The sequence below is a fragment of the Coptis chinensis genome, chromosome 9 (genome assembly GCF_015680905.1).
Source record: "Coptis chinensis isolate HL-2020 chromosome 9, ASM1568090v1, whole genome shotgun sequence".
NCBI classification, from domain to species: Eukaryota; Viridiplantae; Streptophyta; class Magnoliopsida; order Ranunculales; family Ranunculaceae; genus Coptis; species Coptis chinensis.
Window position 1 is genome coordinate 4,302,899 of NC_141464.1, and position 72,089 is coordinate 4,374,987.

Genomic DNA, 72,089 nt, shown 5'->3' on the forward strand with positions numbered 1-72,089 from the left:
ACCCACCCCCTCAAACTAGATGAGTCAATTATAGTAGGGGGTAATACTTGTTAGCCCTTCTTTAATTTGTATCCCTAAAGATTAATCCATTCCAAAATATTATCATTTATTTCTACCGATTGGGACCGAAAAATTGCTAAGCTCATAATCATATCTCGATATTATTAACAAACTATACATTAGGAGAGACAAAGGAAGAAAACCCCATTACCTCACAATTTATACTTCAGCCCAGAGTCTGTTTCGTTAAAAAAAAAAGTAGTATGCATCGCTAAGCCCATTAGCCCAAAGAAAAAAAAAACAAAAAAAACCCAAAAGTGATCTCTCTCTCTCTTGATTATTCTATTCTACTATTCAGATCTATGATTCTCATATATTGATTATAAGGCTCAAGCTTTTACACATTGACTCGTTCAAAGGTATGTTCCACTTATTATTATTATTATTATTATTATTATATATATATCGTTGGAATTTTGAATGTTGTTGTTACTAGTGGAAAGATTATTGGAGCAACTAACCCTTCTGAGTCTGCTCTTGGAACTATTCGTGGTGATTTTTCTATCGAGATTGGCAGGTAATTAGATTTGTATGTTCATTTGTTACATTGGTTTAGTTGTTGTTTTTGATAGATTTCAGTTGCATGAGTTGGTCTGATTATAGTATAATCTTGTTATGGTTATTTGAATTAGAATTGGGTGAATAAGATATTTCATGAATTGCAAAACCATTTTTGCCTCTCCCATGGGTAGGATCTTTTTGTGCAAGTGTATTGAAATCGTGTTTTCTTAAGGAGTAATTTGTAAGGTTTCATGTTTGAGGAAACATTTGAGAAATTTGTGGGCATTTCTTTTGGTCCTGACCATGATGGGAATTAAAATTAATAATCGAGATTTGAGTGATCAAGAGTTAATTATATTGAGAACTCAGCTGCATCATTTATGAGATTGATGTTTATTGTAATTCGGTTTTCCATAATTTGTCCATGATGTATGAGATGTGTAGAAGATTAGTTGAAACTGGAAAGTCAAAGTCCTACCACTTGATTGATAGATTGGTTCGTCTTGTACTTACTTTTCTCATATCTACAACAACTACAGAAAGGGCATTCTCAACCATGAAACTTATCAAAACACAGTTTCGAAACAAGATGGAGGATGAGTTTCTTGCAGATTCAATGGTCATCTATATTGAAAGAGATTTTCCTAATGATATTGACCTAGATTTGTTAATAGATGATTTTGACACCCACAAGACCCGTAAAATACCGTTTAAGTAGTTTTGCTTTTTAAATAGATTTATAGTCGAACTTGATTAGATATTTTAATGAATTAATATATATATTTGGTTACTTGTGAATTCTGGTCTTTCAGTTTTTTTTTTTTTTTTTTAAGACTTTGGTTATCGTTGTCTAGCCCAGAGAGAGTTAAAATGATGGATCCACCCCTGCGTGCGCATCAGTCAATCAAAATATTTAATCTTCCACAACAGCTGCTAAATGGGTTGCAAAATGAAGTTTTGATGTCCGCCGTATTAAATGCCTGAAGCCCAGCCCAATAAAACACCGTTTCCATCAAAGCCCTATTTGTACCCTACCCTCCAACTCACAACTCAATCAAGTCAGAAACCCAAAAAAAAACTTCCATCGCATCATCTTCTTAGGCAGCGGCAATACAGAAAACCATGACGATGACGATGGTGGACCAATTGAACAACAACAAACTACGATGGGGAGATTTAGAAGACGAAGATGACCGCAATGAAGATTATAATTATTTTTCGCCACCTGAAGTCGTAACGGAACCTGACGCAAATGGTGTCAAGAAAATAATATCATATAAAATTAATGAAGAAGGGAGGAAAGTTAAGGTGACAACTACCGTACGTACTAGAAAGTTGGCCAAGGCGAGGTTAAGTAAAGCGGCTATTAAGAGGAGATGTTGGGATAAGTTTGGGGAAGCTGCTAATAAAGATGAGATTGGTAGTCGGCTTACTATGGTTTCTACTGAAGAGATCATTCTTGAACGCCCTAGAGCCCCTGGTTCAATTCCCTCTCCTTACAAAACTCTTATTATGATTATTATTATTGTGATTTTATTATTGATATTGCTAGTTTTGAGAAAGTTATCATATGTTTATAGCTAACTAGTTTAGTTTTCAAATATGGTTGGGTTTATAGTGAGGAAAAGGTTGAATTTAGTCAGGATTTTGGTTTGAAGGATAATTACAATCTTTTCAATTCCAAGCTGGCTGCAATACTTTGTCCAATCCGGATTTTAGCTCTTGCAGGTCTGATTCTTCTAAAGACCTTGCACTGAGTGGTTTGCTTCCTGCAAATATTATCTTGTCATTTCACTTCTTTAGGGTAAAACCAATCCCTGCCTTGTTTGTGACATACTCAAAACCTCCATCTGTTGCAAGCATGAAGATTAATGGGTGGTGCTATAGAAAGGATGGAATTATCCGCTTAATTTGGGTCAAAGGTTTGATTATTTCCATCCAACCAAATAAAGTAAGCAACATTAGCTAGAACAGTTAAATACTAATATTATGACCAACAAGGAATACAATAACTAGAAGTTCTTAATTTAATGTAACATTCTTCCACCATTTAGAAGCAGCCCTCCTAGCCTTTGCATGCAAAAAATAACTATTAGGAAAATACTTGCATTTTAAAAGCTTAACCCAGAACAAGTTTCTTTCAGAGATGAGCTTTCAACAAAATTTTGAAATCAAGGTCATACTTTGAGCATAAGTATGCTTGAAACCACATCCTCCATTACTCTTCTTATCACAGCACCTAGTCCAATTTTAAAGATAAATTTTATTATTGTCATTATGGTTAGTAGTACCCCACCAGAAATTAGAGCTAAGAATATCAAGATCATGACAGAAGGTTTTTGTAAAAAGATCAGTTTGCATATTCTAAGTAGGTATAGCACAAACAACACTCTTAATAAGAGTTCCTCTTCCTGCCTTAAAAAGAAGTTTGTTCCTCCAAGAGTTAATCTTATAAGTAACACTCTTAAGGATCTTAGAAGTACCGATCTGGTTCGGTTTCACTGGATTGAAACTTACACCTATATAAGTATTGTTAGAATTACTAAAGGGTATCCTAAGAATTCTATAATCAATTTTCTATGTCTAACATGCAAGTTATGACTAAAAATTAAAGAAGATTTATGAAAGTTAATTTCTGAGCTGACATATTAAAATAGTTATTTAAACACTGTAAAATACTAAAATATTATGAGCTTCTATAAGATTAGCTCTTAAGAAAATGAAGCAATCATCAGCAAGCATAAGGTGAGTTATTGGGGCAGCATTCCTGGAGATACAAACACCATGTACCTGTATGGTACTCTGAAGATGAGCAATATTTCTTGACAAAAACTTAGTGCAAATGATTAAAAGAAAGGTTGGGGGGTAAAGGGTCACCTTGGCTTATATCCCCCTAGAAGCACTAAACTTACCAAAAGGAGAGCCATTCAAATTAAAAATTAATAGAAAAGGATGTAGTAGTTAAGCAAACATCAATCCAATCTTGACAGAAACTAACTGCTTCAAATTTTTAAACAGAAAGGGTCATTTAATATGATCAAAGGCTCTAGGCATATCTAACTTAATAGCCAAAAAACCATGAATACCTTTCATTTTCTTAAGTTTTTTGCAAAATCTCTTAGCATTATCAGTAATTTGTCTATTCTTAACAAAGGCAGAATGTAAAGGTGAAATGATTTTGACTAGCGAAGGCTTAAGCCTATTTGCTAATATTGTAGATATAATTCTCCAACTAATGCTATTACATAAACTAATATGTCTAAAATTCTTAACCTGATTAAGGTTAGGAATCTTAGGAATCAATGTGATATTAGTATGATTCCAGAATGAAGCAAAGAATTAGTATGACAAACAAAAAATTTGTGTTGGACTTAGGAGGCCACATTTCTAAGCCACCTTTCACATAGTCTTCATGCACTCACCTATTAGTACTACCAAATCATATCACGTAAAGAGTTTTTCAACATAAAGATTTCAAACGAGCATATCAGATGAGAATGAGGAACAAGAATGCCTTTATTTAAACAAGCATAGAATTGATATATCATTCAAATTCACACAAGACACAGGAAATACTAAGAACAGAGCAGGAAGATCACCCCATTTTATCAATCTGCAGAACTCTAAGACTATGCATCCATCAAGTAGAGGCAAACAAAATAACAAAGAGCCAATGCGAAACATAACTGACAAATTTATAGTTGTACATTTGAACATTATACAACTTTTACTAGCAAACAAACATGACCTAGTAAGAAATAAACATCATCATTATTACCTTGTCCAAAGCAATGAAGGTTATGCATAAGTATCACAATGTGGTGCATTTGATAGACTGACTTTAGCGCTTGATCCCGTGAGACAGACAATAGTAATTTTTTTAGTCAATCCAGTGCTTTGGAAACACCTGTTCACTTATTCTCCATGGCATAAAAAAGCAGGGATATTTTTACGAGGCTTCGGTTTTTTCTTAAAATCATGTGTTTCTTGGCATTGGTACCTAGTTCTTTTATAGCGCTAAGTTGTGATGAGTTTATGCAAATCCAAAGGACTTATGGGAGCAACCGTAGGAGCTTTTAACAGTCACAGTGTTCTCCGTGAGACAGTATTAGCTGCAGTGGTAAATCCAGCAACGCCACTCTCCCTTGATTAGCTGCAGTAGGTAGATCATATTTCCGAAAAATCAACACCTCAACATGTAAGCTCCAAATGCTCCATTGACATATGCTTTATATCTACAAGTTATATCTATTTGGTCCATCATATCTTAACTGGATGGCTTCTATATCATTCACTCTCTATTTTCTTGAGTTGAAATATTTGCTATTGCATTTCAAAGTTGTCTCAAACTTGAATGGTTCAATATGCTCCTTTTCATGAATTTTCTTTTGCTAATTTTCTATGATACTTTTGGATTTTTTATCTGGTTTACTGTGTATGTATGTTTTCCTCATTACCACTATTCGACTTTCATCTTTCCTTGGATCATTCTAGATTTGGTTTTAAATTTTAAGAGATTTCCTGTCTGTAGGTAGCAAACCAGATGAAGGCAAAATTGCAGGAGATCCCCTGTCAAATCTTGGGAAAGGCGGGGGTGCTGTTCTCATGGTTTGCAGGACATGTGGTAAGAGAGGTGATCACTGGACTGCACAATGCCCTTTCAAGGATCTTGCTCAACCACCAGAAAGCTTTGTCGACAAACCTCCCGCTTCTGAAACCGCACCACCTAGTTCTGGCACATCAAAGGGAGCTTATGTTCCTCCTAGTCAGAGGGCTGGAGCTGACAGGAGCGGACAGGATATGAGGCGTAGGAATGATGAGAACTCGGTTCGTGTTACCAATCTCTCAGAGGACACGCGTGAGCCTGACCTGCAAGATCTCTTCAGTACTTTTGGTCCTGTGAGCCGTGTTTACATTGCTTACGACCAGAAAACTGGCATGAGCAGAGGCTTTGGTTTTGTCAACTTTGTACACAAAGGTGACGCCGAGAAGGCTATTGCAAAGCTCAATGGTTATGGTTATGACAACCTCATCCTTAGAGTAGAGTGGGCTGCACCAAGAACAAACTAGATTGTTAGTTGCTCCTTTTCTGAGTCAATCTGAGGTCTGCTGGTAAGTGTCTTTTCTTATATGTATGGGCACTATCAAGTTTTGAGCATGTGATTGTTGTTTTTATGTTTTGGAGGTTTATGACTACCTTATGTTATTTGCTTTCAAAGATATTTGAGATGTCTTTTCGGATAATAGATTGAATGTTTTAATTACTTGAACTGTTAAAAGATTAAATGGTTTGCTTTCAAGTGCCATTCAGTTAGTTCCCCTTCTTGCATGAATTGGTGACAAACTTATATTGTTTGTCATCTTGGTCTGAAAACCATCTCTTAGGCTGAGTCCAATGGCTCCCTATCCCTTTAAAAGTAGAGCTAAAGTCAACAGATTTTACTCTCTATCATTAATTTCCTCTTTATAGAGAGTAAAATAGAGATAGAGAGTAGAATCCTTTGTATATATACATAGAAAAATAATGATAGAGAGTAAAATATGTTGACTTTAGCTCTATTTTGTTGACTTTAGCTCTACTTTATTGACTTTAACACTACTTTTAAAGGGATAGGGAGCTATTGGACTCAGCCTTAATGTTTAGCTCAGATTAATGGACAACAACGTTAGTCATACATTCTTTAATTTATTTCCCAAAAGATTAATCCAGTCCAAAATATTATCATTTATTTCTACTGATTGGGACCGAAAAATTGCTAAGTTCATAATCATCTCTTGATATTATTAACAAATTATACATTAGGAGACAAAGAAAACCTCATTACGTCACTAACTGTTCTCTTTAGAAATAGAAATTATATTCACAGTCTACCTCTTCAAAGTAATATGCATTGTTTCTATTTGAAGAGATGTATAGGAATCAATAATATGTGTTTTTAAGTTTTATCTGTACCAGTTTGCTCCTTATTGCCAACTCTGATTTTGGAGATGTCCTTAAAATCCTATTCTGCATTCAAGCCAATGCTTGGAAATATTTATTTAATCGTCCCCATGCGTTGCTCACATACCCTTTACTTCTTTCCACTTCCAATAATCTCCTTCCTTTTCAGAAGAGATGTTCCCTCTTCACAATTATACTAGAGATGAACTCTCCCTGTTTAAGGACCCTTTCTTCTTCCAATTTCTGAAGCTGCTCAATGATGCTTACTTTGTTGAAAATGGTTATGAATATGACTCGACTGAAGTTTCTATAAACAAGTTCCGAAGTTTTTGTGCAGGTCACAGCTGATGCTTGTGTTTCTAGTTATGCTTGGATCAGTGAATTTGTCGTCAGTATATTGGGGTTTCTTATGCATAAGTATCACAATGAGTGTGTTCTGATTGTCGGAGTGTGGTTTGCATGTTCAGTGGAGGATGCACTGAAGTGTCTTGGAGTCTGACGAGTCTTTGGAGGAGATCTAAGTCCCCAAGCAGTCCTTTTGTTTCTTTAAGTTGGGTTATTGTCCTAGGAGTCTAATTCACCATTCTCATATCATGGCGGAATTAGTATAGTTTAATATTCAGTTGGGTTGTAATAGTTCAGTACCTATGTCTGTCCAAGTTTGGAAACCACCACCTGAACTCCTGAAGTTAGCCTTGGATGGAGTACATGGTAGAGGACCAGCTGGACAATCTGCAGAACTAACGCTGGAGACTCGAGAGGGACTTAGACATGGAGTAAATAAGGTTCGAACTACGAAGTGCAATCTCTATAAGTTGCTGAACTTGTGGTTGCAGCAGTGGCAGTCCATGTGTGATGCAGCTAATTTTGAGGGTATGTTTGTTTCGTGGAAAAGAAATAGATTCCTTAACCCCAATTACTGATGTGTTTGTATGCCATTTAAGTTGGCAGACGTTGCACTATTAATGCTTCATTTTCATGTTGTTCCGGGCAAATTGTCCCTCTTAAGGGTTGGGATTGGGATCCACTATTTTGAACCTGTGAGAATTAGAGTTAACAAACCCAGAAGAGAATCTGAGTAACACAATCAATTGGATCTGAGACAAACAACTATATTCCTATAATGGCAAATATTTGGTTGACAAATAATTTGGCTAGCTAGACTCTTTCACAAAACATTTTTGCCCAATATTTAGTATCATTCTCAGCATGCTACTCAGCATGCTAATCCCAGGTGATTCTAAACTCCAAGTCAGTGTATCTTGGAGCGGAGAGAATGGAAATGAACCTGTAACTGTAGGAGAAGAAAATCTTTAACATTTCCCCTTAACAGTGACGGAGTAGTGTTTATACAAAACAAAATAAATGTATTCGTAAATAATGGCTTGATCATGTTTAGTTATAATCTGTCGGTACCGTAATCAAACCTCGACTGCAGGTGGCCATGTGCCCATGCTTAAATCCAACAAAACTAAGCTAAATTGATATCAATGGCCACTTATTTACAACTAGTTTTCGAACCCGTTCTATGAACGGGTGCCGTTTATACAATTATTATGAAAATTATAATACCTATGTGGAGCTATGAGGTATAAATATTATATTGGTTTTTACTTTATTTTTTATGTGTGTTGTTTTTTGTCTTTTCCAGTTCGGTTGTGTAACTGTTATCCACATATTCTATGTAAAGCTATGAGATATGCATATTATATTTTCTTTTACTTAATTTTTTATGTGGACGGTTTTTTATCTTCTCAAGTTCGGTTTTTTATAAAATATCACGTGATATTTTATAAAATTATCACGTAATATTGCTTCAATCTAGTTATTAGATAATGATACTTGGCTATATTATGAATAAATTATGATTGAACATTTAGTAATGGTTTCTTGCTTTCATAGGAAAAAAGTGTTAATCTTTTCAAGTTTACATCCATTATCAGCTATATTTTGTGTGTTTATGTAAATCAATTGGGAAATAATTGATTATGGACAGAGTAGAAGTGTCAATTAAAGGTGGCCGAAAACTGTAGGATTTGAGAAGAAAGGTTATTCTGGGTTGCATTATCCCACAACTCTTTCGTTGTACATAGAACTTGTTGTTGATTGGAAATGATGTTATTTTTCAGTTTTTTAATGTAAATGGTGTAAATTTATAAAATTTTATAATGGCTGAAAGTAAGAGCAACTAACAACAGCTGCACAGAAGAAATGTTATTAATGCATCTCTGTTGCTATTTCTGATTATGTATGATCTGACTCTATGGTAGAGTATTTCATTTATAACAAATGATATTGGACCACGCCCATGCAATACACGCATGTCTGGATTAACACCAAGACTTGTAAAAGCATTACACGCATTGTATGACCGAATGTGCTGATGAAATGACCTCGAATTGGCATTAGATCCTTCATACAATGATTTAAAGGCAGGGGGCAGTTCAGAAAGCAAAGGCAATTTGATCTTTCCTTGTAACAAAAGTACAGAAGAAGTGGATGATTAAAAAAAAAGATACCTCAATATTCTCAGCATTTTGAACGCAGAATTGCTCCCAAAGTCTTGCTCTATGAATTTCTACTTCCGTTTGGTGTACTAATCCTTATGAGATGGAATGTTGAGAAAGAGTCAAGAAGTTGAATTCTGAGAAACATTGTAATCGTTTCTGTTGTTATTTCTTTCCCTTCTTGAATGCTAATAATAATACATTCATCCAAAAAGTGACAAAAATTGATTTAAACAAACAATATAAGGAATAAGATAAATAATATAAAAAATAACTACTCATAATAAGTTTGTTACAGGTTTAGTAGTGGACCTGCATCAGTAGTAATATTCCAGATTATGGATTTGGAATGAGAAATACTAACTGTTGTTTTCTTAGTTTTAAAAAGTTGTTGTTAGTTTTTATGTTTTTTGAGGGTATTTTTTTTATGTTTTGAAATGTAATATGTCTTGATACTTTGTAAGTTTGAAAAAAACTTACACCATAGCATATGCTTATATTATTGGATATAGCTTGGCTCTTGTGGTAAAGTATATGGGAAATGGTTTGCTCACGATCTTTGAAGGCTAAAACAGATAAAAAGAGCACTATTCTTGATCTTTAGGCATTCTTTTAGGCCCATATATATTTCTAAATATGTTTTTTATTTTTATTGGGAGATGATGTTCGAATCCTCAAGATTTAATTTTTCATTGCTTCCTCCAATAAATTTGGATTAATGTCGATCTATTTTTAGGTTTATTCGTTTTCGGGCATGAACTTCAGTGAATCGAAGACTTCTTTTGTAATGGTGTAGTTCGAATAGCACATTAACTACTTAATATATTTCAAAACAACATTATTTTGCTACAAATGAAGTAAATAAATGAAATTAATGCATATCTAAAGTTTAAAAAAAAAGCGTTTAATGAAAAAAAATACTATGTGACCAACATAATAAAAATTTTGGTATTCAAGTACTAATCCTCATGGTTTTCTTTTCTTTATTATGGAACTTTCCATGCCCCTTCATTCCTTTAATTTTTTCTTTGAGATAATATATTTTTTTTTGTTGTGTTTATCATCAACCAAACAATCTAGCATAATATTTTTGAGGATGTCAAGTTGATTATGTTTCTCTTCAACTTCTATTCTTTTCTTCATAAGTTCTTTGAAATTGAAGTCTTCAATTTCCATATCACGTTCATCCTTTATAAACTGTATTGCATGAAAAGTCACATTTGAATCTTTCGCTTTTGCAGAATATATGGTGCTTCCATCAATTTCTTTAACTATGATGTCTTCATTGTTAAAGAATAAGTCTCTTCGGTACCTTTAATGTTACAGATGGTTTTGAATCGTCCGCTCTCTAATTTTTGCGTTGTAGACCGGATCTTGTTGAATGTTAAGTCCTGTTTCTAGAATTTCCTTTAACATTTTTTTTTTTTACATAAGTCTGTAATTTTCATACGCCATTATCTGCAATAGACATAATAAAATGAAGTCAATAAATAATTATAAATAATGGAGAAAATGAAGAAAATAGGCTACTTGGTTTTCGATATGTGTAGTTCAATTGTTTTTTTAGGTTAATAGATTATGTTTTACTAAGTGATTGAAAGTTCACTTTTAGTAGGGTTCTAGTTTTGTATATATCTTATATTTTGATATTTTGGAACAAATGAGCTTCTCTTTTTTCCAGCTTCCACTCTATTAGGACCCAAGATTATGACACGTGTTGGGTAATTTGAAATGTGGATTTTGAGTTTTATGGTGTGGGCACGTGTAAAAGCGGAGTGGTAGTTGTGGCATTTTGAAAGGGCACAACACCATACACACCACAATAGACGGTCAAACTTGGTAAATGATGGTTAACTAACGATAGGGTTACCTAAAGCTAAAAATGTAAAAATGTGGGTCTAACGTAAATACCCATATTATTGGGACGACCTAAAAACTAAATCACCTTATTTTAAATTAGATTTTTTTAATTAGGTAGAAATTTTGGGTTTTAGAAACCTCTATGTTTACTATTACCATTGGGCCTAGGCCCATCAAATTTCGTGAACATATGTTTTAAGCGGGATTGTATTTCCAATTTTATTCAAATTTGACTGCTACACTACACAGACCACTCGATTCGGACATTTGAAATTGATAAAAACTTGAGACCAAAGAAATCCTATCCATGAAAATTCATTCTGTATTTTTTGAAACGTTATGACTCTTTAAGTTTCAACATTCATGGCGTTTCAAGCTTAAGCTAATGTATCGTTTCCGTCTCCATTCGTTCGACATTCTAGATTCTCAGCTTCTCCATTGAAATTCAATTTTGAGAGGAAAAAGCCCACACTGAATTCTAAAGCGAAAAAAGAAGACAAAGAGGTATTAGTTTTCACTCATTTTCATTATTACTGCTGTTGAAACTGAAATTGCTATTGATTTTTTTCCAGGATTATTTGATTGATGCACCTGTTTCTATTGGTGATGACTTTTCTTTCAGTGGATGTATTGCTTATCTTCATGAGGACTGTAAGCATCGTTTTTCTGATTTATAAGTTTTAATTAGTTAACCTAGAAACTTGTGGTGGTTTATACTTTATAATCCATAGGTGGAAGCCTTTACGACCTGATCCTTGGACATTGTTATTTGAACACATTTCTGTTCAGTTCATTATATCCATACACATTGTACTGACACAAATTAAAAAGATGGAGCATAAGAGTTATACATATGACCCAATCCTGAATGTGCAGTATTTCTTACATATGTTGCTGAGTATAGTAAATTATATAATGGACGATTTGATGCTGAAGTTTTTTAAGAAAAATTAATTGTGGTGTTGGATTGATTGACTCAGTAGCTTCAACTTGAGACTTGTCTTTAATATTTTAATTTTTGTTTTTATCATCAGTTGAATCATAAAAGAGAAATCAACAAAATTATTAAATAAGATACTGTAAAAAAAAATAGTTTACCTTATCCATATTTGTTAACTCTTTCTGAAGCCTTTATTGAATATCTTCTATTGTATGCAATGAAGAAAAGAAAAAGAACTTAGTTATATATGTAAAACTAATGTATCGAATTCAACATGTAAATCAGAATAAAAGAAAAACCCCAGTTTACTGTGTTTTTGTTTTGTGTTAGGAGGATCGTTGGTTTTTATATATATAGGTTTGTTTAGGTTAATTGATTAGGTTTTCTTATGTCATTAGAAGTTTAGTATTAATAGGATTATTATTTTTTATATATCCCTAATTAGTGTTTTTGTTTTGTGTTTATATAGATAGGTTTGTTTAGGAAGTTAAGTATTAATAGGATTCTTTTTGGTAGAGTTAGATTATTTTGTGGGAACAGACCAACTCGGTAGGCAAGGGTTTTTATTATACATTATTAAATACCGCTTTGTTGTCCTGGGAACCTTGCGGTCAGCAAAACTGTGCTAGTTTCCCTTTGCCCAACCTCTTCTATTGTTCATAGACTATTTGCTACATAGTTATTATAGTATATTAACTGATAGGAATTGGAGTACTAAAAAGCGTTAAGAACTCTCTACTTGGGCACACCCAAGGGGAGTCCTCTACTTTCTCTGAAGCTTTGAGTTAGTCCTTGTGCATCCCATTCAGCGATTGTTAATTATAACAGATCACTATACTTATTGATTGAGCTATATCAAAGTATGAAGTATCCCCATTTGAAGTCTGAACCGAAGCTGACATGAATCCCAGTTCAGATTGAGTATCCTGCTTCAACCAACCAAATGGTAGTGTTGCTGCATTGTTATGTGCTCTATTGCTGGTCTCAGAACTCAAGGAAGTGTTAGCTCTATCTGCGTGTGGAAAAAGGTGGATCAATAATCTGGCAAGAGCTCACGGCCTCACGCTATGTCACTTTGATAAAATTGGTATTGATAGTTACACTTTAAGCAATCGAAGTCTTGGTCAATAGAATATTTAATACGTTGCCAACATTCCTCCAAAACAAAGACTAAAAAAGAAATGAAAGACAAAAAAAGGGGGAAATGTACTAATGTATGCTCGGACTTTAGAGTCGAATATTTTTAGCCCATTTTGAAGTTGTGAAAGTGTGAAACCGTTGTTTCCACTTTCCAGTTTTAAGTCTTTGTTTTATTTTTCTTTGATGAAATTTACTTTGGCTTCATTGCTTGCAACATTTTCAGCAGCTTGTATCTGTCTATTTGCCTTTGAAGGATCTTATAGGATTGCCAAGTTTTATGTTTTCTTTTATGCATCCAGCTCCTGTCCAGTTGTCCGTCCATCTGTGTAAAAATTGTTCTGTTTTGAGGCACTTCCTGCTTCACGCTCGAACATGCCTGAAGAAACGGAAAAAGGGGCTGAGATTAAGGCATGTTTTGTCGCGAGGCTCGTTAATTATTTATCTCTTTGGAAGGAGTAGGCACGGAGTTGACTATTTAAGATAAGGTGCTTGTACCTTTTTTTACTTTTGTTTGTGTTCCCCACCCCCTGCAAATGCCAGTTTTATAAATTTCATGGCCTCCACTAAATTTATTAGGAGCACCAACAAACAAAAAAGAAGAAGAGGAAAGTAGTATCTTTGAAATAAACTGTACAAAGGGGGAGCACCAGTGGAAAAATTAAAATGAGGAAACTAATATTTTATTTCTAGCTCATCCCAAAAGAACACATATATCAAATTACGTCCAGAGTTACTGGTAATTCCAACTTGCGGGGGTCACAATGGCGTTACTTTTGTTGAAAGATGATTCCATTGGAACAGGCAACTATAGTGTACGGCTCGATACTTGGTCATTGGGTGTAAGGATCACCTTTGTGGGTTATTTTCATCAAGACAGAATGTATGCCCCCTGTAAGCTTTTTATCTTAACCCACTCAAACTGAATGTGATTCAGCTTAAAGACTTCGAATTTCAATAGTGAAGTAGTTCTGACTCATCATCTGCGCTGGTAAGTAACTTCCACCTTGCGATCTAGTGGAGTCCCCGCTTTTGTCAGGACATGAAATAGGCCAATCTTCTATGTCCACCATAGATTGCCCGAGTATAGTGCGAAAAAGAATTCTTTGTTGTGTGTGTATTTTTTGTGTTCCTCCATTAGAAAGTATAGTAGAGATGTGCTTCTTTGACATTGAGGTGGATTAACTTGTCATCTTAGTATTTCTGTCGATGATGTGCACTTATAATGAGGCTTTCCTTTTCTGAATAATCGAAAGTGAAAAGATTCCATCCTCGCTCGAGCTTTTGATTTTTTTATATGCAAATGTATATTTAGGTTAAGGAGTGTCTAGGGTTCATTTAGAATTTTAGGAGTTGTGATTGGTAGCTCTTGGAGCCCTGATCTAATTTTCACTTAACTACATAATGTACATAAAGCAAATGTTGGCCTAGATTTTCTCTTTGATTCGGTTCGACTGAGTCATCGTGAATCAATATCCTTCAATGAGAGCACCGAGGGAATGTGAAAGAGTTATCGAAAGTATATGTGAATCTTTGGTCTATAATCATTTTGTTCCCCATTTTTGTATGTGGCTTAACTTTTATCCTACCTAAGCGCCTTTATAAAGATAAAGCTCATTGATTATTTCGGTGATGATTGTCGACTACACAATGATAGCCACAAAGAATCTATTTGTAAGTTGAAGTTGGCTCAAGAATTTTGAAATTACTTAGAATTGTTAATTTTAGTATTATTCTTATTCTTATTAATATTTGTATTTTGTTATTGTTATTGTTGTTGTCGCCATTTGAATAGGTCGTCTTGTGTTCCATTCCACCAATGTGCTATTTGCTGGTTAGACTTCCCTCGAGTTTTCTAGACTGACACAGATATCAGATGTTCTCTATTTTCATTGCTTTGCTTTGATTGAAAAAAAGAAAAGAAAAGAAATATTTTGCACAAAGATCGAAGTTTGTTGTTGGAGAGCAGAAAAGGTATGAATTGATGGAAACCGGGAAATAGATTTGAGGTAAAATTTAACATTAGAAACATCCTTTTCGAAGATGAGGCTCCTTGTTAGACATTATACTTCAAGGGTTTAGCCTACTCTATGCTTACGGTCCTATGGCAGCGGGTTGTGATCTTGTTCAGTGGTGATAAGGTTTGATTGTTTCATATTCATGCGGTTGGGATAATGGTTTGGTGGTAGTATAGCCTTAAATTTTTTAGTGGTATTAGCTAGTGTGGTTGTAAGTGCGACTTTTTTTTCTATTAGCAATGAGTTCGATTGTGCCATTGTAAAAAAGGGAACAAAAATCTAAAGCTTGAGAATACAATATTTGAAAAAGGCAATTGAATAAAAAGGCGGGGTTTAAACAATGATTAGGTAAAGTAGGTTAACCACGACTTGAATGATTGCTAATGAAAGGGTGCGATAGTTTATTCATTGATGCTACTTTAGAGTCAATATTGTGTTTTGTTTATTTTTTTTGATCCTTAATAGTTACTAAATTAATATTGTCACACAAATATTACAACAATTCTTGGTAAGTTAGCTAGAAGCTAACAACCTAATACCAAGTATCCCAAAGTCCCAACTCTCAAGGTACCAAATCGGAACCAAAAGAGGAAAAAAAAATGCAACAAAGACAGAATAAGGGCTTAAATACAACATGGTATGTAACGAAGGGCTTCAGTCATGGGTGCAACATGCGATGACCTCACGTGAACTTCGGTCTTTCCAGCTTTTGCCGGGAGGGCGGTGATTCCCGATCTCGAAGTGGGCCTTGTTGCCATTTCGAAGGCGTAAGAAGTTGTGTTCAATTCTCCATTTTGCAATAAAATGACCAATGCATTTGTTGTGGCCATGTCAAAGAACCGGCCCAGATCTTGTGGTGTTCCGCCTTTGTATAATCGGGGCTTACACCTACCGCACCATCGACGGGTGAACCCATGGATATGGGCTTTGGTGCTATTGTAATGAACTGTAAGAAGCTCGGAAGGTTAGCATTATCTGGTTTGCTCACCGATAAGGCCTTCTATTACATTGGACGGTATGGGAAGTTAGTTCAGCATACACTATCGGTTGCTTTTGAAGGAGACACCGACGCGTGTAAATCGACTTATGTGCTTTCGAGGGGATGCCCCGAATTGCAAAAGCTTGAGATTAGAGATTGCCCTTTTGGGTATGCAGGTCCGGGTCTCCGGTTTGCACCATTTTCATAACATGAGGTTCCTGTGGATGTCTTTTTGTAGATTGATTGTTTGAGGTTGCAAGGAGGTTGCTCGAAGACGACAGCAAACACGTGAATTACCGAAAATTGAAGAGGATTTTGGCCAAACAGTTGAGAAGTTATACATGTATCGATCTCTTGATAGATGGTGGAGTGATGCACCAAACTTTGTGACAATCTTGTAGACTTGCGTTTTAACAGAAGGGAGAGCACATTGCTTGTTTGTTTATATCACAGTGCAGGAGCAAATTCCGGAGGGATTTGAACAGTGGGTATTTTTTAAAATCCACATGGGATGCTGGTTCCTGCAGACATAATAGCCTTCGATTTTCTTGGCTTGGGCAGTTGGAATGGCATTAGGGCGAACCATGTTGAGAATGTTGCATGTTTTACCATCTGGCCTTCCAAAAGTTTGTTAAAGAAAAAAATTGATGTGGCTTATGGTTGTTTGAACGAAATTGGTTGGCTGACCCCACTATAATCATACTGTTTCAGATATTTCTCTTGTAGAGTTTCTTGTAGTCTAATGTCTGTGCAAAGGAATAATCATATTTGTGCTCTTTGGTTTGTTGAACTGTTCCTGTTTCATTTGCTTCTCTAGGAGCAAGTGCTGTTTTGGGATTGTTAAACCTTACGCTTGATCGCGCCCTTTGATTACGTTAAAAGTCAAATACAAAAGATGCAGCCAAATGCATTTGGAAAGACTCTTACAATGCTCTTTGATGCGGTCCTTAAAACTTGGAAAGCAGGAGGAGCCTTAAAATTTTACACTGAATTTCCTGTTTATTGTGTTAAGATTGCTCATTATGTGAAGGTAAGCTCTTCCTCATAGTATTTAAAGGTCATATAGGATTCTTTGTTGTTAAAAAGGATTTCTTTTTATGATATTCTCCTTTCTCAAAAATTCATTCCGACTTAACATCGTCCCTATATCGCCAGTAAGTGCTTTTTATTTTTTCTGTTCACATATGTTAAATTTGTTTTTCATTTATAGCTGTGGAAATTAAGATTACAGGACTTCATATTCAATTGTGGTGGACTATCAGTAGCATTTGTTTTTGTGACGTACTGGGATTCTTACTGCATGTCCTCCATCTTTAGCAGGTAATATGTTGATTTCTTTTATTCTAACCCTTTTTCCTTGAGCTCGGTCTGAAATCATGATGTTACTTTCGAGGTACGTGGTCGAAAGGGCAATTCGAAATCTCTATGTGATTATTATTGGCAAGCGCACGATACGAGCAAAATGATTCCTTTGTTCGTTCTTATTTCAAGTGAGTTGCCAATCACCGCGGATCAAACTGGTTTTACATGACAAAATTCTGTTTTGAGGAACTTGGATATGTTGGTTTGGTAAGGTATGGCATGGAGATTGGCAGCCAACATTTGTTCCATCCAAGACTTATCGATTCTGACTATTAGTCAGTAAAAACATGGGAAAAACAAACAATGCTCCCAATAGTTCATGCAAATGCTCTAATGATTTCAATGCTTTTTTTGTAATTTCCTCAAAGACACCCCCGAATAACATCTTAATGGTTTTAAGCTCTTGAAACATAACTCGACGCGTTTGAATACCTCCACCAAAGCAACAATGTCTAACATTTTAAAATGGTGTCTAATTGCTCAACGATATCCGTATTCTCTTGCAGTTCTTGCCCCATCGATATTAAGATTTAGACACCCATCACCGGTGCTTACCTTTCGCTTTATTGAGCTTTACCATTAGTTGGTTTGATAGAACACCTAGTTGATGAAAAATTGTGGAGCTTTTTTTCGACATCGGGTTTGTTATCTAGAGCACATGTAAAGTTTAAACTTTGTCAAATCCTAGTTAGCCAGAGAGTTATTATTTCTGATATACAGCCCTGGGTGCAGATTTTTGTTTTACTTTTAGATAAGTTCAGTTGGTTACAGATTGACTTTTTGTTACCACTTTAGTTAGAGTATGTATTCAAGTATGTTATATTGCTTATAGATTTTCATTCATGTGCTACCTTATTTGAGTTTGGATTGTGGCTTACTGTTAGTTTCTATAAATGCAGAATCGGCATGGAAATTTGGCTCAGGAATGTTTCTTCTTGTTCAAGTTGTTCTCTTGTTGGATTTTGTTCATGGATGGAACGACTCATGGGTTAAAAAAGATGAGCAATTCTGGTTAGTGGAGTTTCTTTATCCTTCTGACTATGTTGGTTATCTTGAAAAGGGGCAAATTCCACCCAAGGTATTAATTATATCATGAGTACCTTCGTAGATGAGTTCAGCAATCCTCACATTTTGTCATTTATATTAGTTGCTGAATGAACTCTTTTAAGTGCAGCACATATCACTTGTCCATTCTCAAGTTTCTTTGAACATCGAAGGAAGCAAGTACACGGTACTTTTCTTATATAGGTTTTAAATGAATTGTTATTTCTGGATTGATTGAAACTATTTTCTTTACGGTTTATTTTGGTACTTCACTGAGTTTCTAAAATTTTGTCTTTTAGATTGACATCGTAAAGGGAGGACCAAGAAGCTTTAAATTAAGGATGAATCAGTCCGAGGTTGAGGCAGAAATACAAACATTGCATTGCGGATGGGGTCTACCGACGAGGTAGGATTTTTCTCTTAATAAATAAATTTCTGTCATGAGTATAAGCCGTTTAAAAGCAGCTTTTGAATTCATTAATTTTCCATTGGATGGAAACAGCCATGTGATCTATCTTGGGAGATGTGATTCTAAGGTATAGCATACACGAACCTGCATCAATGGCTTGTGAGATCTGTGGAATATTGTTTTCCGGCTCGACAAATTTGGCTGCGACCCTAGCAAAAACAAAACTTGCCCTTTCTTTTCAAGCTGCCATTTATATGCTCTATGTACTTTGTGCTAGTGATACATATCTCATTTGGATGAAGAATATAGAAAAGACTGCTTGCAAAATATGTAGTATAGCACTTAGCGTAATCACATACTCTAATATTAGATTAACCATAATACAACAATTTAACTTGACAAACAGGTCATAAACCAAAGAAATATAACTACATGCAAATTTGAAACAAAGTCTACTTGCGACACCGGTGTCAAACAATTGCTTGACTTCAAGTCGATATTCATGCATAACCCAATTTGTCCTATCTCCTCGGTGCCCCTTCCTAAATAGAAAACGGTCTTCTTCATCCCCATTAATGCGGGCCATTACAGATGGGTCTATCTCTACCGTCGTCTTCCAATATCCAATTTCGGTGGCACGATTAGTCATGTCTCTTGGACAAAAGAAGTACCATTCAGATCCCCGCAAGATTTGTCCGCATAAACAAAACAAAAATGAGTTCAACACAAAGTCGAGACTACTAACTAAAATAAAAGTACGAAGTTTCATAATTACCGGGAAGGTCCCAAGGATTCATTACGCCTATTTGGAGATAAATAATTCTCATTCTGGAAAGATGGACGCTGAAATTCTCTACCATCAGTTGCACCTCCTGGAAAAGAGACAAAACACCCGATGGAAGGTTTTAATTAGTTGAACATGAAAATTATCAACAACTGTATTAAGGTCTACTTGAGTACATACATGATGATATTAGGTGACAAAATTTAACGCCTAACAGCTGTATGCACTACCGGATTCTATGCGGTGAGGAAATCTACATTCTAATCTGCAAGTGTAAAATCCGTTTTACCTTTGAATTACCGAAGATTGAAGAGGATTTTGGCCAAACAGTTGAGAAGTTATACATGTATCGATCTCTTGATAGATGGTGGAGTGATGCACCAAACGTTGTGACAATCTTGTTGCATCAATGGCTTGTGAGATCACGTGGAATATTGCTTTAACGGAAGCAAGCTACGGATGAAAGAAACTCAAGATCGAATCTGCGACACAATCCACTATTCAACTTTAGTGGAAAAAAAGGAAGTATTTTCACGCCGAAAGGATTTTTGTCTTTTTCTGCAGAGAATGAGACCAAAACTCGAACTATTAATCTCTTTAAACCGGGTTCTACCGTGTGGGAAGCAAGTAAGTCCCGTTTTTTCTCATCAGACTTAGATTAGCTCTTACGGAAGCAACATCCCCAATGAAGGAACATCATTCCGCGGTCGATGCTAGATTACTAAGTCGAGGCAGTTGGCAAAACCCTTTAACGCCGATTGATAAGAAGAGTGGCTTACCTGTTCTAACCCTTTTCCAGACAACCTTTGTGGGTCAAATTCTGATTTCTAGGCCATATATGCTTAAATCTAGGGAAGCCCAATCTTATGTGTGCGAAAGAAAGACATGGATGGTTTAGGTTCTCGTGTCCCATCTAAAGACCACCTCAAAAGTACTAATTCCACTCCTTTGCAACATGAAAACCACAATTATCTCAACTACTCTTCATATTTGTTACGTAATAAGGAAATGAATGACAATCTCGGCTCCCCGGAATTCGGAAAGCTAGAATCGCGCGAGAAGAGTGGGACTCCACAACTAAATGATTTCTCACCAAGCAATTTACGTTTCCCTGTTTCTATTGGCTAAAACAGCTTAAACATGAATTTAACACTGGGGACTTCTTCACAACTCGCGTTTGTCTGGAAAATTAAGAAGACTGGATGGATTGAATAATGGATGTCACTCATCATCGATGTTCCTCAGCCTATTCATCATAGTGATAAACCGAGATTGTCAAGCAAAAAGCGTGGCCTATATGGATGTAGCATCCGGAGGTCCAAAAGCTTTCAGATAACCAACCATTTGTCACCCAAAAACATGTCTAAGGAAAGCAAATCTTGAGAGTCAAGTATTTCCTCCAACTTGAAGGAAAGTGCATCTGCAAAGCTATTTACACTACTACCCGATTTTGATTACCATGATGAGCGCGGTGAAAACTTCCACCTTCGTGAATCTCGAAATAGCTTAACGCTAAAGAGAGATGAACAAATTAATTTTCTAGCTTTGAGGGATGAATCATCAGGCGAAACTGAAACAATGGATATCAATGCTTGTCAGACATGGAATTCTCTTCCAAGTATGGGAGAGCACATTGCTTGGTTTTGGAAAAAGGTGCGATGGGTTTTAAATAGTGTATGTGAATTCTTTTGTAGGTTTTGTTTCCATTTTTTTTCTGTCCTGATTTATTGGTTTCCTACGTGAAGAAGAAAGTCGGGTTTTGTGGAGTTGAGTTAAACTTCCCTTTTTTTTCTCCAAATTTTTAGTAATCTCCCTGTTCACGTGGACACTATAAATATAGCATTTATATAATAATGAAAGCTGCATAAAAACAGGGCGGATGAACTAAATGTTTGCTAAATAAATTAACCAACTAATGTACCAAGCATAAACTTCCTTACCTTTATGTTGTTCAACATGATAAGCAAAGATTGATGATCGAGAAAAGTTCAGTTACTAAACGTTCTAAAGCAACACAGATTGGTCATTACTATCAAACCAATAACTTGTTCATCAAGCTTTACGCCTTAGAACTTAATCTCTTAAATTCCATGCAAGTAGAACAAATAAAATAGTCTTTTGCAGCAATGTCAATCTAGGTGTAAACTTCTTTGCAGGTTCACATGTCATCTTAGCAACTTGTCCAAGTTCAGGTTCAACAATAAACCCAAATTCAGCCTCATCTTTTGTTTCTAACGTGTATTATATTTCCAACTGGGAAAACCGACCCGGTTGTCTAGTGAAAGTGCTAGTAAACTGCCCGTGTTCTCACACACATACCACTACCTCTAATTGTACCACAACACACATTTGATCCGGGTTGACATAAAATTGATTTTCCACTTGCCAAGTTTTCCGAACCTTGTTGTGGACGCTAGTTCGTGGATGGTGGAAACTCAAGCTTTGAAGTAGCCATGTTTAATTCTTGGCATTATGGAGTTATAAATCTAGGGTTTTCGGTATAGTAGAGTAGATATATATGTTGTATACCACTTATTTTTAAAAAAATTCTTGATCATTGCATGTTTTCGGATAGGGGTCTTTGGTTTATCCAAAGTAATATTTCGAAAGTAGTCCGATCTAGATGCCCCAAGGTAATTTGTCACCATCGACATTAATTTGTCACTACCGACATTAACCTATATTGTTCATCACACTCGCGATGCTTGTAGGAGATCATGATAATCAAGTCAAATAAAAACCAAACTGGAAAGATGAAAATTTAACATTCAACGTTCTCTATCGGCAATTCATTGAGAATGATTTGAGAACTTATTTACTCTATTTATATCTGATTTGGTGGTATTCCCTCAAGTGGTCCGATCGATAACTTGAAAACAAATCCCATTTTTGTCAATGGTCCACATATGAAAATTACCGCCGATACAATCACAATTGGAGAAGTCTAAAACATAAATATTAATATGAATCATCTCCGATCATGTATTCCTGGAGCAATCAGCAAAGTAACAACTACCAACTTAACATCAAGACTGAAAACAAATAAATAAATGGCTACAATAGACACATATATGATTTGTAATCTGGTGAGATATCTTGAGGTTTTGGTGATCCTTAGTTCCTTACTATGATAAAACTCTTGACCGTATACTTTCAACTCCCCTTTTCTCCTTCTCTTCTGCACCTGCTCTAGTCTCTACAGCAACCCAAATTTTCATTTTTCACAGAGATTTCCTGCTAAGGTTCCTCAACGAAGAAGTTTACAACCAATTTATCAGTCAAATTCCAGCTAATAATCACTTCAATCTTTTTATCACATCTTCCACTGCTTCACCCCTCAGTTCCTCCAGCTGATCTTTATTCATACAAAGCATCCCTTGCCCATCCGCATCAGTTAAAACCAAACTGTTAAGCGTCTGATGCTCAGCAATTATAGGCTGTAGCAAATAATGCCTAGCCGAAACAGCAATCAAAGAGCTAATAGTCCAAACCACTCGCAATTTCAAACCCCCATTTGTATAAAACGATTCAGGAATACTCCCATTATTATTTGAACTATTACCAACAGCCCCAGTAACATTATTCTCCTTAGGAATAACTGACAACGCGCCTAAAATGAAACAGTGGATGAACCAAAATCCGCTCGCAATTTCAATAAAACAGCATCACCTATCCCCAATTCCCAATTCGAAGACTACGAATCTCGTTAAAATTCTTCAACACCTGTGTGGGTGTATGATGAGTCACACCACTTGATGAGTTGATGATGATCCAATCTCATCATCCGACGTGGAAGCAGTAGTCGAATTTATAGACCCACCACTCGATCTTTTCGACGAACCAAGAAACTGTCCAATAGATTGTAGTGGCTTAACAATCCCATCGTAAAAGAATCTAACAAAACTCGAGAACACCCCTCGAACTGAAGTTGAGGTTGAAGAAGTACTTACTCTTAAAGTTTTTTCTTCTTTAGAGAAGTAAATTGGTAATCTTCCATTTTTGTATCAAGATATGAAACCATCTCAACATAAACTCCACAGATCAGATAAGAGAAGAAGGATTCTCACGTGGAGCATACAAACATGTGTACGGTTGGTGAAGTTTTTTTTTTTAGTAAAATTCTTTGTATCCTGATTTTTCGTTGGTAAGAGAGAAGTTTTTAAGGCGTTTCTTTTTTCTCCGATTTTGCGTGGAGTAAAAGTGGGTACTTAAAATGTGCCTACGTGGACACTCTCGAGACCGGGGAAAAGGACTGCTATTATATATATATAAACAGACAATATAACTTCTAACTTCTATATTTAAGTGTCATTTACTTTGTTAACAATTCTTCTTGTGAAAAAATGTGTCTTAGAAAGTACTTGAAGTTAAAGCAATGTCGAGGCAAAACATCATGGGATATTATGTCGTCTACACAAAAGTTAAGGGGTTGATAGCCAAGTTAGCCTATTGAACTGACCTATTTTGACTATTCTTAATAATGTATAAAAAGATTAAGAAATTACTTTGACATATCTATGTTAGACACCATTGTCGAGACAAGTAACTAATGAGTTGATTACTTGGTGGAAGAGCTTTTTATGCTATCGGCTTATGAGGTGTCTCTCATATTTCATCATCTAACTCCCATATTTCAAAGTGTGGGGAGTAGTTGTCAATATCGTATTAAGATGCACATATGTATTCTCGGTCATCTTCATGTCAATATCGTCAAGAAATGAAAGAAAACCAAAACTTTCATTACATTCACAGCTAAAGACAACCAATTATATTCAAATACAACAATAAGCTGCAGAATTCAACAAATCATACATAAAACCAATGTTAACAAAACCCCATTAATGAAAAACCAAGTTTTGACAAAATTAAAATACCCATGTCAACAAAACCCATAAAATCCTACCAAATCACCAAAAAGAATAAGAAAAAAGGCGTCATCAGTAAATTGATTCCCATGAGTTATCGGAACTCCAAAAGATATAACGATCAACAACTACGAAATTTCGAGGAGAAATAGTATACCTTCATAGAAAGCACTTCACATTTGTATGGAGTTTTGACGAACCTAATTCGATGTGCCGTGAGAACTTGAAGAGAGAAGGAGATCAATAGGCGTTGATTTGAGAAGAAACAATATAACTAAAAAGCCAATTTAAATAAGGATTAATGAAACATTTTATTACCTTCTTTTAAACACTCAAAGTCTCAAACATTGCGATGAATACGTCTTCAATAGTTGTTACGTAGGAAAGAAGAGAAAAGGAGGATTTAGAATACGCAGGTTTATTTGTTATTTCCACAACATTCGGTGTTTTAAAAGTTTAAAACTTCTAATATTTCTTTTCGATATTTGCCCTTGAACAGACTGACATAAGGCGATTCGGGCTTCACGGCGATTTGTGGGAGGAAGATACGGAAGATAGGGTTCCACACGTCCCCGATTAACGGTTTGGTTAGATGCGGGTAGAGAATCTCAAGAGTTGTTTTTAATTTTAGTCGTGGGTTTTTTTTTTTTTTTTTTTTGGGAACAGTCGTGGGTTTTTGAGGTTGGGTTTCCATTTTAAGTGGGAGACATCTATCGCAGTTTTTTTCTCCACTTTACTTTTTAAGTGGTTCGGCCACTTTTTTCTCCACTTTTTTCTGAATCCATCCTGATTTCTCGTGAGTAAAAAGGGTACTTAAAATTAGCCTACGTGGACACCCTCAGAGAGCAGGAAAAGGGACTGCTATTATATATATATAAAGATTAAGTCGCCTCATTTATATTTCGTTAGTCACCACTTACCCAAGGTCGGATTAATGAACACGGGGTTGACCCTACAAAAAGAAACATCGGAGTAGGATACTGATTCAGCTCAAAATGTATGGGTCATGTCAAAATACACCCTTTACAAATGCATTTGTAGCATGTACTGGAAAATACATTTCTATTATTAGAAAATAAGGCATCTCAGCCCTCATACAAAAAGCACAACATAAATTAAACAATTAGTTACAATGTAGAACTCTTTTTTCTGTCTTTCTGTTCAGGGTGGCAAGAGAGAGAGCCATTTAAACTGAGGCAAGGAGCCAAAACATAACATAGGAAGATATGGCCATGAGAAACCAGGAAACGAAGGATAACCTATCGAAATTTGGAACTTGTTGCATGGGTGGTGGGGTAGTATTGTGCAGTAGTCCAAATCTCTTGTAAACAAAACCATCACTCCAGCTGAAGAGCATGCTGCTGCCAGTGATAGAGTTGCAGTCACCTGCACTTTTATAACATTAGCACAACAATTAGTGATTTGTGTTCCTACTACTACCACTATTATTATAATCATTAGAAACAGAAACCTATAGCCTTCAGTAACAATCAAAATTGGCTCCTCTACTAGTGCTGGTCACCAGGATTATGCAGCACTGGGGTTCGAGGCTACAGACGCCCTAGTAGAGGTCAAGGGCGCTACCACAGGTCCTATCTATGCCCAATGCGTCCAGAAATTCCTACTTCCACCTGCAGCCAGAGCCGACGAGCCGAGCAAGCACGCCCTACTGAGAAAGTGGATTACTTCGCTGAAGATGCCACTCGACAGTTCACTCAGCCCATGGACGGAATTCACTTCCTCCATAGAGGGCAAAGGATTCTGTACTAGCACATCCACCAGCTCAGGCAAACTCATGGAGTCATCATAGCGGAACAGCAGACCCTCAGAGAGGAGCAGCAACGATTTCAGCATAGTGTCACTAGAACACTGCAGAGCATTAGAAATGCGCTCTCGCGTAGTGATAGACACGCTAGGACCCGACGTCGAGACGAGTCACACACGGATTCTGACTAGGCAGTTCCCTAGTGTCCATATAGATAGTTTATAGTCTATGTTTTATCTTTAGTTTGTTGTTTTATTTTTCTTTATTATGACGTTAGTATAATATTAATTCTATATATGCTTGTTTTTTTTTCTTGTGGAATTTGGTAGATGAGTAGAAGGTAATACAAATACATCATGCCAAAATTTTCCATTTTTCTTTTCTGCATGTTCTCAAAAATACAAAAATCCAAAAAATTCATAGTAGAATAATTATCCTTAGTACAATAAACCATGTATTTCTCATTCTATATTAAACAACCCACGCCCCAAACTTATTTAGGGGTGGCGTATTTTCATCATGAAGAACAGAATACAAGTGTATTGCCGTTTTTGCTCATGTTTCTATAGTAATCTATTTTCTTATATCTTCATACTTTTAGGACAAAACATAATTCTATTTGGGGGTGGTATAGTAACATTTTGCAAAAACTATGCATTTCTTATAGTAGTATATTTCTTTCTTAATAGTATAATTCTTCATTTCTAAATTTTTTTCGAAAAAGACCAAAAATATTTTTCTGTTTAGTATTAAAAAGTCTTGTTTCCTTTTTCTATGATGAATAAAAAGTTTAGAAGTCTCATTATAGCAATAGAGTAAGGATTTGTTCTTCGAACTTAGACTGTAGAGAAAAAAGAGTTTTTTTTGGTTTTCACGGTCAGAGCGCGCCTGCGCTCAGAGTGGGCGCGACTCGCGCTCATGGTCCAGTGTTTTGGCGCGACCCGCGCTCAGGTCCTTTTTTTGTGGGCTTCGCTACAGTAACCGCGATTTTGGTTTTTTGGTATAAAAACAAAATCAGTTTTTTGGAAAACCTAACTTTTCCAAAACCAAGAAAGAGAGAGATTATAAGAGAGCAATTCTTTGTGAGTTGAGTGTTCATTCTTTGTGAGTGAATTGAGAGACTTGTAATCTGTTACTCAGGACATCCAGTAAAGCTTGGAACTCGCAGTGTGGAAGTAGGCAAATTGCCGAACCACGATATATCTCGTCTTGTGGTTTGTTCTTCCTTTACATTAAATTGTTTTACTTTATATGCTTGTTATTTGATATTGAGAAGTGTTGGGATATTGCTTGGAGGGTGTTGAAGTCTTGTCTAGTGTGAAGGATCGATCTTTGTGTAGGATTGATCCGTTTGTTTAATAAATAGCGTTGTTTCCGCGACTTATATATTCACAACAATTGGTATCGGGGCGTAGGTATCACGACCTAGGATTTTGAGTTTAGTCCTCAAAATTTGTGTAGACAAAGGTGTTCGATTAAATTCCAAGGTGAAACTGTTTCTTTTGGGTTATTGTGTGTAACTTGAAAGATGGCTCCCAAGATGTCAAACGCAAGGTTTGAAGTAGAGAAGTTTAATGGGAATAATAACTTTGGGATTTGGCAAGTCCAAGTAAAGGACATCCTCATCCACAAAAGGTTTGCACAAGGCTTTAAAGGGGATTAAATCTAAGGCGAAAGTATGAGTAATGATGATTGGGAAGAGTTCGATCTTGGGGCTTGTTCATTAATCCGGTTATGTCTTGCTAATGAGGTTATGTATAGTGTGATGGGGGAGAAAAAATACGCTGCCGGTATTTGGCTCAAACTAGAGTCTATGTATATGACCAAGAGCATGACGAACAAGATGTACCTTAAGAAGCGTCTTTATCGGTACATGATGGTCGATGGTTCAACGATGCAAGAGTACGTTAGTGAGTTCCGTCGACGTCTAGCGGATTATTTGAATGTTGGTATGAAGATGGATGATGAGGATAAAGCGGCATGTTTAATATTCTCCTTGCCAGAAAGCTATGAGCATCTAATGACTACATTCATGAACAGAGAAGTCGTTGATCTTGACGAAGTTTAGAGTGCACTTCTTTCTTATGAGTTAATGAAGAAGACACGTGTAGAGAATAACATTGATGCAGGTCAGGGGCTAGTGGCAAGAGGAAATTTGTATGAACAGAATTATTCAAATAATGAGAATTCTAGGTCCAAGTCAAAGAAGCCTTTAAAACATGTACAGTGCTACAATTGCAATGAAAAGGGACATTACGCAAGTAATTGTCCTCACCCGAAGAAAGAGAATAAGAGAGATGGTCAGAAGAAAGGTAAGGCAAAAATTGAGGCAAATTATGCTTCAGGCTCTGAAGAGGATGAGTTAGGTCTACGTGTGTCCACACAAGACTATATGACCCGAAATGTGGATTCTTGATTCGGATGTTCCTATCATATGTGCGAATAGAAAGTGGTTTACTTCTTATGAGAGCATTGATGGTGGTTCCGTTTTAATGGGTAATGGCGTTGCTTGTAAAGGCGGTAGAAATTGAAACTATACGGGTCAAGATGTATGATGGTGTAGTGAGGACTTTAACCGATGTGAGACATGTTCTGAGCTAAAAAAGTCTTATTTCTCTTGGTACCTTGGACTCCAAAGGCCACAAGTTTGTGGAAGGAAGGTGGAGTCCTACATATTATTAATGGCTCTTTAGTTGTTATGAAGGGTAAAAAATATGGAACCTTGTATACCACGATAGGTAGAAATACGGTGATAGGCAATGTAGCGATGGGTGCATATAGTAATGATTCGAGGTGCACTAAGATATGGCATATGCATTTAGGGCATATGAGTGAAAAGGGTTTGTCCGAGTTGTGCAAGCGAGGGTTCTTGAAGAACTTGAAGAAGCCAAGTATGGGGTTACGTGAGCATTGCGTCTATGGGAAGCAGCGGTCGCGAGAGTCAAGTTCAAGTCAAGCAAGCACCACGACAACAGCATCCTTGACTATGTGCATACGGATGTTTGGGGACCCTCGGGGTGGCTTCAAGGGAGGTAACCACTATTATGTCTCATTCATTGATGATCATACTCGCTATGTGTGGGTGTATATGATGAAATCGAAAGATGAAGTGTTTGAGACATTTAAGAAGTGGAAGGCAAAGGGTTGAGAATCGCATTGGATAGGAAGGTAAAGACATTACGATCCGACAATGGTAACCGAGTATACCTATGGACCTTTCAAGAGTTAAATCTTGTAATGAGGGAATTACCCGGACCTTGCATTAATCGATAATAAAGGGCACGCATACAATGAGAATGGAATGGCGAGAGGATGAATAGAACTTTGCTTGAAAGAGCAAGATGTTTATTGTCTAATGCCGGTCTAGGCAAAGAGTATTAGGGAAGATCGTGTCCATGGCGTGTTACCTGTACAATAGGTCACCAGTACCAGCTATAGATTGCAGGACACCTTATGAGGTGTGGTCAGGTAACCCAGCTGATTATAGTATTTTGCGAGTGTTTGGATCGACAGCTTACTACCATGTGAGGGACAACAAGCTAGATCCTAGAGCTAAGAAGGCCATATTCTTAGGCTTTGCAAATGGGGTAAAGGGATATAGATTGTGGTGTCTAGAAAACCACAAGTTCCTGGTCAGCAGAGATGTTACCTTTGATGAGACTTCCGTGTTATCTTTGATGGGCGGAAGTAAAGGGCGAGAATGGTGAGTCTATAGAAGTTCAAGCTCTTGAGCTTGAGTTGTACGATCTGCCAGAGATGTTGGTTAGATCATGATGAGGTACCAAATCATGGAACCACCACAAACGAGGAAGAAGAGCAAGAGCATCCATGAACTTGTAGTGGCTGACCCCAGGCCCAGAGACAAGTTAAAGAAGTGCACAAGTATGGGCACGAAGAAGCCGGTGAAACACTATGGTCGGTGGATTTAGTGGCATATATTTGAATATCGAAGATGATGAGCGGATAGCAAGGAAGGAAGCTGTTAGAGATGCTCATTCTGAGAGATTGGTTGGTAGCTATGCAAGCAGAGATGGGATCTCTTGATAAAAATCACACATGGGACCTAGTTTTATTGCCAAAGGGCAAAAGGACTATCGGCAGTAAATGGGTGTTCAGAAAAAAAGAGGTCCTTCCTGAGTCCGACAGTACTGGGTACAAGGCAAGAGTGGTAGCAAAGGGTTTTTCACAGAAGGAAGGAGTCGACTATAATGAGGTATTTTCCCCGGTGGTCAAACATACGTCCATTCGTGTGTTATTGAGTTTAGTTGCTCACTTTAACTTGGAGTTAGAGCAACTTGATGTGAAAACTGCTTTCTTGCATGGGGACTTGGAAGAAGAGATCTATATGAGACAACCTGAAGGGTTTGTCGTTGCTGAGAAAGAAGATTATGTATGCAAATTGAATCGGTCACTGTACGGGTTAAAGCAATCACCCAGGCAATGGTACAAGTGCTTTGACACATTCATGATGCAACATAAGTACACCCGAAGTAAGTATGACTGTTGTGTCTACTTTAGAAGGCTTCGTGGTAATGACTTCATCTATCTCCTGCTTTATGTGGATGATATGCTTATTGCTTCCAAAAGCATGGTGGAGATAGACAAGTTGAAATCTCAACTTAGCTCTGAGTTTGAAATGAAAGACTTAGGTGGAGCCAAGAAGATAATCGGGCATGAAGATTTGAGAGATAGGAAGAAGCGGACGGATAGTTGTATCTCGGAAGAAATACATTCGAGAAAGTAATTTCTCGATTTGGTATGGAGAATGCAAAGTCGGTTTCTACACTTTTTTGGGCATTTTAGGCTTTCAGCTAAGTTCTCTCCTAGTTCGATTGGAGGAACAAAATCATATGGCAAATGTTCCTTATGCAAAGTGCCGTGGGCGGTTTGATGTATGCTATGGGTATTACTGCCGCAGGACATTTCCGCAGGCGATTAGTGTTGTCAGCAGGTATATGACAAATCCTGGGAAGCAGCATTGGGAGGCAGTGAAATGGGTACTAAGGTACTTGAAGGGTACCTTGGATGTGGGATTAGCTTATGGTGGAGGCACTTGTTATGTCAGTGGGTTTGTGGATTCTGATTATGCAGGTGATCTAGATAGACGACGATTGACTACTGGTTATGTGTTTATGATGCATGGTGCACCGGTTAGTTGGAGGTCTATGCTACGTGATTCTGATTGCTCTATCTACTACCGGAGGCAGAGTATATGGCAGTGGCAGAGGCAGTGAAAGAGGCATTATGGCTTCGAGGTCTTCTAGATGATTTGGGTATTGAGCAGAACAGTGTTGCTTTGTATTATGATAGTCAGAGTGCTATTCATTTGGCGAAGAACCAAGTTCATCATGGTCGGACCAAGCATATTGATGTCCGTTATCACTTTATACGGGATGTCGTTGAGGATGGTGATGTAGCACTTGAGAAAGTAGACACCCATGACAATCCTGGCGATATGCCGCGAAAGTTGTCACGGAGTTAAGTTCCAACACTTGTTTGGACTTGCTCCAAATCCTACATGTTTGAAAGAGCCACGTGTGGGCATAGCCGCCAGGCGAGTTGATCATGAAGTCTTCCTCTGCTGGAGGTGTTCCCTCTTTTGGATGTGATCTTGTTTGGATGTGTTCGGGCTTGGTTTTATGTGTTAAAACCTCACCGAGGTGGAGAATGTAGAGAAAAAAGAGTTTTTTTCTGGTTTTCCGCGGTCGGGCCGGCGCTGCGACTCGAGTGGGCGCGACTCGCGCTCATGGTCCAGTGTTTTGGCGCGACCCGCGCTCAGAAGGGGCGCGCCCGCGCTCAGGTCCTTTTTTTGTGGGCTTCGCTACAGTAACCACGATTTTGGTTTTTTGGTATAAAAACAAAATCAGTTTTTTGGAAAACCTAACTTTTTCCAAAACCAAGAAAGAGAGAGATTATAAGAGAGCAATTCTTTGTGAGTTGAGTGTTCATTCTTTGTGAGTGAATTGAGAGACTTGTAATCTGTTACTCGGGACATCAATAAAGCTTGGAACTTCGTAGTGTGTGGAAGTAGGCAAATTGTCGAACCCGCGATATATCTCGTCTTGTGGTTTATTCTTCCTTTACATTAAATTGTTTTACTTTATATGCTTGTTATTTGATATTGAGAAGTGTTGGGATATTGCTTGGAGGGTGTTGAAGTCTTGTCTAGTGTGAAGGATCGATCTTTGTGTAGGATTGATCCGTTTGTTGTAGGTAACGTTGTTTCCGCACTTATATATTCACAACATAGACTAATATATATACAATAGTTTCTGCATCTTTTCATGAATGGCATGCATCAACATTTGATCGTATATAGCAGTGAGTTTCTGAGACCAAGGTTAGAACAATTAAGTTCCATATCCTGTGAGAATCTAGCCAAAAGCCTCATCTGAATGATTATTGAGTGATGACACAAAGGATGTTCGGATAGAAAGACCACACATCCACTTGCTTGATCACCACGCCATATCTTAAGAGAGAATTTAGGCCTTTTTTTTTTTTTTATCGATATAGCCAAATAAACGTCAAAAACCCAAAAAGATAGTTTTTCATCTAGTTACCCCTTTTGAGCCTTCACCATTTTCTAAAAGCCTTTTTATTCTTCACCATAAATTCCTGATCCGTTACAACACACAATAAAAAGCTTACCCAGCTGATGAGTTAAGAATTGGATGGATATTAGAAAAAGAGAAGAGAAGACCTTTACAAAAACAGATCACTTAGTTGCTTCGAAAAGAAAAGAAAGACCCACCAAAAACCAAAACTCCAGAAAAATCAAATGAGTCAAAAATCAAATCTCCCAAAAGTTCAAAATCAAAAGGAGATGATATCATAAACAAAAGCAAAGTTAGAATTCCCAAAACTCAAAATCATATGGAGTCACAAAGCCAAAGGGCTAAAAGAATGAATCACAATTCGGAAGCAAATAACAAAACAAAGTTCTTCTCTGGTTACAAGTATCTTGAAGACCCAATTTCTCAACTTATCGGATTTTTGTTTTTCCCTTCCTTTTTCTTTTTAGACCTTCACCCTAGCCTCGTAACTCCTAATAAAAGACCTCTAGCTTAAGTAGGAATAGGATGGTGTGATAGTAAGTGGCAAGTGTGATCAATCGACCCCGGTTTCTTTGGACGTCATTTGAGTATGTGAGGAATATAAGTGTACGCTGCACTTGAGAGATCGAAACTTGAGTGAATCTATCAAAGAGTTGTGATTGCAACACACCCCTGTGAGGACCCACCTTAAGGACGCTCTCCAAAAGTCTCGGAAACGACTTTGCTTTTGCATTTTATTGCTCATGTTTTGCGCATTTATCTTTAGATGATTAAATTACTGTACATATGTTATTCTAAGTTCAAAGGAGCTTATCCTTATTCCCCACTAATGAGATGTATAGACTTCTGAGAATAAAAAAAGAAACAAGACCCTTTGTACTAAATAGAAGAAGTTTGTGAGTACCTTCACTAGAAAACTCTCACGAGGCTTAAAGCTCGTCCACTAGGGAATTCCTACTGGTTTAAGGCCTTGTTGCATATGGTTAATGCAATCGCACTCCGCGAAACGAGAGTAGCATAACTTATAATAAATCACTCATTTATGATCTTAGTTTTTTCTCTCATCCTTGCTTGAGGACAAGCAAGATGCTATTTGGGGGTGGTGATTAGCTCCCAAATGTACATTTTATTACTGCATTACAGCCCTTCTTACACTTAATGAATAGACAACTCATAACTTTTATTGCCTTTTTCATATTATAGAGAAATGCATACCACTTATCATAAAAGATGTGTCTTAGCACCAAAAGGAGCACTTAATTATGCTTATTATGAAGACTACAAGCTGCTATGAAAAAGTGCTGAAAAAGTCAAAGTCAAAGGTCAAATGTCATGAACTCATAACCAAGGAGCAGAAAGTCAAGTCCTCAATTCTGAAGACCAGAGATAGATGTCTTTAACATAAAATATGGCTTTCTCTAAAACCTATCTAGAAATAAAAAAGCAAAAGCATAAAGCAAGTGGTGAGGTGTCTCAAATGTAATGGAGAAGGGCAAATAAGTCATTGGCATAAAGTAAGGGTATAATTAAGAACTAAAAGTTAGGGAGAGAGAATACACCTAGACTTAATCTAGTGTCATATAGGATTTAATTTCTAATCTTTTTTTCATTCAAGTCATTGACTTTATTGTTCTTCATTTTCAATCTTGTTATTTGTTTTTGTTATTAAATCAATCAATCATCTTTCTTTGTTGTTCTTCTTTAACTCAATCATTTCATTTCATGTCTTTCAAGTTTATGTTCTTTCAATCATCAAACAACTTAAACTTTTCAATGTTCTTTATTAACTAGCTAACCAATACAAGTCCTAACTAAAGATCCTATTTTTCCTTATTCTAAAACTCCCAACCATTCAAACTCTAAACAATCTATGGTGAACCTCACTTCCACTCTTTTGAAGACCACCACCAATACGACAACTTCAGGTGTACGTGGGCAGGATAATAAGGGACAACAAGAGTAATAGATCATTATTGAAGTCAACAAAGGCTGCCAGACTTTTTGGAGGGCGGTTGGGTTTTTTTTAACCAGGCTTCTGCTGGACGAGCTTCGATTGGGCTTTTCAGTGTCATACGACACAGAATATGTACTAGTTCTTAATAGAATTTTTTTTTTTTTTTTTTTTTTTTTTTTTTTTTTTTTTAATCTTTTCCAAAACTTTTAATGAAATCATTCAATCTATCACACATTTGAATATAACCATTCATTCAATTTTATAGAATATGATTAAAATTTTGAATTTTGTCAACATTGAAAAGACACATTGATTCAATGGAATGTGATAAGCACCCAAAAGTGTAGTTTAAACCCCTTAATCGTATTATATTTAGGCCAATTATGTTTATAATAAATAAGAGTTAATAATATTTACGTGTTTTTGTAAAAAACTTGAGAATATAAACTTAAAAGGCCCAAGTAATATTCCACCCAATGACAGTGGTCCATATAATTCACCACCCCGCAAACATCACCATCTCTGATCCCATCTCTTGTTTGTTTAATTCACCGTCTACAAGCAGGTCAGTCATCACCTTGCCATTCAGCGCCGTTGAATTGTGATTTTATGCTGAATGAAAAATGGGAGAAAAAGTATGCAAAGGGAAAGGAACAAGAGACACAACCCATTCTGCCACCAGTATCTGCACAACTAGTTCCAACTGTAAGACCCGCAGAACCAAGTAATGTTTCCAAAGGTCCTATTTTCCTACCAACTGAGGATGGACATCAAGACTTGGGTGAGGTTCAGAACAACTTGCTCATTGCCGATGGTGAAAGACGAGTTGACAATATGGCCTTCTAGTGCATGTATGTGCATAGAAAAAGCGGAAAATGACAATTATAAATTTCCAGCACAAGAAACTACTACCGATGACGAGGAGAACCCGTCCACTACCAAGGAACTTTTGCCTCAAGCCCACCACTTATCTGATCCAATTCCAGAAATTACTTTCAATCAGTGTGGATCCTTTTGTGTTGGTCCAGGAAAAAAATATTTCTTGGTTTACGAAGAAGTTCCTTTGTTGTGTGTATCATGAATTGAAGCCTACCAACTATTCCTAGAATGACACCATAATAGCATTGTGGTACTTGATTCCGTTTGAAAGCCGATACAAAGCCAAAATTCGAGGGCGAATTTTCTGCAAACTAGGGAGGGTGGAGTTTACAACTATGAGCAACTTTTGCATATTGGTGGATTTTCCTATCATCAAACTTGGGGACGAGTTTCTTTCAAGCCAGGGAGTATGATGCATGAGCATGGAAGAATATTAATTACTTCTAATTATGTTATTAGTAGTGTTATTAAATTAGTATAGTTTCTTATTTGTATTAGATCTAGGTTATTTTGTAAGGTTTATATTTTGGTTTCCAATTAGAATTAGGAATATAATTTATTATATAAAGACATATAGGCCTTCATTGTTATAGGATTATTATTGAATATTTATTCTAAAGGGATTGTTCTTCATGATTGAAGGTTTAAACCCTAGATTTAGGTGTTTGATTTATTAAATCTTATTGATATTCATCCATTGTTGAAGCTTCCGCCAACAAGATACATCACATTCACTTCAGCATTAAGCTTGCCAAGATGTCCAGTGGTTGTTGACTTCCCAAAGTCGACGTGACCAATAACAACAATGCTTATATGGATATATATTCTCCTTACCCATAGCTGCCTTTAGTTCAAACTTCAAAGCGCACAACACGAAGTCAAGAAGAGAACTCTACGGATTTGACAGAGATCTCGCAAAGAAAGAAACATGAATGAAAAAGAAAAATGAATTTTTTTTTGAGAAAAAATGGAAATGTCATTTTTGCCCCACCCCATTTTTTATTTGCTTGGTTTCTATAGATGCATATCTGGATGTTAGATTACACAAGATCTTATGGTTGGCTGGGTATGTCAAGATGGTATGTTATAATAATATGTCAAAATAGCTGGCCCTATGGGGAGGGATAGAGCCACTCCCGTTGTACCCACTCCCGAGCCACTCCGTCGACTTAAAAGGTCATATCTTATCCTACCAATTGAATTAAGGGCTAATATTTTGTAGATATGACCTCCCCACCCTGAATAACATGCCCACCAAATTCCGACTCATTCAAATATGTCTAACATAATCAAATGTTATTATGAAATCGGAAAATTCTGGACCGTTAGATAAATGTTCAAAATTGAACACTAGTTTTCGTAAGGTTAGACATATCCAAATAGGATGAAATTTTGTAGGCATGCTATCTATTGTAAGAACATCACATTTTGCAAAAAATCAGGTCTTAATTCAATCAGGACAAAGAGAGGTTTCAAAACGTTCTAAGCCATACACGTGTCTATGCAAATCCCCATGCACATCTAACTCAGATCCCCACGCAATCCCGACCTTTCTTTGTCCTGCCATTGTGTTTTATTATAATAGACTAGGTATAACCTGTGCCTTCGGCACAGTTGTCTTTATGTTTCTTAGAAAAAGAAAGTTAATATATATAATTACTCAATATCATTTGTTTAATGTTCACAAAAAAAAACATATATTCCTAAGACATGTCAACTTTAACATGTAGTTGCAGTTTTTTTACTTAATTGAATAATTTTTAATTATATTAATATGAGCTCTTACGGTCAACATAGTGCATATTTTTATTTAGATACTTTAGTAGGATTTTTTTTTTCAATAAAAAAAAATATAGCTAATTGTCAATGATGTTATTAGATTCAATTGATCTACATTTCTAGTGGCCATGCTTATTGGTATAGTTTTTTAAATCATGGAATATGTCTAGAAACTTGACAATGGTATATGTATTTTGCAAAATAGATCTCTTTAATTAAATATATTGCATACAAAGACACAATATATGGTTAAGGAGCTGCTTAATGCTTACAATTTGCAAGCAACTTGTACAACTATGACTCCCACCAAATATCACCTACAATAAACTTCATTAAAGATGTGTCTACTCTTTGTACATATAAATTAAAAAACCTTGAGAAAATAAAATACACAACAATACCATATTAACGAAATATGCATTAAGTTAAACCCATGCAAGGTTCAACCACCCATAAGGTCAAGCTTCAGTGATGATCTTCTAAAAAATGTCAACTCTTACTCATATTTCTTAATTCATTTTGGGAGGTTCATCAATTTCCACAATCCACTTGTATTCAATGGACTATAAGGTTGGTGGTACCTTGTTGTCGAGCCAATGCAAACACCTTATACTAATTTCTCTTGGGCATTCTTGATTGAGACGTGTGTTTGATGCAACTGGGTGAATACCCATTCCAGTATATGCAATAGGTAGGTGTTGCAGTCCTGTGGGAAAAAATAATGTTAGACTTTAGGAGGCTAAATTTCTCATCTAGGATTATCAGGAAAAAAAAAAAGAGCAATTTAACATCACTCGACTTTAAGCTCGATCAAGTCGACTCAATTTAGTGAAAATTCCACTATTTGAAAGTACTTATAAATACTCATCTAGCCATCAACAATAGTGTTGTCTTTGTTCCTAGCCATCAACTTTGTCAAATCTCAAAAAGTTTGCAGTACAGTAATTGTATTTTGTTCCTAGTTGATTCGAAAATGGTATCGATTTCAAATACCATAAGAATTCTATAATTCATAGATTTTCCCCCCAACTTTCTTGAGAAGAGTCCTAGGGATTCTTATTGTATTGTGAAAAAGAGATGCAAAGGTGTACCTTTAGTCCTAAATTAGGTATGGGGATTGTGAAAACCTATTTACGCTACCTTATGAAAATTTTGGTTTCTACATGACACTACTTAAGAAACCATTTAATTCAACAATGGAGGATGAGTAACGACGTACATCAACACAAAAATGAAATCATTTCAACAAATTAGTTAGCATATACGATAAAAAAAAAACACATTCATTCCATTTCAAAATCTATAAAGAAAAGAAAATGACCTTTATCTTGGAAACCACTATTGTGGAAGTCACGAACATACCTATAAAAAAAAGGAAAATAAAAAGTTTGACTTCAAATGGTGAAGATTGACTACAATGAATACACACAAATCATTCCCAAGCCAAAAACTGGTTTTATAGACATGTTGCCATTGCTTCTTATATACCACTGGTCCATATATATAATATTCTACCACTCAAAAAACCCTAGCAAGAATCATTAACACCTATCATGCTAGCCGTTGCTTCTTCCATGAACAAATTCTAACTAAATCAAGGCAAAAAATTATGCTTATATGATGACCCTCAAAGCAATTAAAATTGAAAACGTGCTGACGAAGAAAACAAAAGTACTTCCTACCATTTTCTTGGATACATGCTATATGAATACAAAGTCAAAACATGTGCAATTAATTTAGGATTAGAACCCTATTCATCAATAACAGGATGGTCCTAACCTCGACCAGACACGGTATGTCAGCACTCAATGCATGAACACTTTGCGACTGTAATCCTAAGTGCATACATAAACTATTATTTTTAAAGATGTGGACCTGAAAGTATAAGATTCAACAAAAGTTTAGAATGAACATCAACACAAAAAAAATATGCTAAACCACATAAACATGAAGTACAAAATTGGTCATATTATGAATAAACAAATTCATTCTTGAGCAATATATGAACCGCATAAACAAACTAAACGACACCCAAATGCCTCAACCCCACTAAGTTATATATAAGGAACAGGAATATTTCTTTCAAGTATTATCAGGTGCAAGGGAATGCCTAGCGTTCTAGGCTCCCCAAATTGTATTTTTGTTAACAATTTGCCTGCGGAGACCCACCGGTTCAAAAATGAAACAATGGCCACTACAATTATTAGGAGATGAGATCGAGTATCTCTTGTACAACAATAATCCTCTCATATTATCTTCCTACTCACCCCGCTTGAGCTATTATTGTTTTAAGGCTACCTCCCCATGCTTTATGTTACCCGCCTCTGCTTAGGTATGTTTGCCAACCTTTTCAACTACCAACTTGCCTCTCATGAATACACAGTTCAGTATGCAAACACGACCACTATATACTATGGCAACCAAAAGGGCATAGTTCTTTTAGTTCAAACCATACTATTCTGTAAACATATATAATTAAAAAAAATCTAACCCATATCATAGCAACACGACAAACCATGGAAAGTATAGTCTTAAGCATACTTGAAAAGAAAAAGAAATATGAAACATAACAAAGTCTATGTAAGGATCAAACAACTGCCGGTTGCAAGACTTTGAGTCTACGTGTGATTGGAACTATTAAAATTAGAAATAGGATGCCCGTACCATTTCTATGGAATAAAATTAAACTTAAAAGCCTATGTTTTCTTACAATGCTTCTTGTCTCGTTTTAAGGCTCATTCAACCAACTTCTTGTGTTTTGTGTTCTTTCTTTCCTAAATATATGAAGTCAAAGCAATAAATTAAGGAGGAACATCTAAAATTAATGTCAACTTTCACTTTTGTTTTTTTTCCAAATCTTTCGGTAAAGTAAAGGCTATAGTATGTAAATTTTTCACGAGTAATATACCTTGTTTAGAAAAAATCAAAGTTTAGAAAAATACTATATAAAAAAAATAAATAAATAAAAAATGATGGGACTCTGATCGGAGATACATAGCAGTGGCGGCTGACGACTTTGGGTATGATTCAGGGGAAGAAGGACCTTCTTCTGGGCTGGTTCTTAATGTGGCTAAAACTGAGATATTTTGGCCATCACTAGATCCACGCCGCTCCACTCCCCGGTCTCTTTCCTTGATTTGTCCCGTCCCCGGCGCCAGGGAGTCAAGTTGCTTGGAGGTGTGGTCAAGATTGATTCATCTTTTGTCACGGGGCTTGATATATGCTTGTTTAACACTATTTGGAGGTTTGAACTCTCTAAATTGATGCAAAAGCACTCAAGGTTCCTTACTCATGATCTTCGTTTAGTAGAGTTTGAATAAGGATTGAACTAACCTAAAGTTTAGAACAACTACAAATTGGATGTTACAATTAAAGGGAACTAAGGAGTAAGGTTATAATATTAAAGCTAGGATTTCCTTCCTACACAAACATTAAGAAAGACATTAAAGTTTGAAAACATGCACTTAATACCAAAATAGAGATTTGAAAGAAAAGGTGGAGAGTTAATCCTCCTCATGTGAAACTATCATTAAATGTTGATTTGAAAAAGATTATTTGATCCTTCCTAGACTCATAGACAATCCCCTAATGGAAGAAAAGATTTGATCCCTAGCATGTATGGCTCACTTAAGAGCTCACACATGCTAGCAAGTGGAACTAAGCAATGACTTATCTCTAAGCTCATTGTTTTGATTCCTAACTAGACACTACACCAACTATCATTTTGGGATAGGGTGTAGAGCTAGTTGTTCTTCCTAACAACCTACCAAACCAACAAAAATTGATTTACACTCACATGAGTTGGATTAACTCCCCAAAAGAGAAGTTAGCTCATGATCCTTGGGACAAGGATTTATAAACTAAAAAAAACACAAAAGAGAGAGAGAGAAAGGAAGAAGATAAACAATCAAACTCACTGATATATTTATTTTCTAGAAGAAAACAAGTGTTTCCTCCATTAAAACTATTACAAGCTTCTTACAAAAACTAAAAACTAACTTATGATTTTTTTCCACTAAGGAACTAAAATAATGCCATGTGAGGAAAATAAGTCAAGGGAGTAAATGGAGTGTCCCCCACCCTTGTCTAATTTCTTCTCAATTTGAGAGAAATCTCATTTCCTCCCATGTGAATCATCAAACCACATTAATTCATTTTTATCCACCACATTAAAACAAAGTGACACCTTGCATTTTTTTTCACTATTAACACCTAATCTAATTTATTACATGCAAGGTGTCAACTTTGCACCAATAATTTGTTATTTTTGTCTTGACATGCTCCATGATTGATGACTCATCCAATCTTGTGGCCCCCGCATAATGGGTCCATAATGCAGTCCAGTGGCGGTCGGTATTTTGGGCAGTTTACAACTTCCCGCCTATATCGCGTAGAGTTCATCGCCGATTGTGCGAAAGCAACTCTCTTGTCGATTCGAGTCCCGGGTTCGAGAGGTAGGAGCTTTGGAAGTTTGATGCTTCGTATGGATTTGGGAGAATTCATATATACGCCGTTCCTCGTGCTTTATTGTAGGTTTAACCAATATTTCCATGTTTACTGCAAATACCTGCAAAAGTATGAAAACATATTTATTTCATGATTATTAAACACATAATTAACCAAATTTATATGTCTCAATGGGGTTTCATAATAAACTTTTGGGTGCTTATCAGGGCTTTCTCGCAAGCGTGTTGAAAAGGTTGTGTCTTTGATGGACCGTTTAGCTATATTGGAAGATCCACAATGTGAGTTAGCTCTCTTACGTGCTTGTGCTGGGCTTTCTAAGTTGGTCTTTGCAATTCGTACTTGTCCACCATCCCTTTTTAGAGAGGCAGCTAAGACTTTTGATCGACATCTCCGCAGTGTTCTCCAGGGTATTGTGGTTTTTGATGGTCCTAACTTAGGTGATTTGCAGTGGCATTTATCGACACTCCCATTACGTCTGGGTGGGTTAGGTATTTATTGTGCTACTGACATCTCTACTGTTACGTTTGTGGTCTCCCGTTGTCAGACCTCTGAGCTTTAGAACCACATTCTTAGGAGTTGTGGGCTAGTGCCTTTGGATGAGATTCTTGATGTTGCTAGCAGTGCATTGAGTCTTTGTCTACCCGATTTTGACCTCAGTTCTATGGCTGTGAATGCTTCCGTCCCCTCAAAACCACAAAAAGTTTTGGCGGAAGCGTTCTATGGTAAGATTGTTGCTGGTCTTGAGAGGGAGTTTGTGTTATCTGCTCGTCAGAAACCAGTTATTGGATGCTTGCAATCAGAACACGCAAAGGATTTTCTACTTGCTATTCCGATGGAGGGACTTGGACAGCGTATGTCGCCGGTGGAGTATCGTTCTATTCTCCGGTACCGTCTCATGATTCCTTTGTACTCTGATGGTGGTCTATGCCCTATTTGCAAAAAGCGTAGACTAGATGCTTTCGGGGACCATGCAGCACATTGTCGACATTTTCCAGGTTTCAAATATCGACATGACCATGTCAGAGATATTTTATGTGATGCATTTTGGAGGGCTACGGTACAGGTGAAGAAAGAGGCTCCCGTGAATTTTCTCACTGATCCGAATGAGGGAAGATCTACACTTCGACTGCGGATGTATTGATCTACAGTTGGTCTGAGGGGAGACATGCATGTGTCGATGTAACTGGAGCCTCTCCGTTGGTAGGGCTTGGGAATGGAGTCTTTGAGGTGGGTGAAGCAGCTAAGAGAGCAGTGACAGGGAAGATGGAGAAACATGAGGAAGCTTGCACGGCTAACCAGCATTGTTTCATTCCGTTTAGTTTTGACACTTTCGATTTCTTGGAACAACAGTCTGTTGAGCTTCTCAAGAGACTTCAAAAAGTTATGGACAATAACATTATGACAGCTGGTTCTAACGAGTTTGTTTTTAGAAGAATATGATTTGTTATTCAGAAAGGACTTGTGGCGTAGCTTGTTGCACGCTTGTCCTAATTATTTGTAAAATTCCTTATCAGTTTCAATAAAATTTCCACTTAAAAAAAAAAAAAAAAAAAAAAAACAACAACAACAAACAAACAAACAAACAAACAAGCAAACATAATCAAGCAACCGTAACTTAAAATGAGCAAGTAACATGCACCACACTTCACCCCAAAGAAATCTGAGATCCATGAGAACTGATGAAGTGGGATAAGACTTGCTTCAACTCAAATAAAGTATAGTAAGAAACGAAAGTATATAGTCCAATTCATGCAAACGAAACATTAAAAATCTATCGAGCTTAGTCCTTTCAGAAAGAAAAAATAAAAGAAACTGAAAATTAATTAGTGGTTTAGTAACTATGCAAGGACTTGTAACGTGTGTTTAGAATTTATTCTCCTTGATGATGCTACTTTTCAAGCTAACACTATAAACTCATTCCCAATTCATATTGTCTTCTACTCAGTCACTTACACCATCAACATTCATAACTACTCTGAAAATTAGCATGTACTAATTTTTTTAGCTAGGTTAAATAATTGTTTATCGATAGTGATGTAAAATAAGTCGTCACTTGTCACTATTTGAACAATGATGATAAAGATATTCTTAATAGATAAATTCGAACATGCACTATCTAATAAAAATTTCATGTGATGTAAGCGAGATACCTCGACAAATGATAGGAACAAATCACAAACTACATATTCAAAATTGATATGGCAAAACAATACAACAAAAACTCTATTTAATATCAATTTAACACCCATGTAAAGGAAGTATATGTAGAAAATTCATTAGGCACACGGAGAATCGGTTCCTTTTATATGTGTTGCAAGGTGTCTCCAAGAGAAACATTAAACACACACATTGACCTTTAAAGTCTAGCCTAAGGCTCTAAGTAGGTCATTATGAACTAATAAGAACCAAACAAAATTTTACTTCAATAGATGTTTTCCCTTGCCAATAGGGACGGAGCCAGGTGTTTAGGGCAGATAGTACACTATCTCAAAAAAAAAAAAAAAAAATTGGAAGGGCTTAAGCCTTATAGATTATTAAGGAATTTAATTGATTGTAGTGTAATTTCTTGGGTTTTCTAAAAATTTAGGGGCAACTGCCTCCCTCTCTCATCCTTGCTTGCGGAAAAGAGCTTACCATATGTGTGGAAGGTCCAATGTAATAAGAAGTTAAGAACATGCTTTGCAAATGGAATCAAGAAGGCACTAAGCCACCAAGGTCATTTGCCAATTCAAAGACACACCAAAAATCATAACAACTTTCGTTTGTTATGCTCAAATAGGTTGTGCACTAAAATGTATGGTATCAAACATATAAGACAAATTAAATAAACAAAGCATATATCCAACCAACCATATTAACAATCAAACTATCAAAGTGAAATAGCAAATATTTCTATTGGTAAACCATTATTTCTACATATTTCCAATCACATAAGCTTACAAAAGTTACTCCCTTTAGCTTCACATAAATCATTAACTAAGGTACAAACAACAGATTGGAAATTATTGGCATTAGGCTATGAGTAATATTATGATCAATCGGACATCAAACTAAAAAAATTATACACTTTTAAACCTCTGGAAATTCTGAAACACTTTTGAAATTTACTCCCTCTCTTTGTTTACAATATGTTTGTGACAAAAAGATAAACTATCTAAAATTTTCTAAAAAAATAGGCAAGCTAGGAGTGGATTTTATGTTATTAACTGCAAGTGCATAACTTCAAATGACCTGCACGCATAAATGCTGACAAAATAGAAAAAGAATATTTCCTTGGGAAACGAAGGTTAAGCTATTACTACGAAAATGAAAGATTTCTAAATTCAATGAAATGAGACAGACACATATCCATAGGACATTTTATAAAGATACTTTATGGCATACAACTGAACAAAATCTATACATAATTCAATCTAAAATTTATACTCATAAAACCATTGAGTTGCTCTATAGAAAAAAAAATTGGGCGTTTGAAAAAAATTTATACCTAGCAAGCGTTTGGAATTTATTCTCCTTGATAATGCCACTTTTCAAGCTAACACTATAAACTCATTCCCAATTCATGGGAGCATAAATTCACAAATTAGTCGAATGTCACATTGTATCATCTGTTGGGTAGGTTGTGTTTGAAGTTTATAAAACATTCTAAGTTTTGTGGTTATTGTACTAAATATTTATATAACAAATAGATGTGTCATTCTAATGCAATGAGCACAACAAATCCACTATGCTCAGTGATAATACAAAAAACAAAAAATACAATACTATCAGGATGCACACTTGATCATGCATCATCTTCTATATCATACGTTGTTCCACAACGATTAATGCGAATCATTCTGACTCTGGGGACAAAAACAGGATCCACCAACCCAATACCAATATGAAGCTCCTATTAAGTTAAAAACTATTAAATTAAAACCCCATACAATGATAAATTATAATTCGAGACACCACCGATTTACCAAATTGAAGTTATTTCAGTAGCAACATAAATATGGGATCGAAGACACGAAAATCAAAACACATAGATTGAATATAAGAAGAAAGAGGCAACATATGCCTGATCTTGGAGTTTCAGAATCAATTAACCAAGAATTCGGCAAGTGCGAACTAATATTGCTATTTTTAAATCACCACCAATTCCTATTGACCAATTCAGGTTAGGGGGTTGAAAAAAGTGGGGGAGTGGCTCTTAGACAATTAACACCCTTCCGGCTAGTGAGTAATACATAAGTCAATAGTCACTCTAAAAAACCTACCCAAATTTGAATACAACTTAAGAAATTTGTGTGGTATTTAAATTAACATAAACAACTTACATACATTTGCACACACTCAAGAATTTTTTTTTAAGATGGAATTGCACCATGTGATTAGATAATAAATATTTACAAGATATAATTGCCTAATCGGCTTCAATCTTTGGCACCTGCAATATTGCAATTATAAATAATTTTAAGAGAACAAATAGATAAACCAATAAGATAAATAAAAGATTGATAATTAGATGTGATGAACAAAACCAAAACCAAAAAAAACCAAAACTAAACGAAAACATAAAAGGTGGAAGATAGAACACGCTTTGTTGAGATATCATTAGAATGAAGTGCAAGAGAGATAGTATAGTTGTTATAGAAGAAGCCAAAATAACAAAATTTATATGTGAGAATTGCTACGAAAAGAAGATGGAGTTGGTTAATGTCAAATGGAGGAGTTACATCAAAATCGAATAAATTTGGACATGGAGAAAAATGAAATTTTGATGGAAAACGGAAAGTTGTAATAATAGTAGAGGAATAAGGAGTAGCATATGGGAATTTAAACATGGAAAAGAGAGATGTATTCTTCATTATTCCCATTTCAGTTTTATTTCTAATAAATGCATTTACACCCATGAATTTCATCATTAAGTGGAGACGTTGGGGTTTTTTTTTTTTTTTTTTTTTTTTTTTTTTTTTTTTTTTTTTATTTGTTGGAGAGGCTAGGGTAATGAAAAATTATAAATAAATAAAACGGAATATAATACCATGAAGGAAGGATTAAATGGACTATAATGTAGTAATTTAGAAATTAATTGAGAGAGTGTTCAACGGAGGAGTAATATAGAAATTATTGTAAGTATCATTATCATTATTGGAGAGGTTGGGTTATTTTTTTTAAGATGCTATGAAAAATTAAAAATAAATAAACAATTTGAATAAAATGGAATTAAAATATTATTAAGAAATAATTAAATGATCTTTAATTCATTTACAAACCATTTAATTCATTTACAAAACATTTAGTTCCTTAAGTAATACTTTTAAATGGCATTGAAAAAGAGTTTCAAAATGCTCTAGATCGTACATTTGCCCCAATCTAACTCAAATCTCCAGACGATCCTGACCACCCTTTGTCTTGCCATTGTGTTTTATTATAATAGATATATAGTTATTCTCTTAAAAATATGTACTTATTTTAAATTAAAATAAGTACATAAGTAAAACTTCACTTAGAAAATGAATTCATAAGTAAAACTTCCTTAGAAAATAAATTCAATTGAATTCATTTTCTAGGTAAAGTTTTACTTACTCTACTTATTTGCTACTTTTAAGAGAGAATTATATATATATATATATATATATATATATATATATATATATATATATATATATATATATATATATATATATATATATATATATCGGTTTGTCTAGAGTGCCACTCTAAATCTGCCACTCTTTATCTCACTCTTCTTCTCACCATCCGATCTCGCCTCAAGATCCGATGATCTAATTCACCCAAAATTTTCGATATTTTAAAATTTAGGTGTTATTGAAAAATTCAAAAACACGTAAATTTTTAATCATCATGAAATTGGAGAACCCATCTCTCTCTCTCTTGGCTTCTTCTTCTCCAAATCGTGATTTGGCTTCCGGATTAAGGTATTTTTCCACTTTTAATTCGTCCAAAATTTGTTGTTTAATTAGCTTGGATTCGTTTTGAAATAAACCTACAATATGTTGTTTATATTGTAGCGTCTCTTGGATTTGTTGTTTAATTAGCTTGGTTCTTTTTTTGTAATGGCGTGCTATTTGTGAGGTGCTCGTTCTTTACATAATTCACGTGGTGCTATTTTGAAGTGATATATCTTGATAGTTTTGATTTGCCTTGATATGTATGATAAAGATAAGAATGGCTTGATTTACATTAATGAGTTACATATGGTGTATAAGAGTTTGGGACAAAATTGTAGTGTTGGTGATTGTAAGAAGATGATTAAGAATGTTGATAGAGATGGGGATGGGTGTGTTAATTTTGACGAAGTTTAAGACCATGATGGGCAGTGGGAAGTTAGGTGAAGTAGCATATAGGTGAACTCTGTCCGAGTTTTAAATTTGTCGGAGGAGTTGGTGAAGTAGCATATTCGTGAACTCGTCGAAGTTTTGAACGTGTTAGGAGTTCGGTGAACTAGCATATTTGGTGAACTCTATCAGAGTTTTAAATTCAGTAAGAGTTCGGTGAAGTAGCATATTCGGTGAACTCTGTCGAGTTTTAAATTCGGGTCGAGGAGTTCGCTGAAGTAGCATATTCGGTGAACTCTGTCAGAGTTTTAAATTCTGTCAGAGTTCGGTGAAGTAGCATATTCGGTGAACTCTGTCAGAGTTTTAAATTATGTCAGAGTTCAGTGAAGTAGCATATTCGGTGAACTCTGTCAGAGTTTTGAATTCTGTCAGAGTTTTAAATTAAATCGAGTTCGTGAAGTAGCATATTCGGTGAACTCGGGCCGAGTTCGGTAAAGTAGCATATTCGATGAACTCACGTCGAGTTTTGAATTCTATCGAGTTAGGTGAATTAGCATATTAGGTGAACTCGTGAAAGTTCGTGAACTCTATCGAGTTTTGAACTCTGTCGAGTTTTTGATGTTTAAGTTATTTACACATTTTATGTACATTGGAATTTTTGATTGTTTAAGTTATTTATATTTTAATTTTTTCGATTTATAGAAATGGAGACGAGACATCAATCAATATCGAGAAGAAGGCGTAGTTGGGTCTTCGTCTACTAAAACCCCATTCAAGGCACGCAAACATTAGCTGCTCCTTATATAGGAATGACTTTTACAAGTGTTGATGAGGCAAAGACTTATTACAAAGAGTATGGTTGACAAGAAGGATTTGAGACTCATGTTAGGACGACTTCCAAGCAACAAAATCAGGTGGATTTGGTTAGTGGTTGTTTCTTGGTTTGCTCGTAAAGGGGTTAACAAAATAGATGAAGTCCGATCAAGAAATACATCAACTATCTGGTGTGGTTTGCCAAGCTAGAATTCAGGTATTAAAAAAGAATGCATGAAGAGATATATATGAGGTTAAGCGTTGCTCATAATGACCATAGTCACGGTCCAGTGACCCCATTGAAGAGAATTTGCATGAAAACTAACAAACATATGCGAAAGCAAAAGTGCTTGACCGAGATATTTAGTGATACTTGATTTATCTGTTGGGAAAGTGGCATCTGTTTTCCATGGAGAGGAAGTTGGGTTTACACGGAAAGATTGTTGGAACCATTATTATGGTTTGACCCGGAAAAGATGCCTAAAGAAGGTGATCACAACTAGATCTTTCGCAATATTTTTATGGCGAGAAGAGTCGCAGGATCCCCGTTCCTACTTTATTGATTTAGATGAAAATGGGACTGCGGTGAACTTTTGCGGGTTCATGGGAGGTCCGATGCAGTATGACTATTTCGAGGGGGATGTTGTGTCTTTTGATACCACATATCATTACCAATGCATATTCCATGCCTTTTGCCCTTTTAATCGGAGTCAACCATCATTATCGGTCGATTCAGTTTGGTTCGCGCATTGTTTGCTTGATGATTTAAGATACATTCATATGGCTATTTAAGGCCCGACTTGCAGCCATGGGTGGTGCGATATTGCCAACCGCAATCATCATCGGCGAGGATAAGCGATGGACTGCAGCCATTGCCAAAGTGTTTCCTAGTACTTTCGTCATAAATTCTTGTCTTTGGCATATTATCAGAAATTCCAAAAGAGTAGATGTCATTTACCAAAATTTGAGACATTGGTAAGCGAGTTGAAGAACACTATTTCTTTTTCGTATAGGATTGTTGATTTTGAGAAAATGGTGTACAATCATTGAGAAGTATAGGTTATCCGAAAATCCTTGGCCGAGAGATATATTCAATGCGAGAAATGGGTTCCTTGTTATCTCGGTGGCACCTTTTTCTTTGTATGCACCGACTGGTCGAAGTGAATCGATGAATGCTCATTATGACCACTTTGTCAATTCGGCGACTACGCTTATGCGGTTTGTACATGGTAATGAAGTCTTTGGCTTTGCTTGCTAGGAAAGAAAAGATTACGATTACGCACGAAAGCATAGTTCACAGTTGTACCTAACAATGCTTTCCTCCTTATGCATGCTTGAAGGTCTATCGATCTCAATATTCAATAAATTTAAAGAGCAACTAGAAAAGGCAAAGATGGAGTACACAATTGATGGGAACAGTTAGCGATTGTTATGGGCCGTACTACATGGTGAAATGGAACGAGGCTGAAGAATTCTGTTTGGAAGTGAGTTTGATAGAGGAACCTTAGAGGAGGCTGCGAATGCAAGTACTTTTAGTTTATGGGTTTGCTTTGTGGTCATATCTTAAAAAGGTTTTATCGCTCTGAGATTGAAGAGATTCCAAACCATTTTAGATTGACGCGGTGGATGCAAAAGGCTAACACTTATAGGCCGGAGTTTGATCTTGGATTTGTGGTGGGAATGTCTCAAATGAACCTTTGAGAGTGGCTCATTCTATCAAGGTTGCTTCTCAAGTGAAAACTACGATGCATCGTCATACTTTTGAGGTTATTCATATTTTATTGAAAAGATTGGTGAAATGGCTATTGGAATTTCAAAGTTTAATGAGACTTCTGAAGGGAGGCGCAGAAGTTCAAGAGCCTCCGATTCTGAGCCGCCGATACCTTCGGTTAATACATCACGCAGTTTTTTATTGAATGTTTAATTTGATATAAATTTAGTGTTTAATTCGGTGTTTAATTTGATATAAATATTTATTTTAATTCGGTCTTTATTTCAGCTATTGATTTTGAATCCTAACATTTCTCAAACAAAAGGGAGGAAGAAAGCGGATAGATGGAAATCCCCAAAGAGATAGCCCTAAACAATTCAGGAAGAAAGTATCCGGGATGTGATTGAATGATTGCTAACCATGACTCGAGAAATTGTCAGGAGAAAAATATCATTGTCCGTGGAGTTATGAAAAGTATAGCTTTATTCAAAACTCTTTGATTCATTTGTTCAATAGTTCTAATGATATTTTATTTACCCCGTCGAATATTTGATTCTATATTGGTCCCGGATGTTGTGTCATGGACTTCATTGATGTCTGGACTTGTTAAAATTAGTTTAGATATGGCAGCCTTGTTAGAGTTTTATCAAGTGTTGTTAAGTAGAACTGCGGTCGAGGGGTTGTGTTCTATTGCATCATTATGTCCATTGGATAGTATCTAATGTTGCCTTCTAGGCCTCTAGATAGGAAACGTATAATAACGATAGACCGGTGCTTTTGATAACTTCTTTCTCCTTTTTATTTTCAAAGTTCAATATTCTTGGTTGGGTTACTTTTGGGAGTTTAATAGACGGAGGTTCTAATCCTCATTGATGTTGTAGAAAAGAGAAGTATGAAAACGAGGAGAAAAATGGAGAATATGGAGGCAAAGCTTTGCTTTAGGTAAAAATATCACCTACTCATCCATTTGGTTTCCAGCCCCTGACTTTGCATCAGTCGATCTTTGATCTTTCATCATTTTCTGCGGTTATGTTTCCTCATTCAAGCTCTGATTCCACAAGATGCCATAGTATCACGCCACCTTGACTATACCACCATTCGAAGAAAGTAGGTCAAAATTGAGTTATTAGTTTCTAGCGGAGAAATTATGTGGGGAAAGAGCGAGAAGAAGTAGAAGTGTTGAAGAAGGTGGAGAAGCCGAAGAGCTGAAACTTGGAGGAAAAGGCTTGAACAAGCCGTGCTAGGTGCTTGAAGCTATACTTGTTGCTAATTCATTCGATGTGCTTAAACGCTGTATCACGTAACAATAATATTTGGGATTGCATAAGCTTATTTTGATGCTTATTAAAATGTGCTTGTTGTTACTGCTACCACTTGCAATTTTGTTCGTAAGTTGATATGATGCATTGATGGAATCATACCACCAAGATAATGCCAACGTTTGTCAACCAACAAATTTACCTCAACTCATATGATCATCAATCAACAAAGAACAAAATTTAGCCTAACCGATAAATTGCCAAAACAAAGAAACTGTTTTTTGTTTTGAGCCGATGTGGCCACACCGTTTGGGACTAAGTCCAAATGGTGTGGTCACACTGTAATCGAAATAGATCGATGTAATTTTTTTTATCCAAGTTCAAAATCAAGCGATTACGGTCACACCGTTTGGACTTAGTCCCTAACGGATGTGGCCAGCGTCGTTTGGGACTAAAATCAAAACTGGTGTGGCCATGTACTTTGAGTTTTGAACTGGTTAAAAAATAATTGTTATCTGTTTTGCCTCTTGAGCGGTGTGACCACGTTTAGGACTAACGGTGTGACCCACCGTTTAAAACAAAAAAGCGAATCTTTAATGTTTTGCCAAAAAAACATTGTGTAACGTGCATTAGATTTTGTGTTTTGCCAAATAACATTGGGATTTTGTGTTACGCATTAGATTATTAATAGAGATACTTCACAGACAAAATTAAAATCCATAGTTGTTATGCGGAGGCACAAGAAGAGCCGTTGAATGGATATAAACTGAGATCTCGGCAAAGCACGTAGCGCCACTGGTAAAGTAGTATAAATGTTTACTCATTTTGGCGAGACGATCTATTAAATTCAATGCCCGCTAATAGCGTAAACATAACCAGGCCATTCTTTGGCATGCCGTTTTACTAGATCTTGCACCCAAACCCTAGGATCTTAGGTGAATATCAAAGAATGACAAAGTCCAAAGCAAGATCACTTATCATTTCATATTTCAACAATGTGACACCATGTGAAATACATTGTCTGAATTAGAACATAAAGCTAAGTTGCTACATATCAACAACTTGCACTTACAAAAAGAGTCTAACATAACATTTTTTGACTACAAAGAGATTTCCAATCTAACTTCTGACTTTAGTTGTATATCTAACTCTTTGTTCAATCTTTTTATCTCCTTCCTGCCAAAACAAAAAAATTGAATAAACGGTCGGTCAGCAAAGTTAAATCAAACCGCTTTTATTAAGGTCCGGCGGAAAACTGGCCCTCTCCACTTGCTTCCCATGTTCACCATCTTCCTCCACCACCATTTGCCTAATTACCCCCAATAAAAACACATGAATCAGTATAAATGCTACCACATATGTCAAATCTAACACCAAATCTAGAAACCTCATTGATTGGAAAACTCTTGAACTTAAGTCATGATCAACTCTCAAAAGAACAAAGAAAGACAAATGCCAATAAACACTCCCCCAAGATCATCTCAAAACAAGCTATATACAACTCAGAAGCACTCCAAGATCATCTCAACTAACACAAACTGAAAAAAGTAAAAGCAAAACCCGTGATCATCTCAAATGCCAATAAACCTCCTACATCATCTCAACTTAGCACAAACTAAAAGTAAAAGCAAAACCCACCAAAAACAACCACAAATTCCAACTAAAATGATCTCCTAACTCTTTCTTTAGCTCCAAGACACAATACACTTACAACTCGGTCTGCTAAAGAATCGAGTTAAGAAAGAAAGAATCTTGGAATCAATACCCTCATTTCCCACAAAAATGAAATCATTTCAACAAATTAGTTAGCATATCGATAAAAAAACACATTCATTCCATTTCAAAATCTATAAAGAAAAAGAAAATGACCTTTTATCTTTGAAACCACTATTGTGGAAGTTTAACATACCTATAAAAAAAAGGAAAATAAAAAGTTTGACTTCAAATGGTGAAGATTGACTACAATGAATACACACAAATCATTCCTAAAGCCAAAAACTGGTTTTATAGACATGTTGCCATTGCTTCTTATATACCACTGGGTCCATATATATAATATTCTACCACTCAAAACCCTAGCAAGAAATCATTAACACCTATCATGCTAGCCGCTGTAGCCTTCCATGAACAAATTCTAACTAAATCAGGGGCAAAAAATTATGCTTATATGATGACCCTCAAAGCAATTAAAATTGAAAACGTCTTTGTGAAGAAAACAAAAGTACTTCCTACCATTTTCTTGGATACATGCTATATGAATACAAAGTCAAAACATGTGCAATTAATTTAGGATTAGAACCCTATTCATCAATAAGCAGGATGGTCCTAACCTCACTGCATTACGGTATGTCAAGACTCAATGCATGAACACTTTATGACTGTAATCCTAAGTGCATACATAAACTATTATTCTTAAAGATGTGGACCTGAAAGTATAAGATTCAACAAAAGTTTAGAATGAACATCAACACAAAAAAAAAAATGCTAAACCACATAAACATGAAGTACAAAATTGGTCATATTATGAATAAACAAATTCATTCTTGAGCAATATATGAACCGCATAAACAAACTAAACGACACCCAAATGCCTCAACCCCACTAAGTTATATATAAGGAACAGGAATATTTCTTTCAAGTATTATCAGGTGCAAGGGAATGCCTAGCGTTCTAAGCTCCCCAAATTGTATTTTGTTAACAATTTGTTCATGGAGACCCACGGGTTCAAAATGAAACAATGGCCACTACAATTATTAGGAGATGAGATCGAAGTATCTCTTGTACAACAATAATCCTCTCATATTATCTTCCTACTCACCCCGCTTTTGAGCTATTATTGTTTTAAGGCTACCTCCCATGCTTTATGTTACCCTACTCGCTTAGGTATGTTTGCCAACCTTTTCAACTACCAACTTGCCTCTCATGAATACACAGCTCAAGATGCAAACACTTAACCACTATATACTATGGCAAACTAAAAGGGCATAGTTCTTTTAGTTCAAACCATACTATTCTGTAAACATATATAATTAAAAAAATCTAACCCATATCATAGCAACACTACACAAACCATGGAAAGTATAGTCTTAAGCATACTTGAAAAGAAAAGAAATATGAAACATAACAAAGTCTATGTAAGGATCAAACAACTCACGGTTGCAAGACTTTGAGTCTACGGTGATTGAACTATTAAAATTAGAAATAGGATGCCATTACCATTTCTATGGAATAAAATTAAACTTAAAAGCCTATGTTTTCTTACAATGCTTCTTGTCTCGCTTTTAAGGCTCATTCAACCAACTTCTTGTGTTTTGTGTTCTTTCTTTCCTAAATATATGAAGTCAAAGCAATAAATTAAGGAGGAACATCTAAAATTAATGTCAACTTTCACTTTTTTTTTTTTTCCAAATCTTTCGTAAAAGTAAAGGCTATAGTATGTAAATTTTCACGAAAGTAATATACCTTTGTTTAGAAAAAAAAATCAAAGTTTAGAAAAATACTATATAAAAATAAAATAAAATAAAAAAATGATGGACTCCGATCGAGATACATACAATGTGGCGACAGCTTTTGGGTATGATTCAGAAGAAGGACCTTCTTACAGTCGGGTTCTTAATGTGGGTAAAACTGAGATATTTTGGCCATCACTAGATCCACGCCGCCCCTCCCGGTCTCTTTCCTTCAGATTTGTCCCGGCCCTCGCCAGGAGTCAAGTTGCTTGGAGGTGCGGTCAGCACTGATTCATCTTTTGTCACGGGGCTTGATATATGCTTGTTTAACACTACTTGGAGGTTTGAACTCTCTAAATTGATGCAAAAGCACTCAAGGTTCCTTACTCATGATCTTCGTTTCGTAGAGTTTGAATAAGGATTCGAACTAACCTAAAGTTTAGAACAACTACAAATTGGATGTTACAATTAAGGGAACTAAGGAGTAAGGTTATAATATTAAAGCTAGGATTTCCTTCCTACACAAACATTAAGAAAGACATTAAAGTTTGAAAACATGCACTTAATACCAAAATAGAGATTTGAAAGAAAAGGTGGAGAGTTAATCCTCCTCATGTGAAACTATCATTAAATGTTGATTTGAAAAAGGTTATTTGATCCTTCCTAGACTCATAGACAAGCCCCTAATGGAAGAAAAGATTTGATCCCTAGCATGTATGGCTCACTTAAGAGCTCACACATGCTAGCAAGTGAAACTAAGCAATGACTTATCTCTAAGCTCATTGCTTTGATTTCTAACTAGACACTACACCAACTATCATTTTGGGATAGGGTGTAGAGCTAGTTGTTCTTCCTAACAACCTACCAAACCAACAAAAATTGATTTTACCTCACATGAGTTGGATTAACTCCCCAAAGGGAAGTTAGCTCATGATCCTTGGGGACAAGGATTTATAAACTAAAAACACAAAAGAGAGAGAGAGAAAGGAAGAAGATAAACAATCAAACTCATCGATATATTTATTTTCTAGAAGAAAACAAGTGTTTCCTCCATTAAAACTATTACAAGCTTCTTACAAAACTAAAAACTAACTTATGATTTTTTCCACTAAGGAACTAAAATAATGCCATGTGAGGAAAATAAGTCAAAGGGAGTAAATGGAGTGTCCCCCACCCTTGTCTAATTTCTTCTCCATTTGAGAGAAATCTCATTTCCTCCCACGTGAATCATCAAACCACATTAATTCATTTTTATCCACCACATTAAAACAAAGTGACACCTTGCCTTTTTTCACTATTAACACCTAATCTAATTTATTACATGCAAGGTGTCAACTTTGCACCAATAATTTGTTATTTTTGTCTTGACATGCTCCATGATTGATGACTCATCCAATCTTGTGGCCCCGCGATAATGGGTCCATAATGCATCCGATGGCGGTCCGGTATTTTGGCGGTTTTACAACTTCCCGCCTACGCGTAGAAGTTCATGCCGATTATCCGAAAGCAACTCTCTTGTCGCGATTCGAGTCCCGGTTCGAGAGAGGTAGGAGCTTTGGAAGTTTGATGCTTCGTATGCGGTTGGGAGAATTCATATATACTGGATTCCTGGTGCTTTATTGCGGGGTTTAACCAATATTTCCATGTTTCTTGCAAATACCCGCAAAAGTATGAAAACATATTTATTTCATGATTATTAAACACATAATTAACCAAATTTATATGTCTCAATGGGGTTTCATAATACACTTTTGGGTGCTTATCGGGGCTTTCATGGCGTGTTGAAAAGGTCATTGTCTTTGATGGACCGTTTAGCTATATTGGAAGATCCACAATGTGAGTTAGCTCTCTACGTGCTTGTCTTTGGGCTTTCTAAGTTGGTCTTTGCAATTCGTGACTTGTCCACCATCCCTTTTAGAGAGGCAAGCTAAGACTTTTTGATCGACATCTCCATGATGTTCTCCGTGGTATTGTGGTTTTTGATGGTCCTAACTTAGGTGATTTTGCGTGGCATTTATCGACAGCCTCCCATTACGTCACGGGTGGGTTAGGTATTTATTGTGCTACCGACATCTCTATGTTACGTTTGTGGCCTCCCCGTATGTGACCTCCGAGCTTTAGAACCACATTCTTAGGAGTTGTGGGCCAGTGCCTTTGGATGAGATTCTTGATGTTGCTAGCAGTGCAATGAGTCTTTGTCTACCCGATTTTGACCTCAGTTCTATGGCTGTGGAATGCTTCCGCCCCTCAAAACCACAAAAAGTTTTGGCGGAAGCGTTCGGCGGTAAGATTATTGCTGGTCTTGAGAGGGAGTTTGTGTTATCTCTTTCGTAAAACCGGTTATTGGATGCTTGCAATCGGAACACACAAAGGATTTTCTACTTGCTATTCCGATGGAGGGACTTGGGATTAAATGTATGTCGCCGGTGGAGTATCGTTCTATTCTCCGTACCGTCTCTCATGATTCCTTTGTACTCTGATGGTGGTCTATGGCCCTGTTTGCAAAAGCGTAGACTAGATGCTTTTCGGGGACCATGCAGCACATTGTCGACATTTTCCGGGTTTCAAATATCGACATGACCATGTCGGAGATATTTTATGTGATGCATTTTGGAGGCTCTGATGCAATTGAAGAAAGAGGCTCCCGTGAATTTTCTCTTGATCGATCCGAATGAGGGAAGATCTACACTCGACCGATTGCGGATGTATTGATCTACAGTTGGTCCGAGGGGAGACATGCGCATGTGTCGATGTAGCTGGAGCCCTCCGTTGGTAGGGCTTGGGAATGGAGTCTTTGAGGTGGGTGAAGCGGCTAAAGAGAGCGTGATGGGAAGATGGAGAAACATGAGGAAGCTTTGTAACGGCTAACCCGGCATTGTTTCATTCCGTTTAGTTTTGACACTTTTCGATTTCTTGGAACAACGGTCTGTTGAGCTTCTCAAGAGACTTCAAAAGTTATGGACAATAACATTATGACAAATTGGTTCTAACGAGTTTGTTTTAGAAGAATATGATTTGTTATTGAGAAAGGACTTGTGGCGTAGCTTGTTGCACGCTTGTCCTAATTATTTGTAAAATTCCTTATCGGTTTCAATAAAATTTCCACTTAAAACAACAACAACAACAACAACAACAACAACAACAAACAAACAAACAAGCAAACATAATCAAGCAACCGTAACTTAAAATGAGCAAGTAACACGCACCACACTTCACCCCAAAGAAATCTGAGATCCATGAGAACTGATGAAGTGGGATAAGACTTGCTTCAACTCAAATAAAGTATAGTAAGAAACGAAAGTATATAGTCCAATTCATGCCAACGAAACATTAAAAATCTATCGAGCTTAGTCCTTTCAGAAAGAAAAAATAAAAGAAACTGAAAATTAATTAGTGGTTTAGTAACTATGCAAGGACTTGTAACGTGTGTTTACAATTTATTCTCCTTGATGATGCTACTTTTCAAGCTAACACTATAAACTCATTCCCAATTCATATTGTCTTCTACTCACGATCCTTACACCATCAACATTCATAACTACTCTGAAAATTAGCATGTACTAATTTTTTAGCTAGGTTAAATAATTGTTTATCGATAGTGATGTAAAATAAGTAAATCCACTTGTCACTATTTGAACAATGATGATAAAGATATTCTTAATAGATAAATTCAACATGCACTATCTAATAAAATTTCATGTGATGTAAGCGAGATACCTCGACAAATGATAGGAACAAATCACAAACTACATATTCAAAATTGATATGGCAAAACAATACAACAAAACTCTATTTAATATCAATTTTAACACCCATGTAAAAAGGAAGTATATGTAGAAAATTCATTAGGCACGGAGAATCAGTTCCTTTTATATGTGTTGCAAGGTGTCTCCTTGAAACATTAAACACACACATTGACCTTTAAAGTCTAGCCTAAGGCTCTAAGTAGGTCATTATGAACTAATAAGAACCAAACAAGATTTTACTTCAATAGATGTTTTCCCTTGCCAATAGGGATGGAGCCAGTGTTTAGTAGTGAGTAGTACACTATCTCAAAAAAAAAAATTGGAAGGGCGAAGCCTTATAGATTATTAAGGAATTTAATTGATTGTAGTGTAATTTCTTGGGTTTTCTAAAAAATTTAGGGGCAACTGCCTCCCTGTCTCTGTCCTTGCTTGCGAAAGAGCTTACCATATGTGTGGAAGGTCCAATGTAATAAGAAGTTAAGAACATGCTTTGCAAATGGAATCGAGAAGGCACTAAGCCACCAAGGTCATTTGCCAATTCAGCACACACCAAAAATCATAACAACTTTCGTTTGTTATGCTCAAATAGGTTGTGCACTAAAAATGTATGGTATCAAACATATAAGACAAATTAAATAAACAAAGCATATACGCTCAACCATATTAACAATCAAACTATCAAAGTGAAATAGCAAATATTTCTATTGGTAAACCATTATTTCTGCATATTTCCAATCACATAAGCTTACAAAAGTTACTCCCTTTAGCTTCACATAAATCATTAACTAAGGTACAAACAACAGATTGGAAATTATTGGCATTAGGCTATGAGTAATATTATGATCAATCGGACATCAAACTAAAAAAATTATACACTTTTAAACCTCTGGAAATTCTGAAACACTTTTGAAATTTACTCCCTCTCTTTGTTTACAATATGTTTGTGACAAAAAGATAAACTATCTAAAATTTTCTAAAAAAATAGGCAAGCTAGGAGTGGATTTTATGTTATTAACTGCAAGTGCATAACTTCAAATGACCTGCACGCATAAATGCTGACAAAATAGAAAAAGAATATTTCCTTGGGAAACGAAGGTTAAGCTATTACTACTGAAAATGAAAGATTTCTAAATTCAATGAAATGAGACAGACACATATCCATAGGACATTTTATAAAGATACTTTATGGCATACAACTGAACAAAATCTATACATAATTCAATCTAAAATTTATACTCATAAAACCATTGAGTTGCTCTATAGAAAAAAAAATTGGGCGTTTGAAAAAAATTTATACCTAGCAAGCGTTTGGAATTTATTCTCCTTGATAATGCCACTTTTCAAGCTAACACTATAAACTCATTCCCAATTCATGGGAGCATAAATTCACAAATTAGTCGAATGTCACATTGTATCATCTGTTGGGTAGGTTGTGTTTGAAGTTTATAAAACATTCTAAGTTTTGTGGTTATTGTACTAAATATTTATATAACAAATAGATGTGTCATTCTAATGCAATGAGCACAACAAATCCACTATGCTCAGTGATAATACAAAAACAAAAATACAATACTATCGGGGATGCACACTTGATCATGCATCATCTTCTATATCATACGTTGTTCCACAACGATTAATGCGAATCATTCTGACTCTGGGGACAAAAACAGGATCCACCAACCCAATACCAATATGAAGCTCCTATTAAGTTAAAAACTATTAAATTAAAACCCCATACAATGATAAATTATAATTCGAGACACCACCGATTTACCAAATTGAAGTTATTTCAGTAGCAACATAAATATGGGATCGAAGACACGAAAATCAAAACACATAGATTGAATATAAGAAGAAAGAGGCAACATATGCCTGATCTTGGAGTTTCAGAATCAATTAACCAAGAATTCGGCAAGTGCGAACTAATATTGCTATTTTTAAATCACCACCAATTCCTATTGACCAATTCAGGTTAGGGGTTCGAAAAAGTGGGGAGTGGCGCTCTTAGACAATTAACACCCTTCCAGCTAGTGAGTAATACATAAGTCAATAGTCACTCTAAAAAACCTACCCAAATTTGAATACAACTTAAGAAATTTGTGGTACGAAATTAACATAAACAACTTACATACATTTGCACACACTCAAGAGGCGTAAGATGGAATTGCACCATGTGATTAGATAATAAATATTTACGCATATAATTGCCTAATCGGCTTCAATCTTTGGCACCTGCAATATTGCAATTATAAATAATTTTAAGAGAACAAATAGATAAACCAATAAGATAAATAAAAGATTGATAATTAGATGTGATGAACAAAACCAAAAACCAAAAACCAAAAACCAAAAACTAAACGAAAACATAAAAAGGTGGAAGATAGAACCTGCTTGTTGAGATATGCGTAGAATGAAGTGCAGAGAGATAGTATAGTTGTTATAGAAGAAGCCAAAATAACAAAATTTATATGTGAGAATTGCACGAAAGAAGATGGAGTTGGTTAATGTCAAATGGAGGAGTTACATCAAAATCGAATAAATTTGGACATGGAGAAAAATGAAATTTTGATGGAAAACGGAAAGTTGTAATAATAGTAGAGGAATAAGGAGTAGCATATGGGAATTTAAACATGGAAAAGAGAGATGTATTCTTCATTATTCCCATTTCAGTTTTATTTCTAATAAATGCATTTACACCCATGAATTTCATCATTAAGTGGAGACGTTGGGGGTTTTTTTTTTTTTATTTGTTGGAGAGGCTAGGGTAATGAAAAATTATAAATAAATAAAACGGAATATAATACCATGAAGGAAGGATTAAATGGACTATAATGTAGTAATTTAGAAATTAATTGAGAGAGTGTTCAACGGAGGAGTAATATAGAAATTATTGTAAGTATCATTATCATTATTGGAGAGGTTGGGTTATTTTTTTTAAGATGCTATGAAAAATTAAAAATAAATAAACAATTTGAATAAAATGGAATTAAAATATTATTAAGAAATAATTAAATGATCTTTAATTCATTTACAAACCATTTAATTCATTTACAAAACATTTAGTTCCTTAAGTAATACTTTTAAATGGCATTGAAAAAGAGTTTCAAAATGCTCTAGATCGTACATTTGCCCCAATCTAACTCAAATCTCCAGACGATCCTGACCACCCTTTGTCTTGCCATTGTGTTTTATTATAATAGATATATAGTTATTCTCTTAAAAATATGTACTTATTTTAAATTAAAATAAGTACATAAGTAAAACTTCACTTAGAAAATGAATTCATAAGTAAAACTTCACTTAGAAAATAAATTCAATTGAATTCATTTTCTAGGTAAAGTTTTACTTACTTACTTATTTGCTACTTTTAAGAGAGAAATTATATATATATATATATATATATATATATATATATATATATATATATATATATATATATATATATATATATATATATATATCGGTTTGTCTAGAGTGCCACTCTAAATCTGCCACTCTTATCTCACTCTTCTTCTCAGCCGTCCGATCTCGCCTCAAGATCTGATGATCTAATTCACCCAAAATTTCCGATATTTTAAAATTTCGTGTTATTGAAAAATTCAAAAAACACGAAATTTTTAATCATCATGAAAATGGAGAACTACATCTCTCTCTCTTGGCTTCTTCTTCTCCAAATCGTGATTTGGCTTGGATTAAGGTATTTTTCCACTTTTAATTCGTCAAAATTTGTTGTTTAATTAGCTTGGATTCGTTTGAAATAAACCTACAATATGTTGTTTATATTGTAACGTCTCTTGGATTTGTTGTTTAATTAGCTTGGTTCTGTTTTTGTAATGGCGTGCTATTTGTGAGGTGCTCGTTCTTTACATAATTCCTGTGTGCTATTTTGAAGTGATATATCTTGATAGTTTTGATTTGCCTTGATATGTATGATAAAGATAAGAATGGCTTGATTTCTGTTAATGAGTTACATATGGTGTATAAGAGTTTGGGACAAAATTGTAGTGTTGGTGATTGTAAGAAGATGATTAAGAATGTTGATAGAGATGGGGATGGGTGTGTTAATTTTGACGAGTTTAAGACCATGATGGGCAGTGGGAAGTTCGGTGAAGTAGCATATTCGGTGAACTCTGTCAGAGTTTTAAATTCTGTCAGAGTTCGGTGAAGTAGCATATTCGGTGAACTCTGTCAGAGTTTTGAACTGTGTTAGAGTTCGGTGAACTAGCATATTTGGTGAACTCTATCAGAGTTTTAAATTCAGTAAGAGTTCGGTGAAGTAGCATATTCGGTGAACTCTGTCAGAGTTTTAAATTCGGTCAGAGTTCAGTGAAGTAGCATATTCGGTGAACTCTGTCAGAGTTTTAAATTCTGTCAGAGTTCGGTGAAGTAGCATATTCGGTGAACTCTGTCCGAGTTTTAAATTATGTCGAAGTTCATTGAAGTAGCATATTCGTGAACTCTGTCGAGTTTTGAATTCTGTCGAGTTTTAAATCTGTCGAGTTGATTGAAGTAGCATATTAGGTGAACTCTGTCGAGTTCGATAAAGTAGCATATTCGATGAACTCTGGCCGAGTTTTGAATTCTATCGAGTTCGTGAATTAGCATATTCGGTGAACTCGCATCGGAGTTCGTGAACTCTATCGAGTTTTGAACTCTGTCGAGTTTTGATGTTTAAGTTATTTACACCGTTTATGTACATTGGAATTTTTGATTGTTTAAGTTATTTATATTTTTAATTTTTCGATTTATAGAAATGGAGACAGAGACATCAATCAATATCGAAGAAGACGTAGTTGGGTCTTCGTCTACTAAAACCCCTGTTCAAGGCACGCAAACATTAGCTGCTCCTTATATAGGAATGACTTTTACAAGTGTTGATGAGGCAAAGACTTATTACAAAGAGTATGGTCAACAAGAAGGATTTGAGACTCATGTTCGGACGACTTCCAAGCAACAAAATCAGGTGGATTTGGTTAGTGGTTGTTTACTGGTTTGCTCTCGTAAGGGGTTAACAAAATAGATGAAGTCCGATCAAGAAATACATCAACTATCTGGTGTGGTTGCCAAGCTAGAATTCGTATTAAGAAAAGAATGCATGAAGAGATATATGAGGTTAGCGTTGCTCATAATGACCATAGTCACGGTCTGGTGACCCCATCGAAGAGAATTTGCATGAAAACTAACAAACATATGCCTGAAGCAGCGAAGTGCTTGACCGAGATATTTAGTGATAACAGTTTATCTGTTGGGAAAGTGGCATCTGTTTTCCATGGAGAGGAAGTTGGGTTTACACAGAAAGATTGTTGGAACCATTATTATGGTTTGACCAGAAAGATGCCTAAAGAAGGTGATGCAACTGCCGTGCTGCAATATTTTATGCAGAAGAGTGCCGAGGATCCCCGGTTCTACTACGCTATTGATTTAGATGAAAATGGGACTGCGGTGAACTTTTTCTGGGTTCATGGGAGGTCTCGATGCCAGTATGACTATTTCGGGGATGTTGTGTCTTTTGATACCACATATCGTACCAATGCATATTCCATGCCTTTTGCCCTTTTCTATCGAGTCAACCATCATTATCAGTCGATTCAGTTTGGTTGCGCATTGTTGCTTGATGAGACAGAAGATACATTCATATGGCTATTTAAGGCCTGGCTTGCAGCCATGGGTGGTATTGCGCCAACTGCAATCATCACTGACTAGGATAGAGCGATGACAGCAGCCATTGCCAAAGTGTTTCCTAATACTCGTCATCGCATCGTCTTTGGCATATTATACAGAAATTCCAAGAGTAGATGTCATTTACCAAATTTGAGACATTGGTAACCGAGTTGAAGAACACTATTTCTTTTTCAGTATAGGATTGTTGATTTTGAGAGAAAATGGTGTACAATCATTGAAGTATGAGTTGTCCGAAAATCCTTGGTTGATGAGAGATATATTCAATGCGAGAGAAATGGGTTCCTTGTTATCTCGATGGCACCTTTTTGCCGGTATGCACACGATCGGGTCGAAGTGAATCGATGAATGCTCATTATGACCACTTTGTCAATTCGACGACTACGCTTATGCAGTTTGTACATGGTAATGAGAAGTCTTTGGCTTTGCTTGCTAGGAAAGAAAGAGATTCTGATTACCGCACCGAGCATAGTTCACGGATTGTGCCTAACAATGCTTTCCTCCTTATGCATGCCGCGAAGGTCTATACGATCTCAATATTCAATAAATTTAAAGAGCAACTAGAAAAGGCAAAGATGGAGTACACAATTGATGGGGAACAGATTGACAGGTATGGAACCGGAAGCTACATGGTGAAATGGAGAGACCGGCTGAAGAATTCTGTTTGGAGAGTGAGTTTCGATAGAGGAACCTTAGAGGGAGACTGCGAATGCAAGTACTTTTAGTTTATGGGTTTGCTTTGTGGTCATATCTTAAAGGTTTTTATGCGCTACGAGATTGAAGAGATTCCAAACCATTTTAGATTGACGCGGTGGATGCAAAAGGCTAACACTTATAGAGCGGAGTTTGATCTTGGATTTGTGGTGGGAATGTCTCAAATGAACCTTTGAGAGTGGCTCATTCTATCAAGGTTGCTTCTCAAGTGGCTTTACGATCGTCGCGATACTTTTGAGGGTTATTCATATTTTATTGAAAAGATTGGTGAAATGGCTATTGGAATTTCAAAGTTTAATGAGACTTCCCTCGAAGGAGACGCGAGAAGTTCAGAGCCTCCATTGCAGAGCCTCGATACCTTCGGTTAATACATCCATCACGGTTTTTTTTATTGAATGTTTAATTTGATATAAATTTAGTGTTTAATTCGGTGTTTAATTTGATATAAATATTTATTTTAATTCGGTCTTTATTTCAGCTATTGATTTTGAATCCTAACATTTCTCAAACAAAAGGGAGGGGAAGAAGAAAGCGGATAGATGGAAATCCCCCAAAAAGAGATAGCCCTAAACAATTCGGGGAAGAAAGTGTCACGGATGTGGACAGATTGCTAACCATGACTCGAGAAATTGTCCGGGAGAAAAATAATACGTAATCTGTCGATTGTAAGTATAGCTTTATTCAAAACTCTTTGATTCATTTGTTCAATAGTTCTAATGATATTTTATTTGCACGCGTCGAATATTTGATTCTATATTGGTCCCAGATGTTGTGTCATGGACTTCATTGATGTCTGGACTTGTTAAGAGTGGTTTAGATATGGCAGCCTTGTTAGAGTTTTATCAAGTGTTGTTAAGTAAACTGCGGTCGAGGGTTGTGTTCTATTGCATCATTATGTCCATTGGATAGTATCTAATGTTGCCTTCTAGGCTCTAGATAGGAAACGACATAATGATAGACCGGTGCTTTTTTTGATAACTTCTTTCTCCCTTTTTATTTTCAAAGTTCAATATTGCTGGTTTAGGTTACTTTTGGGGAGTTTAATTAGACTGAGTTCTAATCTCATTGATGTTGTAGAAAAGAGAAGTATGGCTCAAGGAGAAATGGAGAATATGGAGGCAAAGCTTTGCTTTAGGTAAAAATACTGCCTACTCATCTGTTCGTTTCCAGCCCCTCGACTTTGCATCAGTCGATCTTCAGTCTTTTCATCATTTTCTGCGGTTATGTTTCTGACTGCTACAGTTCCACAAGATGCCATAGTATCACTGCCACCTTGACTATGCACCATTCGAAGAAAGTAGGTCAAAATTGAGTTATTAGCTACAACAGGAGAAATTGTCGCGGAAAGAGCGAGAGAAGAAGTAGAAGTGTTGAAAGAAGGTGGAGAAGTTGAAGAGAGCTGAAACTTGGAGTGAAAGGCTTGAACAAGCCAAAGCTAGGTGCAGGCAGGCTATACTTGTTGCTAATTCATTCTGATGTGCTTAAATGTTGTAATCTGTAACAATAATATTTGGGATTGCATAAAGCATTTTGATGTGCTTATTATAAATGTTCTTGTTGTTACACAAAAAGCGCCACTTGCAATTTTGTTCCGTAAGTTGATATGATGCATTGATGCAGATACTATACCACCAGTATAATGCCAACGTTTGTCAACAACAAATTTACCTCAACTCATATGATCATCAATCAACAGCAACAAAATTTAGCTCAACTGATAAATTGCCAAAACACGAAACTTCTGTTTTTTTGCCCCTTGACCGATGTGGCCACACCGTTTGGGACTAAGTCCAAATGGTGTGGTCACACCGGTCAAGGGGCAAAAAAATAGACATGTCATTTTTTTTATCCAAGTTCAAATCCAAACGACATGGCCACACCGTTTGGACTTAGTCCCAAACGGTGTGGCCATGCCGTTTGGGACTAAGTCCAAACGGTGTGGCCATGTCGTTTGAGATTTGAACTTGGTTAAAAATGGTGTTGTCTGTTTTTTTGCCTCTTGAGCGGTGTGACCACACCGTTTGGGATAACGGTGTGACCACACCGTTTAAGAGGCAAAAACAGATCTTTTGTGTTTTGGCAAAAACATTTGTATCTTGCATTAGATTTTTGTGTTTTGCCAAATAACATTGGGATTTTTGTGTTCGCATTAGATTATTAATAGAGATGGCTTGTGACAAATTAAAATCGCCAAGTTGTCGGAGAGCACAAGAAGAGCCATTGAATGGATATAAACCGAGATCTAAGCAAAGCACGCACGCCGCAGCCGACGGTAAGTAGTATAAATGTTTACTCCATCGACAGTGAGGCGCCCTATTAAATTCAATGCACGCTAATAGCGAAACATAACCAAAGGCCATTCTTTGGCATGCCGTTTTACTAGATCTTGCACCAAAAAACCCTAGGATCTTAGGTGAATATCAAAAGAATGACAAGTCCAAAGCAAGATCACTATCATTTCATATTTCAACAATGTGACACCATGTGAAATACATTGTGCAATTATGAACATAAAGCTAAGTTGCTACATATCAACAACTTGCACTTACAAAAGAGTCCTAACATAACATTTTTTGACTACAAAGAGATTTCCAATCTAACTTTCTGACTTTAGTTGTATATCTAACTCTTTGTTCAATTCTTTATCTCCTTCCTGCAAAACAAAAAAATTGAATAAACAGATCAGTCAAGCAAAGTTAAATCAAACTGCTTTATTAAGGTCTGACAGAAAAACTAACCTCTCCACTTGCTTCCTCATGTTCACCATCTTCCTCCACCACCATTTGCCTAATTACCCCCCAATAAAAACACATGAATCAGTATAAATACTACCACATATGTCAAATCTAACACCAAATCTAGAAACCTCATTGATTGGAAAACTCTTGAACTTAAGTCATGATCAACTCTCAAAAGAACAAAGAAAGACAAATGCCAATAAACACTCCCCGCATCATCTCAAACAAGAAGTATACAACTCTGTAGCACTCCCCGCATCATCTCAACTAACACAAACTGAAAAGTAAAGCAAAACCCGCATCATCTCAAATGCCAATAAACACTCCCCACATCATCTCAACTAGCACAAACTGAAAAGTAAAGCAAAACCCACCAAAAAACAAACACAAATTCCAACTAAAATGATCTCCTAACTCTTTCTTTAGCTCCAAGACACACAATACACTTACAACTCTCAGTCTGCTAAAGAATCAGAGTTAAGAAAGAAAGAATCTTGGAATCAATACCCCTCATTTCCAGTGCGCACAATAACTCTGTAGCACTGTGCACAATGCATGAGCATTTTTATGTACCAGACAAAAAACAAAACCACCCTCACTTCCCACTTCCCCACTTAAAACTCTAAAAAAATAATACAAGAACTGATAAACACTATTGAACCCGATAAACCATTGAGAACTCGACAAACAAACCATTTCCATTTCCAACACTTTCGGCCCTAACACAAGATAAAAGGAGGTAAACTAACCAAACTAACCACTAAACCCTAAACTAACCAAACTCAACATACCTAAATCCTATGCTCCTTCATGATATCGTCCGCCAATAAACTTGCACCAAGTCAAATTGTATGCCTTCATGAACTTCGTCGCGGCATCGTCACGGAATCATGATCCCACCCAATTGCAGGCCTTGATTGAGCAAGCGAGAAATTTCATCGACGACGGTCTTTGTCAAAATTAAAACGAAAAACTACATTAGTATATACATTTACATTTATAAAATACCAAAACAAAACAAAACAAAAATTAACGTTGTAAGATATGAACTCACCAGATTATGATATGGAAGACTCTGTAGGGAGTAGTGACTAAGATGATCAGGGTTTATCATTCGAATATGACTATTGTTTTCGTACAAACTCATGTATCTACTAACACACTCCCATGGATAAGACGGAATGAGTCATCGTTGTTCAAGTTGAATCAAGTGATTCTGCCATTTACTCCAGTAGGAAGACGCAATATTAAATTTCACATCATACCCGCGTCCGGAAGTAGTTCGCGTCGAGGTCTTTGGTCTTGGGGGATCTGAGGGTACAAACTGCATATGACCCAACTGACGCACAACCCTCGAAACATTGTATTGCTCGACATTATCAAGAAAGCATATAAATCTCTCGAAAAATGTTATTTCATCCACCGACCGTGTAGCTCGGACTTCAACATAGGGATACCAATCAACCTGTCAAATAGCATATGATCGAGGAAATTAATCATTAACCACATACTAATAATATCAATTAATAAATAAAACTATTTACATACAAAAATGCTTACATTGGTACAAGTCATATTATCAATGGTGGCTCGGGTATGCTTCAATGCAGCTGTTGTGCTAGCATAAAAAGACTGAGTAACTGAGTACCTATGAGCATGGGACATGCTCAACTGATAGTCCTCATTTGGGTATGGCCTGAACAACGGGAAGTACTCCTAAATCCATGCCTACATTAATATAGACACCCAGTTAATATTGTAATAGATAGATAAAATTGACATTGAAAAGAAAAACAAAAACTAATACGTAGGAGAGTGAAATAGCACGAAACACCCTTCACCTTGGCAGCGCGTGCTTGGCAGTCCAAGACCCCCCACAAGTAAGCCAATAAGGTCGCACCCCACGCCGTAGTCTCACGATCTCGGCAAATTTCAAAGCATCTCGGATAACAAACGGAACTGCGCAGTTCAGGCGATGTCGGTGAAGCGGTACATCCAAAGAAAAATAACAGATAAGCTCTCACAGCAAACTGCACCTCTTTTTGGGTTGACGCCTTCTTCACAACAACCCCATTTTCATCACGTAAATCTTCATCTGTTAACTTCTTAGCAAGCTGCTTCATCAAGAAATCCATCCTACCTTTGGAAGTGAATTTATTGGATTTCATCTCCGCATCTATCTTATCCATGGGTATGCCAAGATCTTTGTGGAGGAGTCTTTTTGTCTATTCCAAGGTCAAATCAGTGTCCCCAGTCACTGCTTTGCCTCTGATCGGAACTCCTAAGAGTTGGGAAATATCGTCCAACGTGATTGTCATCTTGCCCCCCGCGGCATATGAAAGCGTGTTGGTCTCGGATGCCACCTCTCCACAAACGCAGAGACCAACACAGGATCCTGATGCCTATATACACCTAAGACCAGAGCACATAAGCCGGTCCTTTGAAGCTCCACGTGAAAAGTAGAACAATTTGAACACTTTCCGATGATATCCCATTGTACCAACTTGTTTAGGTGCCCATGGCACTTCAACACCCCTCGCTCCGCCTAAAACAACAAAAACTTAGTATTAATGTATGCACAAGTTTCGTAATACAAAATTTAAATACTAATAGACACTATATGATAATATTACCTGCCCCTCCCAAACATCGCGAGCCACGTGCACTACATAGTCATACAACAGATGTGACACACAAGGGCCACCTCCATAAACACCTCTCTTGAACTCCAAGTCATTGTTAGACTTTCTCACAATATTCACTGGAGGTACAGGTACATGGACTTCCTCGTCATCCTCCTCCTCCTCCTCCGTGTTCTCTTCCTCCTCGTTAGTCTCCTCTTCTGCATCATCAACACCCTTTTCTTCACTATCAGCATGACTTAGAACTACACTCTTTCCACGATCCATATTTACGTCATCGTCATCTACATCTAAATCTAAATCTAAATCTAAATCTAAATCTAAATCTAAATCTACATCTACATCTACATCACTCAGAACTGTCCCCTTTCTTTTCTTTTGATTTTCTAACTCTACACCACTTACAACATTACTGGGATCATCCGCTTTCCGATCCCCTCTACGAACTGATGCCGAAGTGGTTGTTCTCCTTCCTCTCTTTTTCTCAAGGTCCTCATCGCGACCCGAACTACTACTCTCCCCACCTAACAACTTCTTAGCACCCGTGAAAACACTTTTTGCTGCATTATTCACATTCACATTATTTGTTCGAGGCATTGCTACAAAATAAATAGGAGTTAAAAATAAGACATTCAACTAATTCAAATTGTTGCAATACCAATGTGAAAAAACAAAGAACGAAATAAGGCGGTGTGCATGCTATCTAGGCAAACTATACTCCTCTATTAAATCCCCCCTCCACACACTAACAAAAAAAACCCAATCTAATTCAAGCTTCGAAATCGACTAGGAAAACTTTGCTAGAACGACTCATGTAAAACTTTAAAGCCGCCATGGAGATAGTGAACATCGAAAAAAGAAGCACATTTGTAAAACGAAAATAGTCGACGCTGCATAAGAGAAAGACAATATAAGATTTTGAAGCTCGATGGGGGAAAATGAAAGGGCCATAATCTCACGAGTGGAGGAACGAAGAAAGACCAACATCAAAGGGGAACAACTGTCGATACTCGATCTTAAGTCTCTAACTAAAAAACTAATGAATATGAACTGAGTGTAGAAGCTATTAAAGTCACAGTTGTATACATAGCACATCAAGATCAAGAAGTCAGATAAAACTGTAGAGTCGAATGCATCCACTTTGCACATATATATATATATATATAGCAGGAGGCATTATAGAAAAATTGCTATCAGTTATTAAGTTGGATTCGAGCATATGGCATAGATGCAAGTTAAATGC

The 72,089-nt window shown here is 36.2% G+C and overlaps 3 protein-coding genes, 1 long non-coding RNA gene and 1 pseudogene across 5 annotated transcripts; 3 read left to right on the forward strand and 2 right to left on the reverse strand.

Moving 5' to 3' along the window:
• Window positions 1–1,602: 1,602 nt before the first annotated feature.
• Window positions 1,603–7,497, forward strand: LOC147474472 (uncharacterized). Of its 2 annotated transcripts, none has more exons than XM_086582027.1 (3): window positions 1,603–2,041; window positions 5,093–5,673; window positions 6,829–7,497. In XM_086582027.1, exons 1-2 carry the CDS (start codon window positions 1,684–1,686, stop codon window positions 5,629–5,631), a joined length of 897 nt encoding a protein of 298 aa, XP_086438153.1. In that variant the 5' UTR covers window positions 1,603–1,683; the 3' UTR covers window positions 5,632–5,673; window positions 6,829–7,497. The 2 variants fall into 2 exon arrangements, with proteins under 2 accessions (XP_086438153.1, XP_086438152.1); XM_086582026.1 differs by having other exon boundaries at window positions 6,840–7,497.
• Window positions 7,498–11,235: 3,738 nt separating this feature from the next.
• On the forward strand, window positions 11,236–16,785 carry LOC147474473 (uncharacterized). Its single transcript, XR_015209308.1, has 3 exons — window positions 11,236–11,373; window positions 11,442–11,520; window positions 16,761–16,785. It is a non-coding gene; the product is annotated as an uncharacterized LOC147474473 (long non-coding RNA).
• A 619-nt stretch (window positions 16,786–17,404) lies between these two features.
• LOC147474474 (acetyl-CoA carboxylase 1-like) lies at window positions 17,405–18,759 on the forward strand. The gene is made up of 4 exons (XM_086585090.1): window positions 17,405–17,433; window positions 18,205–18,383; window positions 18,480–18,536; window positions 18,649–18,759. The coding sequence occupies exons 1-4, from the start codon at window positions 17,406–17,408 to the stop codon at window positions 18,757–18,759; spliced, it is 375 nt and encodes a 124-aa protein (XP_086441216.1). The 5' UTR covers window position 17,405.
• A 3,660-nt stretch (window positions 18,760–22,419) lies between these two features.
• Window positions 22,420–23,540, reverse strand: LOC147474475 (F-box protein At5g46170 pseudogene; annotated as a pseudogene).
• A 46,331-nt stretch (window positions 23,541–69,871) lies between these two features.
• On the reverse strand, window positions 69,872–71,443 carry LOC147474476 (uncharacterized). The gene is made up of 3 exons (XM_086585092.1): window positions 70,838–71,443; window positions 70,568–70,749; window positions 69,872–69,932 (listed from the first exon to the last, which is right to left on the reverse strand). Exons 1-3 carry the CDS (start codon window positions 71,441–71,443, stop codon window positions 69,872–69,874), a joined length of 849 nt encoding a protein of 282 aa, XP_086441218.1.
• Window positions 71,444–72,089: the final 646 nt, after the last annotated feature.

What these genes read in the sequence shown, in the direction of transcription:
- LOC147474472 (XM_086582027.1), top strand. Translation starts at nt 1,684, where the DNA reads ATGACGATGACGATGGTGGACCAATTGAACAACAACAAACTACGATGG. An exon ending in TGAACGCCCTAGAGCCCCTG is followed by an intron (nt 2,042 to 5,092) that starts GTTCAATTCCCT and finishes TCCTGTCTGTAG; the next exon opens with GTAGCAAACCAGATGAAGGC.
- LOC147474474 (XM_086585090.1), top strand. Translation starts at nt 17,406, where the DNA reads ATGATTCCTTTGTTCGTTCTTATTTCAA. An exon ending in TTTGTTCGTTCTTATTTCAA is followed by an intron (nt 17,434 to 18,204) that starts GTGAGTTGCCAA and finishes CTATAAATGCAG; the next exon opens with AATCGGCATGGAAATTTGGC. An exon ending in TCGAAGGAAGCAAGTACACG is followed by an intron (nt 18,537 to 18,648) that starts GTACTTTTCTTA and finishes TTTGTCTTTTAG; the next exon opens with ATTGACATCGTAAAGGGAGG.
- LOC147474476 (XM_086585092.1), bottom strand. Translation starts at nt 71,443, where the DNA reads ATGCCTCGAACAAATAATGTGAATGTGAATAATGCAGCAAAAAGTGTT. An exon ending in GCGATGTTTGGGAGGGGCAG is followed by an intron (nt 70,750 to 70,837) that starts GTAATATTATCA and finishes TTGTTGTTTTAG; the next exon opens with GCGGAGCGAGGGGTGTTGAA. An exon ending in GTCTCTGCGTTTGTGGAGAG is followed by an intron (nt 69,933 to 70,567) that starts GTGGCATCCGAG and finishes ATATTAATGTAG; the next exon opens with GCATGGATTTAGGAGTACTT.